Raw genomic sequence first — 72,089 nt, 5'->3', positions numbered from 1 at the left:
GAAATCAAACTTCACACTTGTAAACAATTGTATCATAAGAGTAATAAAGCATTCAACATCAGCAAGACAAGTATCATGTGCAGGTTTTCTCAAATCAGTGAACTACAATTATTACCATAATTTGCCTCAGACATGGATCATCCCATGTACTCAGTTAACATTAATGTAATCAGTGACTTCCCTTAAGCAAAGTCACTCCACTCATCAATCACTAGGAGCTCAAAAGTGGCCAGCTAATGAGCCCCATATTTAACTATTCCATAAACACTGCATCTCTTATTTGTTTTTCTCATGTCACTTGTCCGCTTCTGCTGAATTCTCTACATGTACTCTTAGAAAAACAAACATTAGCAATACACATTGACCATCCCGGTGGTCAGACGCAGGTCGACAGGTTCCAGAGGTGCTATAAAAGGACCATCAAGTTAACCATCCATAGCTGTGGAAAGAAGTGACACTAGTTTTCAACACAGGAAATTTCTCACATGTTATTCACATTGTCAAAGTAACCTTCACATTTTCCCAAAAACACAGTGTAACAGCATCACCACTCATAACCTATAAACACAGTTTTCTTCACACATAAACCCAGAAATCCTGTAGTAGGAAAAAACATCAACCAGCTGTCCTGGTATAAATCACATGATCAATTCACATGAAGAACTGTAATGCTGTAGAAAAGAAAATGCAAATGTTAGCGCTGCGCAGATGTATACACTCTTTCTCACAGTTTCCTCTGTGAGCAACACAAGGTAGTGAATAACACCCCTGGTAGATGCACAGACACAGAAAGTGGCATTTAAAAGGTTAAATTTAAAATTTAAAAGGTTAAATCGTCACGTTGATGTCATCTTTCTGCTCCTGTAAAAGGAAACACACATAGATTCATCCACCCCTTTGTCCTGTCTAGGTGGAGGTTAACTGTCATGGTCCTGGGTCGGTGACCCAGCGCTTTTAGTTTATTATCATTTTCTAGTTTATTATGATGATGATTATTATTGTTTGAGTTCTATGTGTTATATTCGGTCTGCCTTTGAGTCTGCGTCTGTGTCTCTGTCTGTCTATCGTGTCACCCTGCCTGTTTGGAAAGCTGTCTGTTTAGTTCTGTGTCTTGTTTGGTTCCTCGTGTCTGAGTTTCCTGTTTTATTGTGAAGGTCTCTGTCTGATGTGAGTATGTTCAGTTTACATTTCCCCTGTCCCGTCAGCCCTGATTCCTCCCAGCTGTGTTGCCCTCCTGTGTGCCATTTCCTGATTACCTGGTGTGTGTATTTATAGTTGGTGTCTGCCTGTGCTTCTCGTCGCGTCGTCTGTGTTCATTCCCTAGGTTTCTCTACGTCTCTCTGTTCTGCCGTCCTCATCTGCTATCTCCGAGTTTCTCCCGCTGACCTTATGTTCCAGGTTTGTTTGTTAGTTTCACCCAGTTTAGGTTTATGTTCTGTCCTGCTCTCACTTCTGTTATTTGCACTGTAAATAAAACCCACTTGCACCTCCACCATTGTCTGCCATTGGATCCTCCTTTCTCACCCTCCACACGACTGCTGCCCCAGCCGTGACAGTACGACGCGACCACAAGATGGATCCAGCAGCTTTGTCCGGGGAGAGCGACCTCACACGCGCCCTGCGCCTGGTGGACTGGGTAACCCACACCTCCAACGCACGAGCGAAGGTTGTGGGGATAAATGCCATTGAGGCTATTCTGGATGGAAATCCCTATCTCCACCAGGTCAGGGGATTTTCGGACTTAATTCACGACCTGCATAAAGCCCGGGAGGTGGTGCAAGCTCGGGAATCCACAGACTTTGTCCAGCAGCAGCGAACTACGGCCGCCCTGGAAAAGCCACGTCAGCTTCTCCCGCCGGAGGTTTTGCCCGGCCCGCCGGAGCCATCCGCAGGGAGGAGGCAACGATCGCGCCGTCGACGCGTCACCCCACAGCCTGATATTAGGACTATAGCACTGCAGGCTGTGGTGAGTGAGAAGGACACTTTTTCTGTTTTGGAATGTGGGACAGTTTATTCAGGGGCTTTGTTTTGCAGATGACAGATGACAAGAAGAACTGTTTGTTGCCTGTTCATTCTCCTGCTCAGCTGTCTTTAGCTCGTTTAGCTGCACAGCCGCAAGCTCGTCCAGCTGCACAGGACTCTGTTTCTAGTACGTACGTTTTGCAGAGAGACAAACACGTTAAGAAGGCAATCGTTCCTCAACAGCTGGCTAGTTTAGAGACTGTTACTTGCTCCAGGGCCTCCCCAGAGGCTGGGTTTCGGCCCCCAGCAGACTCTGGACCCCTGGAGGCTAAGAACCCAGCTGAGGACTGCACCCGGCTGTCGCTGCCTGAGCAGGGTCGGTGCTCCGCGCAGCTGCCGTCTGTTCTGCGCCCGCCAGAGGTCCCCACACCTGCTGGTTCTGTTCTGCGCCCGCCAGAGGTCCCCGCACCTGCTGGTTCTGTTCCGTCTCTGCCAGAGGTCCCCGCACCTGCTGGTTCTGTTCCGTCTCTGCCAGAGGTCCCCGCACCTGCTGGTTCTGTTCTGCGCCCGCCAGAGGTCCCCGCACCTGCTGGTTCTGTTCCGTCTCTGCCAGAGGTCCCCGCACCTGCTGGTTCTGTTCCGTCTCTGCCAGAGGTCCCCGCACCTGCTGGTTCTGTTCTGCGCCCGCCAGAGGTCCCCGCACCTGCTGGTTCTGTTCTGTCTCTGCCAGGGGTCCCCGCACCTGCTGGTTCTGTTCTGTCTCTGCCAGAGGCCCGTGCGCCTGCTGGTCCTGTTTTGTCCCTGCCAGAGGCCCGTGCGCCTGCTGGTCCTGTTCTGTGCCTGCCAGAGGTCCCCGCGCCTGCTGGTTCTGTCCTGTGTGTGCCAGGGGCTCCAGTGCCCACTGGTTCTGAGACTGTTTTCGCTGGGGGGCCCGAGGAGCCCGTCCAGCCCCAAGACTCGTCAGCTGGAGGGCCCGAGGAGCCCGTCCAGCCTTCTGCCTCGTCAGCTGGAGGGCCCGGGAGCCCGTCCAGCAACTGTCCTCGTCAGCTGGGGGGCCAGAGGAGCCCGTCCAGCCTTCTGACTCGTCAGCTGGAGCGCCCGGGGAGCCCGTCCAGCAACTGTCCTCGTCAGCTGGGGGGCCCGAGGAGCCCGTCCAGCCTTCTGACTCGTCAGCTGGAGGACCCGAGGAGCCCGTCCAGCAACTGTCCTCGTCAGCCGGGGGGCCCGAGGAGTCCGTCCGGCCACCAGCTGCTCCACCAGCGGCCGCATCCACAGTTTCGTCCACGCCGCCGTCGGCAGCCCCCGTGTCTCCACCCACGCCGTCGCATGGTCCAGCTTCCGTGTTTCCACCCACGGCGTCGCCTGGTCCAGCTTCCGTGTTTCCACCCACGGCGTCGCCTGGTCCAGCTTCCGTGTTTCCACCCACGCCGTCGCCTGGTCCAGCTTCCGTGTTTCCACCCACGCCGTCACCTGGTCCAGCTTCCGTGTTTCCACCCACGCCGTCGCCTGGTCCAGCTTCAGCTTCACCCACGCCGTCGCCTGGTCCAGCTTCAGCTTCACCCACGCCGTCGCCTGGTCCAGCTTCAGCTTCACCCACGCCGTCGCCTGGTCCAACTTCCGTGTTTCCACCCACTCCGTCGCCTGGTCCAGCTTCAGCTTCACCCCCGCCGTCGCCTGGTCCAGCTTCAGCTTCACCCCCGCCGTCGCCTGGTCCAGCTTCAGCTTCACCCACGCCGTCGCCTGGTCCAGCTTCAGCTTCACCCACGCCGTCGCCTGGTCCAGCTTCAGCTTCACCCACGCCGTCGCCTGGTCCAGCTTCGCCATCATCTACTTCGCCGTCGCCTGGTCCAGCCTCTGCATCAGCGTAGCCTGGTCCAGCCTCTGCATCGCCTTCGCCGTCGCCTGGTCCAGATTCAGCTCCGCCTTCGCCCTCGTCTGGTCCAGATTCAGCCTCAGCTTCCGTCTCGTCTGGTCCAGCCTCTGCCTCAGCTTCCGTCTCGTCTGGTCCAGCCTCTGCCTCAGCTTCCGTCTCGTCTGGTCCAGCCTCTGCCTCAGCTTCCGTCTCGTCTGGTCCAGCCTCAGCTTCCATCTCGTCTGGTGCTGCGAAGGCCACGCAGCCTTCAGGTCCCCAACTGCCGCCTCAACACCGTCGGTCATCTGCCAGGCCGCATGTTGGGCATCTTCGTCACCGTGGCCGGCCTCCGGACTTGCTTTCACGCCGCCGTCACCGTCCGCACGGTCGGCATCTTCGTCACCGTGGCCGGCCTCTGGACTTGCATTCCCGCCGCCGTCGCCGTCCGCACGGTCGGCATCTTCGTCACCGTGGCCGGCCTCCGGACTTGCATTCCCGCCGCCGTCGCCGTCCGCATGGTCGGCCCCCAGAACTGCTTCCTCGCCGCCGTCGCCGTCCGCACGGTCGGCCTCCAGAACTGCTTCCTCGCCGTTGCCGTTCGCACGGTTGGCCCCAGAACTGTTTCCACGCCACTGCCTACTGCGTGGCCGGCCTCCGGACCTGCCCCACTGCCACTGCCATTCGCATGGTCAGCCTCCGGAACTGAACTGTTTTGGCCTCCTGCGCTGTCGGCCCCCTGAACTTGGCCATCTGGGCCTTTTTGGTCTCTGTCCCTCCGTCCTGGACCCCCTCCGCCCGCCCTGGTCGGGTCGTTTTCTGTTTTGTTTTGGTCTGTTTTTGTGTTTCTGCTGGGCTGTCTGGAGCCAGCCCTTGAGGGGGGGGTACTGTCATGGTCCTGGGTCGGTGACCCAGCGCTTTTAGTTTATTATCATTTTCTAGTTTATTATGATGATGATTATTATTGTTTGAGTTCTATGTGTTATATTCGGTCTGCCTTTGAGTCTGCGTCTGTGTCTCTGTCTGTCTATCGTGTCACCCTGCCTGTTTGGAAAGCTGTCTGTTTAGTTCTGTGTCTTGTTTGGTTCCTCGTGTCTGAGTTTCCTGTTTTATTGTGAAGGTCTCTGTCTGATGTGAGTATGTTCAGTTTACATTTCCCCTGTCCCGTCAGCCCTGATTCCTCCCAGCTGTGTTGCCCTCCTGTGTGCCATTTCCTGATTACCTGGTGTGTGTATTTATAGTTGGTGTCTGCCTGTGCTTCTCGTCGCGTCGTCTGTGTTCATTCCCTAGGTTTCTCTATGTCTCTCTGTTCTGCCGTCCTCATCTGCTATCTCCGAGTTTCTCCCGCTGACCTTATGTTCCAGGTTTGTTTGTTAGTTTCACCCAGTTTAGGTTTATGTTCTGTCCTGCCCTCACTTCTGTTATTTGCACTGTAAATAAAACCCACTTGCACCTCCACCATTGTCTGCCATTGGATCCTCCTTTCTCACCCTCCACACGACTGCCGCCCCAGCCGTGACATTAACCTTGAGTAGTGGTCAAGTCTTGTCAGCTTTTGTCAGCTTTTACCAGTCAGTCAGGTTTTTTTTTTTTCTCATTCATTCATGCATTCATTCTTTCTTTGCTGATAGTGGAACCTATCGTCGCATTTAGTTTCCACTCTCAGCAAAATGACGTCATTTCAAAAAGAAAAAGAAGAACTTTAGATCGGATTACCTTGCTGAATCCTTTTTGGGCAGGAACTTACTCTCTAATTGTCCCAGATAAGTGACTTTCTTCTGAGCCCATTTTAATGTGGAGAAACTCACTTGTAACAATTTTCTCGACGACGTGTCGTACAGCGCTTTCTGTTCTAATCGTGCAGATCTGCTCAAACAGAGATTATCGAACAAAACTTTCAGTGCACGGTGAAAGTAACAAAATAAAAAGGCCTTGTTAAGTCATGACACAAGGTCCTCATCTCAGGAGGGTAAATCATACCATCAGCATGGTTTATCATACCATCATACTAATTGGCAGGCTCAACTTCACAACAAAAGAAAAATCATCAGCTAGATTCACTCCGAACCAACCATCAGATGCACAACACACAACATAAGCCTAACGTCGTATTAGCTATGAGTTTAATCCCCAGGTCTGTGCTCTTCACTCATTTAGGCCACACACCCATTTTATTCAGTTTTCCTTTTTCCCTTCATCATAAAACATGTGACATGTTGTCATGCACTTCACAAAAGACGTTTGTTCTGACATATTCAGAGTTGTGTATCTAGGTACAGGATTCACTCGCACATCAAAACAGGAAACTCAGTGTTTTAGAGTCTCCACTCAACACACAACAGACTCCAACACATCTCATTCACTCGTGCTAGAATTCAGTCACCTTTCCTTAATCTAAGAACGATCAACTAATTTGCATATCAGCTATTAACCCACTAAGATGACAGGACAACAGAAATGCATGTTCAAAATGTTATCACAAAAATAGAATTCCCCTCATACAGTAAATTATTTGTTCTGCACCAATCGAGCAGAAAGCATCTCCCAATTTACTATATTAACAACTAAATTTATTGTCTGATTACTGGTTGGTCAAACCAGAATCTTTTTTTCCCACAAAAGTTAAACTGTTGTCCTGCAACCTAGAGAGTCAATTTTTTTGCATTGGATAAATTCAGTATTTGATAACAAGTGTCTGTTAAATTTACACTATTTTAACACTGATGAGAGATAACAAGCTGATCTTCATTGCATGTGTGTTTGTGTTATTAGGCAGGTTTAATCAATGTCTGTGGCGCTGCATCTCCAGCAGGGCATGTTCTTAAAGCTGCCTTTCCTACACATTTCTCTGCTATAATTTGATCATTTCTTAACTAATGTGCTATGAGTCCACTGGTCTTTACATCACACTAAGTGACTTGGACAAGATGATAAACAGACTCACATGCTCAAGATGTTGTCTAATCTTCATGAGCTCTCTTGTGTTTGTGTTAGTAGGGTTAATGCATGTTCTGCTTGTGTGTGTGATTTTGTATATGTTTCTTTTTTTGCAGTGTTTCAGACTCCTTCACAATTTTCCAACTTAAGCAGTCAGTTTTCTTTCCCCCTGGTTTGCTAACCCAAATTTTGATTTCCCATATTAAACAACCACTCCTCTCACTCTGTTGTGCTCTCCCACTTCAACAGTCCAACAGCCGGCAGTTGTCCTTCAGCTTCGTCCTGTGTTCCACTGTCTCTTCTTGCCATTTTACTCCAAAGGTGGCAATTGTCAAACTCCAACAGTCTCCTCAGTTCTCCTCAAATGTTCTTGTCACATGCACAGTGAAGTTGCAGCTTGTTGGAAACACAGTGCCATTCATCCAATCAGGCAGGATGATGGGTTTGCTCTTCTTCTCTGATGCTGTTTGTCCACACTGCTGCTGCTTGCTGGGACTCTTTGCTCAGGACTTTGCTGCTGTCTCTTTATCTGCCATGTTATTGCTCTTTGGAGCTGCATTCCTTGTCTTCAGGGAGGAGTGAGAACTTGCTTGTAAGATTGAGGGACACATGGAGCTGTAAATAAGTTAGCCAAAAACTTGGCCTGAACGTTTCCAATTATGTTAAACTATAACTTTCTTCCGACCGCTGCATGTGGAAAATTGATTCAGGTCTGCTTGTCACCTGAAAGTGACAAACTAAGACATTTTCATTATTATTATCACTGCTTAATCAACACACACAACTCTCTCTCTCTCTGTTTTTGTGAACTGTCCTTTAAACAGAAAATGAGATTGTAGTTGTTCTTGGCTGATCAACACAAAACCTTTTCTCTATGATTATTTTTCATCTACAATGTAAATGTTGTCTCTTTTGTACTCTTTTTTTTCTTCTTTACAATAGCTGGTGACCTGCAGAATCACAATCAGAGGCAATTACTTTTACACAGCGCACAAAAACACTGTGACATCAGACACATTCACACTCACTTTTTTCATCTGCGTAAATAAATCATTTGGCCAATGGCATGTGCCATGGTGATCCATAAATATGATCACAAGTTTATTTAATTATTTTCAACCCAACAAAACAAATAAACAAAAACATGATGCTGATGCTATGAACTCTCTACACACATGAGTCAAGATGCAGGAAAACTGCTGCGCATCTGAAAGAAGAAACTGAACTCACGGAAACGCTGCACACTCCAGTTATCACAGTTATCATAGTTCTGCTTTCCTCTCTTTGAAGAGTTCTCAGCCAGCTCCTGATCTGATAAGGTGTAGCTTGATCATCAGCTCAGAAGAGACAGCAACGCAACCTCACGCAGTGGTTGTGTCCTTTGCCCCACAGTGGCAAAGACTTGCACTTTCATATTCAATTCAGCTTCTCCATCAAGTAGTTTTCAGCTGCTTCATACAGGGTTCAGCATATTAGTTTCACAGGCATGCTCTATATCTCAACAATGGCTCATATTAGGATGACAATTTTTCCAAACAGGTCAAGTGCCTCTATGCACATCATTAGTTTAAATATTTGCCTATATCACTTCATCTCATATGTCATTGTACTTAATTTGAACAACCCTAAGCTTAATGCAGATTATTTTAACAATTATCCACCTCAGTTAAATCTATGGTCTGGAGCACAGGCTGTTGTCGATCAGGGCAAGCTAAAGAATAAACATTTTGTGTCAGCAAGGGGTGGGGGAAAGCCATTCACCAGAGCATATCTTAAGTGCTGCTGATGTGGGCTGGCCTTCTCCACACGCTCTTCAAGGCTGGTGTGTTTTCTGAAAACTTCTAACATTTGAATCTCTTCCATTTATAAGCCTGCGATTAACCGCACGGCTCAGGTCCGCGTGAAACCCGCGCGACCGTGCTCGCGTGTACGTGCGCAGTTAAGGAGCCGTCGCTCTCTTTTAAAAAGAATGCTACTAATACTAAATACTTTGTGCTGCCAGGAGCGAAGTTCAACATAAACATCTGTCACCCTCTGACGCAATCTTGGTTGCTTAGGAACCCATGATAACAACAACAGCTGGCGTCTCAGACCACGTGTTCTACTCCACACTCACTCACACAAACACAACGAACAACAACAAAGAATAGGCCTATTGTCCAGCACAATCTGGACCCCGCGGAACTTCTCAATGCCCCACAAAGCGGCGGACCCCACAAAGCGGTCTACATTTCGCCCGACTACGACGGCGAACCAAAAAAGTTCGAACTGCGCAACTCTGCGACTTAATGCTTCTGTACAAAAAAACCCCACTGAGCGGCTTTGTACATCGCCCCACTAAGACGGCGAATTTTAGCCCCACTGAGCGGCCACGGACAACACCCCACTGAGCGGCGAAGACGTACAGTTATGCGAATTTTATCCCCACTAAGCGGCCACGGACAACGCCCCACTGAGCGGCGAAGACGTACAGTTATAGAGTTGGACTCTAAACTTACTCGGTGTTGCTTAGCATGTAATATCAGCCTCGGATCCCGCCGATCGTCATACATCGAGGAGGAAAGACAGACAGTTCATCCACAGGAACTTCCTGGCTGACGTCAGTCTTTCAGTGTGTCTCTTCTCCCCTCGGTGAATGTCGACTCCAGGGATCCGGCATCGAAGGACCAATTAATGATAGGTTTGTAGCTTGAACCTATTCGCTGGAACGTTGAAGACACTATAATTACACAGCAAAGCAAGACACGAAGTAGACAAAGTTCTTCATGTTACTCATGCATGAGGGAGACCTACCTGGAGCCAAGTGTCGTTCCACCACTTGACCCCCGTCAGACTCTCAGCCAGGTTCCCCATAGCACTCCTTTTATTGTGGTTACATGAATATGCATAGGGTCATTAACATATGACATCTTACATAGGTATGCATGTGAACAAAGGATTGTGTGTATGTGTGTGTGTGTGTGTGTGTGTGGTGTGTGTGTGTGGGGGGTCAGAGTATGACCCCATAAATGACTTCCCTAAACCTACTGGTCTGGAAAGTCCAGCAGTCTATCTAAACAAAAGGCACTTAGACTAAAACAGATATAGCTACGTTTATCCTACCATAAAACAATAAAACAAGGTACGACCTCTTCCCATGCTCCCAGGATGTAGGTGTGGATTCCAGAACACTCTGAATGCACACCAAGCCTTTGCAGCCTGCTAAAGATCACACATCCTATCACTACACAATTAATTAAATACCTCTACCAATCTAAAACTAATTATAAAACTCTAAGCATATATAAGTAGATATTTCTAAGCATAAATGACAATCAATATTACAAAACCTAACAGTGACAAACATTGCTCTAAATAGTACTCCCCTAATCCAAGTAGTCACCCAAACCTGGACGTGGATTTTGAGGCCTGAGGGCCATCTCACACATTTATTCAGAAAAAAACAAGTTTCAATTCAAATTAAACAAATCAAAATCTTGTGGACGTATGCCTTTTACATGTTGGTAAAATGTTTAGGATGAGATGGAGATATAACACTCATGCACCCTGAAAATTATGAAGGTCTAAATATGTATCAAAGGGACTCACTGAACATCAGTGGATTTCTATGGGGCAAACGTACTTAAACCAGCCACTGTGACCATTGAGGCAGAGCAGAATGAATGATACTGATGGGAACTATGAGGGTTTGTAGTTAAATTCCTGCTCTTACAGGATCAGTGAGTGTCTGTTTAAAGATTATTAACATACTTTTACATCATTATGGAACACCAGCAGAGGACAGAACCACCTGCTTTTGTGTTGTCATGGCAATATGAAGTCAAATAAATACAAATATATAAAATGCACATTTGAAGGAGGACAAGAAGACAGGCAACTGGAAGAGCTTTTGAAGCAAGAAAACTTTTCTGGATTACTCTTAATTTAACTGGAAATTTTGGGAATACAAGTCAAGGAGGAAACAAGGAGGCTGGTTGGATTATATCTGAGGACAGGACGCATGAAGGAGAAGCATGAGGAGAGAGGAAACAGCAGAGCGATGGTGCAGAGCTAATCGTGGATCAAGTCGAAGAAGCAAGCATCAAAACTGTGAGTAAACATAACACATAAAGACTTAAAAATGACTGCGCTGATTAAGGAAACATTAAATTTGGTTAGTTTGGGGTCTGCAGCTTCAGGTTTGTGGGTTCAGTTGGTCTCAAAATTGAGGAAAGACAAAAAATGTTTCTTTTGAAAGGTTGTTGGAGGATTCTTACTGTAAGAAATATCTGGGTGTACAACTGCTTTTATTTTAAAAAAAAGCTGAATTTTATTTAGTCACATTGGAAAGGGAAAATTGGAGGATCGGGACAATAATGCGGCCAGATTTACTGTTTCCTTAATCAGAACAATAATTTTGATCGGAACTAGACATTTTGAAATGGGTTATTTTCTTTCTTCTCTATTGATCACTGTGTTAAAGGTTGAGTTACTTGTCAGTCTACATTTATGTTAATGGTACTTTTAAAAAATGCAGTTTATTCGTAATTTTGTAGAAAAAGGCTCTGCACCTGTGAAAAAAAATAGGTATCCACACCCCCAAAATCACTGTAGATCAGAGTAGCTAAGCCCTGGTTAACTGCAATTATATACAGTGGGGCAAAAAAGTATTTAGTCAGCCACCGAAGTTTTAAGTTCCCCCACTTAAAATGATGACAGAGGTCAGTAATTTGCACCAGAGGTACACTTCAACTGTGAGAGACAGAATGTGAAAAAAAAAATCCATGAATTCACATGGTAGGATTTGTAAAGAATTTATTCGTAAATCAGGGTGGAAAATAAGTATTTGGTCAATAACAAAAATACAACTCAATACTTTGTAACATAACCTTTGTTGGCAATAACAGAGGTCAAACGTTTACTATAGGTCTTTACCAGGTTTGCACACACAGTAGCTGGTATTTTGGCCCATTCCTCCATGCAGATCTTCTCAAGAGCAGTGATGTTTTGGGGCTGTCGCCGAGCAACACGGACTTTCAACTCCTGCCACAGATTTTCTATGGGGTTGAGGTCTGGAGACTGGCTAGGCCACTCCAGGACTTTCAAATGCTTCTTACGGAGCCACTCCTTTGTTGCCCGGGCGGTGTGTTTTGGATCATTGTCATGTTGGAAGACCCAGCCTCGTTTCATCTTCAAAGTTCTCACTGATGGAAGGAGGTTTTGGCTCAAAATCTCACGATACTTGGCCCCATTCATTCTGTCCTTAACACGGATCAGTCGTCCTGTCCCCTTGGCAGAAAAACAGCCCCATAGCATGATGTTTCCACCCCCATGCTTCACAGCAGGTATGGTGTTCTTGGGATGCAACTCAGTATTCTTCTTCCTCCAAACACGACGAGTTGAGTTTATACCAAAAAGTTCTACTTTGGTTTCATCTGACCACATGACATTCTCCCAATCCTCTGCTGTATCATCCATGTGCTCTCTGGCAAACTTCAGACGGGCCTGGACATGCACTGGCTTCAGCAGCGGAACACGTCTGGCACTGCGGGATTTGATTCCCTGCCGTTGTAGTGTGTTACTGATGGTGACCTTTGTTACTTTGGTCCCAGCTCTCTGCAGGTCATTCACCAGGTCCCCCCGTGTGGTTCTGGGATCTTTGCTCACCGTTCTCATGATCATTTTGACCCCACGGGATGAGATCTTGCGTGGAGCCCCAGATCGAGGGAGATTATCAGTGGTCTTGTATGTCTTCCATTTTCTGATGATTGCTCCCACAGTTGATTTTTTCACACCAAGCTGCTTGCCTATTGTAGATTCACTCTTCCCAGTCTGGTGCAGGTCTACAATTCTTTTCCTGGTGTCCTTCGAAAGCTCTTTGGTCTTGGCCATGGCGGAGTTTGGAGTCTGACTGGTTGAGGCTGTGGACAGGTGTCTTTTATACAGATGATGAGGTCAAACAGGTGCCATTCATACAGGTAACGAGTGGGGGACAGAAAAGCTTCTTATAGAAGACGTTACAGGTCTGTGAGAGCCAGGGATTTTCCTTGTTTGAGGTGACCAAATACTTATTTTCCACCCTGATTTACGAATAAATTCTTTACAAATCCTACCATGTGAATTCATGGATTTTTTTTTCACATTCTGTCTCTCACAGTTGAAGTGTACCTCTGGTGCAAATTACTGACCTCTGTCATCATTTTAAGTGGGGGAACTTGCACAATCGGTGGCTGACTAAATACTTTTTTGCCCCACTGTATGTATGATCTTAACACTGCATAATGTATTGAAATGACATGCTGGCACCACAGAAGGCAACAAGTTTCTCCTCCATTGTTGTGGATATTTAGTTGCATGATGTGATGAAACCGGGGGCTTCCTAAAAGGGTGAGGTGCTGAGATTTTCAATACTTTGACAAAAGACTGAAAGGAAGGGAGGGTGAAGTGCTAAGTTATCAGGTAAAGATAACAGGCTTAGTTAGCATTCTGTTAGCATTCTGCACCTTTGCAGCTGAAACACAAATATCATCCTGTAGCTTCACATGTATTAAGTGTCTGACAACTGAAAAAAATACTAAAAATACTGAAAAAAGCAACAATATGATCATGAGAGGTCCAAATTGGCAGAGGTGAAACACACCAGGCTGGCCTAACTTTAACCCATAAAGCCAATACAGGGTGCAAGTTTAATACAGGTTATCTGGGACTGTGCTTAATGCCTGAATTATGATTCAGCTGGAAATCTACATCATGACTTACGCTACGTACATGTAAATGGATACCCCTCTTAACTCTACACCATAACTTCATATATAATCACTATATTTCTTTAGCTATAACTTAGCTTGTTAAGTGATTTGATTACTGACACAAACCAAGATGAGTAGAGATGATGATTTTCCTTTGTTATTGTATTTCATGCAGTTTGATTTCTTCGTTGGGAGCCATGATGCAGTCTGATGATTGTACTGTTAAGTACCTACCTGCAGTCTTCCAAGTGCTCCACCTTAAATGTGAGACATGCATGGTCAACTTTCTTTAATCACTCACTGAGAAAAAGAAAAGAGAAACAAAGAATCACTCAAGTAAAATAATAAATGCTTTTAAAAAGTCAAAACCAAAACCTTTACATTGCTCTGGCCTGTGGGAGGATCAGAGGCTGTGCCCTCTGTGTTTCCTTCTATCTTGAATGTTTTATTCATAGTCTTAAGTCACAGGAGATGGAATAAAAAATCACTCTAACTTGCTGGCCAATACTGTACAGTGTATGAGTGAATAACAACTGTGTCCAGGGTTGATCTGTTTCAAACAACAAATATTTAAATCATATGAACAAAGTGCACAAAATAACAATCTCATATTTCTTTAATTGCACACAGATCCATATCCATCACCAGCCTGAGTATTGTACTTAGTCTTGATTTGTATAGAACAGCAATTCTCCGGTTTGAGAAATTCTTCCTTATCAAAACAAAGGTGAGTGTTAATAATCTAAAGTCAGGAGTTAGGTGGATACCCAATATTATTCCATTTCATGGGCTGTTTCAGAGTCAGCATTTCAGAGCTGCAGTAAGGTGAGGTGTTGACTGAGTGAGCACAATAGCTCAGTCAATAGCTCGGTATCTTTTGAAGTAGATGTAATCAAAGCTTATCTCATCATGTGATTGTGTGACAGGATTTAGAGAGACATGCTCACATGAAGGGCCACGCTTGTTCTTACCACTCTGTTTATCTATCAGCCATTTTGAATAAAAACAAAAAAAGCTAATTTTACCTTCCAGGCTGGTGTGTTTATCAAAAAAGTAATTCCCATGTTAATGTCAGTCACATTATTTTTCACTGCTCAGCTTACATTTAACAGGTTTGACATCTGCATGGTAATTATTCACTACCAAGCAGAGAGAAGTTCCACACAGTCACAACCACAACTGCTTTAAAAATACATGTAGAAGTGGAAGCCACAATGACTGCTCATCACTGCTTTTGTTACATATTTAAGATTAGGTAACGACACACTCAGCTTGAATATCACTGTAACGTTGTGTTAGAATGCTGTTTTTGTGAGTGCTGTGTGTTAACAGCTGTTTGGTGCCTGGATTCCTGTTATGTTAAATTATGTTGTTTACTTTGATAACATACCTCTTCTCTTAAAAGACAACAGCTCCACAGATAATGTGCAAACAGCTCAGTTGAGATGGAATGCTAAACAGAGGATGGCTTTCACACTGAAAGTCATACTATCCTCTTACTGAGACATTAGGATAGAGGTGTCATGGCAATAGGCATGGAGGGAAAAGTCATTTTAAAGCAATTTCAATTAAATGTGAGATGTAGTACAACTCCATTAACAGATGACTGTTATATTGAGGGTAACAATACTACCTCATGGGCCATGCATCAAAGGACACATTAGGACTGTGGCTCCACATTAATTTGCCCTGCTTAGCTTCAGTAGAACTGTTGGAAGAATGGATTGGAGTGTTCTGAAGCCTTGTTAAGCTCTACGTGGTGAAGAGTAGCCAGTTTTTTGTTGTTGTTTTTTATAGACTAGATGCTGAAAGTCAAATAAAGGAACTTTTTATTAAGTTGCTTTGCCTCTCATAAAACACTAGGAAAGCAAGGATTGTCATGGCTACACATCAGTTTTGATTTAAAATTACATCAACTTCAGGTGGATGTGTTGGTTTCTAGTGACTGGTAAGAGAAAATGCTTTTTGCTTCCTTTTTGAAGGCAGGGTGAAGGCTATGTTAAACTTGAGACAGAAATAAATTGCAACAGTTTGACAACTGTGTGATATCAGGTACTTAGTTTCATGGCAGTTGAAAACTGCCTTGCAAGGTGTAATTTTTGTAAAGCCAGAAATTTCAAAGGTCATTCATAGACTTAAATAATTTGACTGCAGTGGTCATGATAAATAATACAGTTCTTATATTATTTGAAAAATCAGTGGATTTCTTTTATTCATAAATTAAAACTTAAATGTGTTTCACTGAACTTGTTAAAAGCTTTTCTTCTTTTTGTCTTTTCTCTCTGATGTACAGTTTTATAGGCCAGCTGACAGCTCCCAATACATCACTCTTCTCTTACTGTGGAAAAAGCTTGTAAACAACTGAGTCACAAAGCAGACATCATCAGTTCAGTTCCCTAAAGCCTTCACTCTTACATGGTGAGCCCTCGGTAGCAGTCTGTTGTTATTTTCCCACTAAGGAAAACAGGAAATGGTAGTCGTGAATAAGGCTAAACAGATTTTCAGTGGAAATAAAAATGTCCTTAATGTCTCAGTTCGAGTCACATAGAGTCTGAAATTTATTTGAGTGTAATTAATAATGTTATTGATCAGGTGACCTTTTCATTCTCACCATATAATATCAATCAGCATTGCTTTTTTAAGTATTGCCAACAGAATGTCCATAAAAGAAAACAAGAATGTCTATTTATGTCATCTCCCTAGCCAAAACTGGTTGCAGCATGAAGCAAAACCTGCGCAGTACTTTGTGTCCACATACCACAGTTGTCCAACCAGACAGTCTTCTTGCAGAGCATGAGACAGGGATCCTTTAGTTGCAATCAAAACAGACACACATCTATTTTTGTCATATTTTACTGCATTTGATTGACAGCTTATTTGGTTATAATATGGTTCTGAACAGCCAATCACACAACATCCACTGAATGGATGGATGCCCATGCCCCTCCAGTAAATGTAAGGGACGTATTTATGTAATGTACTGAATGTATAGATTCAGTCTTATGTCAGTATTATGAACCTGGGCTGCAGGATGGATCTACACAAGCTTTAGACTTGTGGGGATTTTTTTATTGATGAATTTCCAACTTTTCTCTTAGTCAAGTCTAATCCATCAGTTAATTAAATAAACTTTCCCCTGCTAAACAGTTTAAAACATGGATCCAAAGATTGTTCAAGGAGGATGTCCAACATGACATGACAGGCACAGGTGTCTTTTTTCTATATTAGTTTGTTCTATCTACATAGACAGAATGCTTTTATTTCTTCTCGCTTAGATTATTGTAACAGCCTTTTTCTTTGTTTGAGCAAAAGGAATCTTGACCGTCTCCAGTTAGTCCAGAATGCTGCTGCAAGGCTTTTAACTAAGACACAAAAAAGAGAGCACATTACACCAGTGTTACGTTCATTACACTGGCTTCCAGTACATTTCAGAATTCATATTAAAATCTTGGTACTGACTTTTAAAGCTTTGAATTGTGATGCCCCTGCTTACATTTCTGATCTTTTAGAACCCCACGCTCCCTCTCGCAGCCTGAGATCTTCTAATCAAAGGCTGTTGGTAGTCCCTCAAACATATTTTAAGACCAGAGGAGATAGATCTTTTAGAGCGGTGGCCCCCAGGTTGTGGAATGCTCTCCCTCCATCATTACGTGGCCTTGATTGTATTTATTCTTTTAAAAAGCAGCTTAAGACTCACTTATTTAGATTGGCTTTTAATTAGATTTGTGCTGTGTTTTATTATTAATGTATTTTATGTATTTTTGTTTTATATTACTGTGAAGAACTTTGTGGTTTTTATCCTGTGAAAAGTGCTATATAAATAAATTGGAAAAAAAAAAAGAATAGTTTTTATTTTTTCTCTCTAGCATGATTTACTTCTTAGCTAGTCTTAAAGACAGTGAGCGTATATATTTGTCTTGCTTTTCCTTGTTCCATCTTCAAAAAATATGGATTTTTTTAAAAAATGGTAAACTGCCAAGGCTTTTTTCTCAAATATTATCAAGTATGTAAGGTAGCCCCTTCGGCACCAGCTGCCGCCTCGAGGCTGGAGCTGAACAAAACACCCTGATAACGACACCCTGATAAGTGTTTAGACTGTTCCCCCCATTCCATGCAAGGCCACCTGGGTTGGCTGGAAGACTGTTTACTTAGCCTGGCGGGGCGAAGGACACTGTCTCAGCTGAACTCTGGACACACACACACATACACTGATATGCACACACTGATCCCCCCTCCCTTTCCAAACGCCTTCGATGCTTGTGCCCTACCGGGGAAGATGGCAGTCGACTGGACCAGCGCAGACATGCTGCAGGACCGGATGCGCTGTCTACACCGGCTCTTTCTTACCCTTTACCCGCCCCTGTTGCTTGTCTTGTGTTTCTATGGTGTATTGATAGTCATGTGCTTTTTGTGCTGAGGTGTTTTTTCTGTTATCAAACTGTTCTCCCACTAGGAGCTCAGTCTGAGTGGAGTTTTTTTTCTCCTCCTCTTACCTCATGTTATGTATTTTTGTTGTTTTTTTCCTATCAGCCTACCTTTCTGACATGTCTCCCCAATGTGATGTTTGTGTAAAGTTGGTCAGAAGGTTCCTTTGTAAGTGCGCATGCGCCATTAGCGTGCTGCCTGCTGTAACCCTAATTTCCTTCGGGATTAATAAAGTATTCTGATTCTGATTCTGATAAGCAGGAATTGCAGTACTAAGAAACTATAAACTATAACTATGAGCAGGAATCAATAGCAAAACTAATAGCATTCAAAATTAAGGAATAAATAACAAAGGCAATCTAAAAAAAGAGTTGAAATCTCTGCAACAATACATATTAGTTTATCCAATAGTACATAATAGTACATAATAATTCAATAATACATGTCACTGTAGAGATCTGGAGCTCTCCATCTGGAGACCTTGAATGACTAAAAACGTCCAGGTCCTGCTGATGCAATGTGCTTTCAGTTCCAACGATAGAGTGCAACGCACTGCAGCCAACATGAAGAGAGGCATCAGAGAGGCCTGGACAACTTATAAGAGAAAGACTGAGAATTGAGGTTTTATTTTCAGTGTTCAGAAATATAATAATAATATAATCGTTTTCAATCTATACTGAGGGACTATTTTTGTTTAGCTTTTTCCACGAGGGCCAGAAAACTTCATTTTCAGTGAAGGTTTTTTTTTTTTTTGCTTTTCCTTGTTCCACCCTCAAAAAATATCCATTGTTATTGAATGTATTTTTTAACGACAAACTCTCATTTTCTTAAATTGATATTATTAAGTGTGTAAGCTAGTTAGTGTGTTTTTTGCTTTGTAAGGCAGATTGGAGCCCAGCAATTAAATATAGAAATTTCTAAATTATAATTTTATTTACTTCAGAACCTTTTTTCAAACCAGGGGGAACTAAATGATAGTCAGTCTCAGTGCCATTCAGGGGTTGTACTGAGCTGGAATAATGCCATGATATTCAATATCACATGGCTTAGCATGTGAAATTGACTGTAGACCTACCAGGCTACCAACCAGTTGATCTGACACCTGTTATAATGTGTTAAACTAGTCCAATGCCGTATCATGTCCTGCCTCCCACTCATATTCAAACCATGCATACAGAGCTAACCAAGGCCATGTCTACACTAATAAGTTTTCGTTTGAAAATGCATCTTTTTCTCTCCGTTTTGGCCTTCTGTCCACACTGAGACGTTTTCAGGCAAGGAAAATGCAGCGTTTTGAAAACGCTCTCCAAAGCGAATACATTTGAAAACGCCATTTTTGCATTGCAGTGTGGACAGCGAACAAAAACAATGACACATTTTAGTCCTGTGATGCAGTCATGTGACCAATTAAACTAAGTTAGCGGAGGGCATTATATAGCAGTTGTTTTGTTTGCGCCATGAGTTTAAAACAGTATTAATCACAGTAATGATCCAAATTCCCAATCCAACCCACCTAACTCTGCTTCTCTTGAGTAACATGTCTATATAAATCATTCAAACATCAAAATGTTATGGCAGCAGTGTGTGGTTTGTTGCCTCTCTGGCTTTGTAGATTTCCTCAGTGTACTCTGGCTTCCTCCCATAGACCAGCGGTCCCCAACCTTTTTTGCGTCACGGACCGGTTATGTTCGACAATATTTGAACGGACCGGCCTTTAAGGTGTCACGGATAAATACAACAAAATAAAACCACTACCAGTACTAAAAAAAAAAGATTTATTCATAACACATGGGAAAAATCCCAGGGAAACCGAGGTAACCATAAAAACAAAAATAACACTAAAAACCGATAAAAACACTGAAAACGATAAATTTCACACCCGAGCCTCAACTCTCATGGACCAGTACTGGTATCTGTTGCCCGGGGATTGGGGAGCGCTGCCTTAGACCAAAGACATGCATATTAGGTTAACTGGTGATTCTAAACTGGCCATGGATGTGAGGTAAATAAAGTGCTTGAAGCACACAGAATGTAGTGCTGTATGAATGAATAGCAAAGACGTGACTTGTGGTCTTGGGTCAGTAGGAGTACAAAAGTGTTTTATAAATATAAGGATGTGGCGGGGCGTGGTCTGCGGTGCCACTGCAGGTGAGGTGGACGCACCTGAGCGGCATCTACAATCACGCCTCGCCAGTTTTAACATTTAAACTGGGTCCTGTCATGGCGTTGTTGTGGTCTGAGAGTGAGCTGCGAACTGGAAAGCTGCAGCTGTAGCTGTGTATTCCAGCAACTGTTAATAAAAGTGTCTTGAAAATTCTGAAAAGCATGAAACCGTCATTGGGTCTGTCGTGGTAGATTTTAGGAATGGCAAAGAGATCAGATTTGTCACTTGGGTCAGGCGGCTCTGAGACACTAGGTGTAGCAGAACGCAGATAACTCTCATGACACCAGGTACTCCATTCTGAACTGCTGCCCAATAAATCTGTGGGTTGTGCTTGCTTAACCAGGGGTAGGTGAGAACTAATGGAGTACTGGGGGATGGAAAACAAACACACTAAACTCCTCCACGTGGTCGCCAGACAGAGACAGCTGAGTGTTCCCGTGAGTTATGTCAGAGAGTAGGATCCCATTAAGAGCCAAGACTTAGCCAAGTTTTGCTCCACTCTGGAGTCAATTAATGCTTCCCATGAGTGAGTTTGCGTCTAATGAATTAGCTTAGCTAAACAGGTGAGTCGTGGTAGGGAAGAATCTTGAATTGTGCCCACCAGTATCCCCACAGATAATTATCAGAATGTTAAAATGTACGGATATTTTTATTTATTGAGATTGTGTATTGTACAATGTTTATGGAATGTTAGAATTTGGTAAATTCACATGAGAGTAAATATTGGTTTAGTCATTAACAGCTGAGAGTATTAAAGGCTGCCATTTGTCATTAGACAGAGGAGTGATTGCTGTAGAAGGCTTGACCTGCTATTGAATGTCATGGCTTTAGATATATGTAGGCAAATAAGTGCCTCTTGCTTCCACCATACTTTGTCTCAGTCTCCATCTTCACTGTAAATCAAGCCACAAAAGGCTGCCTTGTTACACCCACATAGAGGGAAGCAGGAATCCAGGAGAGAACATAACAAAACATAGCAAAAAGGGTTGGATGGTGAGGACTGACACACCATGACCCTTATGACCTTTGATCTTATTTACTAAACTGAGTTGCCATTTAAGAACTAGACTGGTTCTTCAGCCATCGGGGAATTAAAAGATTGAGGGCGAGGTAAAGAACTTTTGCAAAAAAAAGTACAAAAGAGAGAGGAAAAAAGGCCCATCTTGATTGGTTTGAATAAGCTGAAAATGTGTGCACATCCATTTAAGCCAATTTGTTTGGGAGAGGGGGGGGGGCAAGTTATGAAAACACATTTTAAACCCATAAATACAAGAGATTTACAGAGGAAAACTGAGTCCACCAGTGAGAGTCATCAGTTTCAAATGTGCCATCAGCTAAGCAGCAGTCGAAATTACTGTGGTAATGGGCATTCTGTGTGACTGGCTAAAATCAATCAAAACTGTAAATCGCATCCAGTTAGCTGTGAGTGTCCCAAGAAGTTTCTTTGCATATCTGTGAATGTTTCCTAGTTCTTAGTCTTAAAAATGTGGTCAAAAGAGTGATGGTGTGATGGCACCTGTGTTTGCGTTTGTCCTGTTTTTGCTCCGTATCAATGATGTATTGGCTGCCCTGGATAGACGCTGTTATCTATCTGATCTTCAATGATGGGTCTCATCCTCTTGTGTCGGCATTTTCCATCCTCTGCCAGTGCCTAGATCCCTGTCCGGCAACTTCAGCTGTGTCCTCAGACCATGGAGAAGGAGAAGAGCAGGTGTCCATGTGAACCTCAGGCTGTTCTACAGCAGGGTCTGTCTGGTATGCAACATCGACATCTTGTTACCTGCACTCAGAAAATTGGAATCGAGGGGAATTTGTTTTTCACGCCCCTATACACAGGGCTCAGGTCTCTGGGATCATGCTGCCTCAAGAGGGTCCATACAGGCTCTCCTCCTGGCCGGCCTTTTATCCCCTCGGTGAGTGGAATCTGCGAGCATAGTGGCCCAAACCCTGAGTATTTACACCCCCTAACTCGAGATTCTGCTAATAATGAGGCTTCTACCTCACAGACCATGGCGCTTTTTAATGCTCTATCTATAACTAATAAATCTTGCTGAATTATTTGATATTTTCCAAAAAGAATTCCTTATTTATTTCTGACCGAGCACTGGCTATTTCTTCATCAGCAAGCCTCGGGGGTCTGGTCATGGAGGAGGTCTTACTGTGTTTTTTTCACGGCCATTTCTCCTGCCGTTCAGCAAAAGTTGGACATTTTCTTTTGTTTGAAGTAGAGCTGATTAAAGTCGAGAATAAGGATCCTTTTTACTATGCTGTGGTGTATTGTCCACTCGGCCCAAATTGCTTTTTTTGGAGTTCAGTGACTTCTTATCCTCCACTATGAAGCAGTCCAGACTGCTAATAGTTGTTTATATTGATTACTTATATTTTAATCATACACGTTGATGATGACGTCAACCCCTTTGCCAGAGGTTTTATCAGCATCATGGATTCTTTTCATTTTAACCAGCATGTGTCCAGCCCCACACAAAGCAAAGGACACACACAGGACCTTGTTTTCACTTTGAGTTTAAATATTGTTTCTATTTATTTTGAGGACATTTTTATCTCTGTTCAAATCTATTCTTTTTTATTTGTCTTAGCCTCTATCTACTGTTTGCCAGATGGTCTCAACTAAAAATGATCTTTTTGGACTTGCATTTGGTTAACTTTCTTTTGTTTGCTTTATGTTTTAAATGCTCTGGTATTTTTCTGTGAAGCATTGAGATCTCTATCTCCTTGAAGAAAATATAATAAAACCATGGGACCACAAACACAATAATAAATAAATAAAACAAACAATGGAAAAAATAGGGAATAAAAATGCAATAAGAAACAGAAAAAACAGTTTTATTAGGGAAGTGATCAAATATATGCATCACATTTGTCTTAATAACCACAGGTTATAAAGAGAATATGCTAAGCTACACTGAAGTCCATTCAGGACCTAAATTCTCCATTATCACTTTTGCAAAAACACAAGTTTTTATCAGACTGGTCTCACATGTGCCAAGTTGTTCCGGCTCTTTGAAACACCACGCACAAAGTTGCAAAAGCAAGTGAGAATTAAAGAATTTGAAGAAAAGCTATCTGGAGAATGTACGAACTGATATCAATCTTTAATAGGGCTATCAATATTGAGAGCAAACAAAACAACTGTTGTATAATGCCCTCCGCTATCTTCGTTTAATTGGTCACATGACTGCATCACATAACTCAAAAAAACGTCATCGTTTTCGAAAAGGCTCCGGGTTCAACGCCGTCTCAGTGGGGACGGAATGCCTAAATGGAGAGAAAAAGATGTGTTTTCAAACGAAAATGTATTAGTGTGGACATGGCCCAAAACAAAGGAGCTGGTGGTGGACTTTGGCAGAAACATGTCCCAACCCTCCCCCGTCTGCATTGATAGGACTGAATAGGACAAAATAGTCACATGCTACAATAGACCTCAATCCAGTGCACTGACCCTTGACCACAAGCACTGTTAATATTACCAATGCTGAATAGAAAGCATGTCAAACCATGCTGCCTATTCAATACTTTATGTCGATTTGTTTGTTAAAAGACAAAATGATTATTGAAAATTATTTATTAAATTTTTTCACAACTAATTATTCAAGTAGATTTTATCTTTACATTAGTGATGGAAAAATTTAAATATTAATAAAATGTTTGATATAAGGGATGCATAAAAAATTTTATTAGTTGAAGAATAGAGGTAAATTTTTATTTTATGTAAGTGCTTTAAAGGTCATAATTTTGCACCATTTAGTGCAAAATTATTTAATTCAGACATTTTGTTTTGCCTCTGTTCATTATATTAATATAGAAAGCCAAGCAGATGTTTGCTTTATCTCAGGTAATAGCACTGATTAGAGCTATTTTCCTGTTGTAAAACTATCCCTGAAGCTATATGTCCATGACCTCAGTGCCCTGAATCTTCTGCCTGAGGGTGCAGTTTAAACATCTGGTTTCCTGGATGTGTGCATTCCCGCAAAGTCTTCTGAGACTTCCGTCAAGTAGGGAAGTGCATGGGGCAATGTTAATGACCCTTTGTAGTGCCTTCTTGTGTACTATAGTGCAACTCAATGAGAGAGATGCAATATGTAAGCACACTGTCAGTGGAACAGCAATAGAAGCTCTCTCTTCAGGTTGATATTCTTGAGAATATTCAGAAAATAGAGACACTGCTGGACCTTCTTCACAACCTCACTGGTGTTAGAGCTGGACACCCAGAAAGTTGGAGCTAGACACCCTCCCTACGCAGTCCCTGGTGATGCAGATAGGGTGCAGATTGTACTTCCTTCCCCTCCTAAAGTCATTGATATTTGGTCTTAGAGCAGTTAAGCATGAAGCTGTTTTCTGCACAGCACTTCACCAGCCTCTGTACATCATTCCTCTATAGTGTCTCATCACCACTCCAGATGAGCACCACCACAGTGATGTCATCGGCATACTTAATGACAACATTGACTGGGCAGGTCCTGACACAATTATACATGTACAGAATGTACAATAGCAGGATTAGCACAAAACCTTGTGGAGAGTCGGCATTAAGGCTAATGGGACAGATGAGGACTCTTTGCAAGCAAGCAAGAAAGTCTGATCCAGCAGTAGGTGGTAAGGAAGTCTAACATCCAGTGGTTTCACTGTTAGCCTGTCCAGGGGTAATGTGTTAAAAGCAAAGCTAAGGCTACGTCCATGCTAGTGTGGACGTGGAGCATTTTCAGAAACGTTGTTTTCAAATCTATCCGGGCAAGTGTGGATGTAGCCTAAAGAACAGCCTAGCATAACGCCCCTTTTGTTCCAGGTGTGAGATGGTAGTATGGAGCACTGTAACAATGGGGTCCTACGTCCACACTAACCTGGATAAATTTGAAAACGGAGTTTCGTCTAAAAACGCTCAGCATCCACACTATTGTTTTCAGTTGTTTTCACGGAGTTGTGCGTCCACATTGAAACGGCCGAAAATGCTTACGTTTCAGTACTGCGCATGTGTGAAACGCAAGACTATTCGACCTGCCTCATTTCTGTCTGCCATTTATTTACTTTCCAAACGGAAAAGCACAGAGTTTTTTAAATGGACTAACAATGAGGGGCAGTTGTTGCTGCGAGTAACACAGAAGTACAAAGTTGCAAAAGCGATGGAGAATTAAAGATTTGAAGAAAAGCTTTCTGGAGCATGTACAAACTGATATCAATCTTTAATAGTGCTATCAAAATTGAGCGCAAACAAAACAACTGCTATATAATGCCCTCCACTAACTTAGTTTAATTGGTCACATGACTGCATCACAGGATTAAAATGTGTCATCGTTTTTGTTCGCTGTCCACACTGCAATGCGAAAATGGCGTTTTCAAATGTATTCGCTTTGGAGAGCGTTTTCAAAACGCTGCATTTTCCTTGCCTGAAAACGTCTCAGTGTGGACAGAAGGCCAAAACGGAGAGAAAAAGATGCATTTTCAAACGAAAACGTATTAGTGTAGACATGGCCTTGGTTAGCTCTGTAAGCATGGTTTGAATATGAGTGGGAGGCAGGACGTGATACGGCATTGGACTAGTTTAACACATTATAACAGGTGTCAGATCAACTGGTTGGTAGCCTGGTAGATCTACAGTCAATTTCACATGCTAAGCCATGTGATATTGAATATCATGGCATTATTGTATGCATTATTCCAGCTCAGTACAACCCTTGAATGGCACTGAGACTGACTATCATTTAGTTTCCCCTGGTTTGAAAAAAGGTTCTGAAGTAAATAAAATTATTATTTTTAGAAATATAACATAATATAATTTAGAAATTTCTACATTTAACTGCTGGGCTCCAATCTGCCTTACAAAGCAAAAAACACACTAACTAGCTTACACACTTAATAATATCAATAGACTGAGCTCCTAGTGGGAGAACAGTTTGATAACAGAAAAAACACCTCAGCACAAAAAGCACATGACTATCAATACATCATAGAAACACACGACAAGCAACAGGGGCGGGTAAAGGGTAAGAAAGAGCTGGTGTAGACAGCGCATCCGGTCCTGCAGCAGGTCTGCGCTGGTCCAGTCGACTGCCATCTTCCCCGGTAGGGCACAAGCGTTGAAGGCGTTTGGAAAGGGAGGGGGGATCAGTGTGTGCATATCAGTGTATGTGTGTGTGTGTCCAGAGTTCAGCTGAGACAGTGTCCTTCGCCCCGCCAGGCTAAGTAAACAGTCTTCCAGCCAACCCAGGTGGCCTTGCATGGAATGGGAAGGAACAGACAGGAACACAGTCGTTATCAGGGTGTTTTGTTCAGCTCCAGCCTTAAGGTGGCAGCTGGCGCCGAAGGGGCTACCTTACATACTTGATAATATTTATTTGAGAAAAAAGCCTTGGCAGCTTACCATTTTTTAAAAAAATCCATATTTTTTTAAGATGGAACAAGGAAAAGCAAGACAAATATATACGCTCACTGTCTTTAAGACTAGCTAAGAAGTAAATCATGCTAGAGAGAAAAAAGAAAAACTATTCTGTCTATGTAGATAGAACAAACTAATATAGAAAAAAGACACCTGTGCCTGTCATGTTGGACATCCTCCTTGAACAATCTTTGGATCCATGTTTTAAACTGTTTAGTAGGGGTAAGTTTATTTAATTAACTGATGGATTAGACTTGACTAAGAAAAAAAGTTGGAAATTCATGAATAAAAAAATCCCCACAAGTCTAAAGTTTGTGTAGATCCATCCTGTAGCCCAGGTTCATAATACTGACATAAGACTGAATCTATACATTCAGTACATTACATAAATACGTCCCTTACATTTACTGGAGGGGCATGGGCAGTGATTGCATCCATTCAGTGGATGTTGTGTGATTGGCTGTTCAGAACCATATTATAACCAAATAAGCTGTCAATCAAATGCAGTAAAATATGACAAAAATAGATGTGTGTCTGTTTTGATTGCAACTAAAGGATCCCTGTCTCATGCTCTGCAAGAAGACTGTCTGGTTGGACAACTGTGGTATGTGGACACAAAGTGAACTTCTGTCTATATACTGCGCAGGTTTTGCTTCATGCTGCAACCAGTTTTGGCTAGGGAGATGACATAAATAGACATTCTTGTTTTCTTTTATGGACATTCTGTTGGCAATACTTAAAAAAGCAATGCTGATTGATATTATATGGTGAGAATGAAAAGGTCACCTGATCAATAACATTATTAATTACACTCAAATAAATTTCAGACTCTATGTGACTCGAACTGAGACATTAAGGACATTTTTATTTCTACTGAAAATCTGTTTAGCCTTATTCACGACTACCATTTCCTGTTTTCCTTAGTGGGAAAATAACAACAGACTGCTACCGAGGGCTCACCATGTAAGAGTGAAGGCTTTAGGGAACTGAACTGATGATGTCTGCTTTGTGACTCAGTTGTTTACAAGCTTTTTCCACAGTAAGAGAAGAGTGATGTATTGGGAGCTGTCAGCTGGCCTATAAAACTGTACATCAGAGAGAAAAGACAAAAAGAAGAAAAGCTTTTAACAAGTTCAGCGAAACACATTTAAGTTTTAATTTATGAATAAAAGAAATCCACTGATTTTTCAAATAATATAAGAACTGTATTATTTATCATGACCACTGCAGTCAAATTATTTAAGTCTATGAATGACCTTTGAAATTTCTGGCTTTACAAAAATTAAACCTTGCAAGGCAGTTTTCAACTGCCATGAAACTAAGTACCTGACATCACACAGTTGTCAAACTGTTGCAATTTATTTCTGTCTCAAGTTTAACATAGCCTTCACTCTGCCTTCAAAAAGGAAGCAAAAAGCATTTTCTCTTACCAGTCACTAGAAACCAACACATCCACCTGAAGTTGATGTAATTTTAAATCAAAACTGATGTGTAGCCATGACAATCCTTGCTTTCCTAGTGTTTTATGAGAGGCAAAGCAACTTAATAAAAAGTTCCTTTATTTGACCTTCAGCAGTCTAGCTTTATAAAAAACAACAACAACAGAAAACTGGCTACTCTTCACCACATAACAAGGCTTCAGAACACTCCAATCCATTCTTCCAACAGTTCTACTTAAGCTAAGCAGGGCAAATTAATGTGGAGCCACAGTCCTAATGTGTCCTTTGATGCATGGCCCATGAGGTAGTATTGTTACCCTCAATATAACAGTCATCTGTTAATGGAGTTGTAGGGGAGACCGGGGATAGTTGTAACATTTTTGACATTTCTGTCTGTAAATTAGAGCTCTTTTAAGGTAGTGGATTCAAAATGTAATGCAAAGTATTTACATGTCTCGGCTATTAAATAGCGCAGCTATTTTCTCTGCAGCACAATTACCCATTGCATGATATGGCCTCAAACACAAAGAGTGAAATGTTACAATTAACCCCATAGTCTGGGTTAGTTGTAACATATCCTGGGGTGAAATGTAACACAATGAAATAAGGGTACTAACAAAACATTAACATGTGATCTTTGTTTATTCAACACATGAATGCACTTAGAGCCATTTATGTAGCTGTGTGTGTGTGTGACAGAATGCAGAAATCTAGCTTTTGAACATATGTCAACCCCCCAAAAAAGACAAATTATGGAATTTTCTGCAACTGAATATTTCATTAATTTTGGTTGGTCTTCCTTGAGTTTGGCCTCATTGGCTCGGTGGGCATGGTAACCTACAACTCTTGCACCAATTTTGAACATAACAATGAAGCTGAAAAAATGTAGTTGTTCACCAGCATCGCAATTCCATTACTTTTTTTCATGGCTTACCTTGGTGTGGTTTGCAAAGTGCTTCAGAAAGATGAGGAAATCTGTTTCTTGCACCCATCCTGATTTATTTCCACTACCAGTACTTCCTACTGGTCCATCTCTGACACAGTGGTCTGCATAATGTATGTGTGGGAACACAAACAGTGGAGGAATTGTGTTGCCAATGGCATTAACCGCATATACAAAAGCGACCAGTGAACCTCTCTGCTGATGTCGTTGCCCCAACTTGTTTAATATAAGTTAAAGTAATAGTGTGGTAAGTTGTAACATCTGCATTATTGTTACAACTGACCCAGACTGTTGCTGTTACAACTGACCCAGACTCCTATAGCCATGAACTAGCTAACATTACAGCCAATGGCTAAAACATTAGCACTAAAGACCTACACAGAATATATCCCCATAGACATACAAATAACATAATTTAAGTTTGATGAGTTTAACTGCAAAGCAGATAATGCTATTAGAAATTGAAATAAAGTAAAAAAAAACTTACTTTTTGGCATACAAATTACTTTTTTTCGTGTTAAATTGTCTGTGTTTGACAAAATGTGCTGATTTTTCACATGTGATAGCAGTTCTGAATTGGGCATGCACAGGATGAGTCACATCATTTGAAACTTAGCCCTGATTGGAGAAATTGGAAGTGTTACAACTGACCCATGTTACAACTATCCCCGGTCTCCCCTACTACATCTCACATTTAATTGAAATTGCTTTAAAATGACTTTTCCCTCCATGCCTATTGCCATGACACCTCTATCCTAATGTCTCAGTAAGAGAGCATCCCATCTCAACTGAGCTGTTTGCACATTATCTGTGGAGCTGTTGTCTTTTAAGAGAAGAGGTGTGTTATCAAAGTAAACAACATCATTTCATGACAATAGCAAGTAATGGCTTTGTTTGTTATTGTGAAAAAGGCCTTTTTAATTCATCTCCGTCCTTGTGTATGTGGTGTGTTGCAGTGATGGATTGTAACAATATGACAACTCAATCAAAGCAGGGCTGTGATAAAACCCACACAAATGGACATAACTATCTCAAAGACCAACTCATAATCTAGAGTCACCCAGAGTTTTTTTTAAGGAAGAGATCTCTAACAGAACCAGGGATAAAGGGTTACGTCAGGTGAAAGAAACAAAAGGAAAAAGAAGAGCAAAGAGGCCACAAGGCTAAATGAATACAGGGAAGCCTAGATAATAACTGCAGTTAGCACTCTAGACAACAGCTACTGACATTGTTGAATGTAATCTGCTGTTTTCCTTGCATAAACTCAGTGATCACATTGCAATAATGTTTTTCATTACAAATCACCAAACATGCCTTTGTTTCCCTAGCAGTGTGCTACAATCACCAGATTTCAGCTCATGTAGAGGAAGAAAAAGGTGGAGCCATCTTACAACGTTGGAGGAGTGAAGATACGGGCATGTCTTTTTTTTTTTAAATTATACAAAAAGATGAAGACGACATTAAAAACAGGAATCCAGGCACCAAACAGCTGTTAACACACAGCACTCACAAAAACAGCATTCTAACACAACGTTACAGTGATATTCAAGCTGAGTGTGTCGTTACCTAATCTTAAATGTGTAACAAAAGCAGTGATGAGCAGTCATTGTAGCTTCCACTTCTACATGTATTTTTAAAGCAGTTTCGCTGTGGTTGTGACTGTGTGGAACTTCTCTCTGCTTGGTAGTGAATAATTACCATGCAGATGTCAAACCTGTTAAATGTAAGCTGAGCAGTGAAAAATAATGTGACTGGCATTAACATGGGGATTACTTTTTTGATAAACACACCAGCCTGGAAGGTAAAATTAGCTTTTTTTGTTTTTATTGAAAATGGCTGATAGATAAACAGAGTGGTAAGAACAAGCGTGGCCCTTCATGTGAGCATGTCTCTAAATCCTGTCACACAATCACATGATGAGATAAGCTTTGATTACATCTACTTCAAAAGATACCGAGCTATTGACTGAGCTATTGTGCTCACTCAGTCAACACCTTGCCTTACTGCAGCTCTGAAATGCTGACTCTGAAACAGCCCATGAAATGGAATAATATTGGGTATCCACCTAACTCCTGACTTTAGATTATTAACACTCACCTTTGTTTTGATAATGAAGAATTTCTCAAACTGGAGAATTGCTGTTCTATACAAATCAAGACTAAGTACAATACTCAGGCTGGTGATGGATATGGATCTGTGTGCAATTAAAGAAATATGAGATTGTTATTTTGTGCACTTTGTTCATATGATTTAAATATTTGTTGTTTGCAACAGATCAACCCTGGACACAGTTGTTATGCACTCATACATTGTACAGTATTGGCCAGCAAGTTAGAGTGATTTTTTATTCCATCTCCTGTGACTTAAGACTATGAATAAAACATTCAAGATAGAAGGAAACACAGAGGGCACAGCCTCTGATCCTCCCACAGGCCAGAGCAATGTAAAGGTTTTGACTTTTTAAAAGCATTTATTATTTTACTTGAGTGATTCTTTGTTTCTCTTTTCTTTTTCTCAGTGAGTGATTAAAGAAAGTTGACCATGCATGTCTCACATTTAAGGTGGAGCACTTGGAAGACTGCAGGTAGGTACTTAACAGTACTATCATCAGACTGCATCATGGCTCCCAACGAAGAAATCAAACTGCATAAAATACAATAACAAAGGAAAATCATCATCTCTACTCATCTTGGTTTGTGTCAGTAATCAAATCACTTAACAAGCTAAGTTATAGCTAAAGAAATACAGTGATTATATATGAAGTTATGGCGTAGAGTTAAGAGGGGTATCCATTTACATGTACGTAACGTAAGTCATGATGTAGATTTCCAGCTGAATCATAATTCAGGCATTAAGCACAGTCCCAGATAACCTGTATTAAACTTGCACCCTGTATTGGCTTTATGGGTTAAAGTTAGGCCAGCCTGGTGTGTTTCACCTCTGCCAATTTGGACCTCTCATGATCATATTGTTGCTTTTTTCAGTATTTTTAGTATTTTTTTCAGTTGTCAGACACTTAATACATGTGAAGATACAGGATGATATTCGTGTTTCAGCTGCAAAGGTGCAGAATGCTAACAGAATGCTAACTAAGCCTGTTATCTTTACCTGATAACTTAGCACTTCACCCTCCCTTCCTTTCAGTCTTTTGTCAAAGTATTGAAAATCTCAGCACCTCACCCTTTTAGGAAGCCCCCGGTTTCATCACATCATGCAACTAAATATCCACAACAATGGAGGAGAAACTTGTTGCCTTCTGTGGTGCCAGCATGTCATTTCAATACATTATGCAGTGTTAAGATCATACATATCTCTTTTTGATCAGACTGCTTCCTGCATCCTTTTAAAACCTTCTATTACCATGTTATTTTGGCACTCTCCACTACACCCCCACACACGGTTCAGTTTTTAATGTGCTAACTCACCCCAGGTATCATCTATTCTTCCTCTTGCCCTCAGGGAAGAGATTTAAATCAAGTCCAAAACCAACAATTAAAAAACTGCTTTTTCCTGCTTCCCCAGGAAAAGCGTAACCCCTCCACCTCTCCCTAAAAGTAGAGCTGGATGTTGGATTTAAACATGTTGCTCTCATCTATTGTTCTATATTCTTATTTAGTGCTTATCTTTAGTTCGGTTTATTTATATTTTAGTCTTTTGGTATTTTCATTTCTCGCTGTTTAACAGTTTCCATGGTTTTTCACTGTTTTGTGACCACTGACAATAAATATCTATATGTTTTCTTACCTTTATAAGTTACCGCTTTTACACAATGAAATTGTGGGCTTTGTTTGTGCTCTTGGTTAAATGCAGGCAGCTTTTGCAGAGAAATGATGGATTTTTGACTGTTATGAAAACTGCATTGGCTATAAATCGGTTTTAGTAACCCTCTGGGACTCTCAAATTTGTCCTCACAGAGAAAAACCAGTCAGCATCCATCTTCCACAATAATCTATTTGCTCTACACTTTTTGTCCCTGTAATCTATGGGATTAACAAGATAACTAGCAGCTGCTCAGCTTTTGCTGCAAACAGCTCTACAATAAAGCAGGCCATCAGTAGAGAAAGAACTTAAAATGACCCCATGGCCAAGTCTAATAATAAAAAGTATTAATTTGCTCACTGATTGTTTTGTTTTTGGTTTTTTTGAGAAAAAAAAGTAAAGCTAAGTTAGACAAAACACACAAGAAAAAAATTCACCAATCAGACATTTTGCAACTATATTGAATGCTGTTCCTGCCCTTTGTCTTTAATACCCAGAAACATTTGCACTGTATCCCTAAACCCGTCCTACATTGTCCAAAGGTCATATGTGAATTTCCACAGTTTACTCTGTGCAGAAAAGTACGAAAGCGTAGAGCTGCCACCCAGGCAAAAGAAAAATACAAGTTTATCATGTTATAACGTGAAAAGTTTATTGTTCTAACAAGATACTTTTCCTGTTTGTACAATATAATATTTATATTGTACGAACGTGATAATTATATTGTAATAACGTGATATTATGTTGTTCAAACGTGAAAAGTATATTGTACAAACAGGAAAAGTATCTTGTTAGAACAATAAACTTTTCACGTTATAACGTGATAAACTTGTATTTTTCTTTTGCCTGGGTGGCAGCTCTACGCTTCCGTAGAAAAGTAATTCATGCATGATTGAGACTTTTATTGCTTTTTAAAATTGTATTATTCTGTTTTAATTTAGAATCTCAAAAGTACTGAAGATTCATTAAAGGGTTGTGGGGAAATTATGATGTGTTTCTAGTATTTCCTACTGAAGATGTCATCTACTGACTTCTGGTTGAACTCAGTTGTGTACATCCACAAAGAGCAGCAGCTTTTGAGCAATGGCGCCTGTGTTTGGCTTTGCCGCTGCTGCTACAGCACGTTGGAGGCGACAGTGTAGTTTTTCACTGTCGTCACTTGTCGTTTGCAATATATTTTTTGCTCTTTTGTATTCTGACTTTGCTTCTGCTGCTTTAAATTATGATCGGGATACACTGTTAAACATCAAAGACTCAATGGAGATCTACTGTGACAGCTGGGACAGCTACAGAAAAACTTTTCCTCCTCCTCTGGTGTGTTCCTCACCTGAGTGCGTGCTACTATGCACAACCCGCGGCATTTCCACCCTCAAGAGACGAAAAAGGGGAACGAGGGCCGGCGTCCAGGTGAAACGGAGAAGGTACCGGAGGCTAGCTGCTTGGCTGTGGGGTGACTCTCGGTGCTTGCGACCAGTTCCTCTCCTGTCGTTTGCTGGGGATGTGACGGCGCCTGGGACCCGAGCCCCATGGCTCGAAAGCAGTTTGCTCACTCTGTGTCCGTCATCCATTTTCCGTTTTGCTGGTGACAGCTACGTCTGCTCATCGATCAAGGTTTTTCCCAACTCTGGAGTCGCCGCCCTGCCCGGCAGGTCCACAGGTGTGCACAGGTGTTTAATTCAAGTACCGCTGCAGTCAGCTGTAGATTCCGCAGATAAAGTGTCATCAATTCGGTTCGCCCTGCTAAACGTTCGCTCTATAACGAACAAATCATTTATTCTAAATGATCTTTTTATTAAAGAGTCTCTAGATTTTATGTGTCTGACTGAGACGTGGCAGCAAAATAAGGATTATGTCCACTTGAATGAAATCTGCCCATCTGGCTGTTCTGTCATTGGAACTCCGCGTCTTTTAGGACGTGGTGGAGGACTTGCTGCTGTTTACCAGGACAGACTCATATGCAAACTGATGACCTCGGACTTCTTTTCTTCATTTGAGTCACAGATGATGAAGGTCGGTTCTCTGAAAACCTTTTACTGTATTTTAATCTATCGACCTCCTGGACCTGCTGGGGTCTTTCTAACTGAATTTAACGACCTTCTGACATCGATCATTAAACTGGAGAAGGTTGTAATATTGGGAGACTTCAACCTTCATGTTGATGACGCTTCCTGTAACACTGCTGCTGAGCTCATCACTATCACTGAGTCTTTTAACTTTAAGCAGCATGTTTCTGGCCCCACACATACAAAGGGCCACACTCTTGATCTTGTTTTCTCCCTGGGTTTAAATATACATGATGTATGTGTGGAAGATGTCCATGTGAGTGACCATAGTTGTATATTCTTTAATTTGTCATTTTACGTGGATCCTTCACCTCCTAAATTGATGATCCAAAGGCGGATTATAAACCAGGATGCTGCTAGAAGGTTCTCTGCCATGTTTGTCCCTCGCATGGCTCAAAATGATATGGATTCACTTATTTTGTCTTTTAACAATCAATGTAAATCTATTTTAGATATGGTGGCACCTCTGAAACTAAATGTTGTCCATTCTTCAAATTTCTGTCCTTGGATAAATGAAAATATTCGAAATTTTAGGAGATATTGTCGCAAATTGGAACGTTTATGGAAGGCTTCCAAGCTTGAGGTCCATAGGGTCCATCTGAAGGAATCAATTTTCTCACTTAACAACATGATAAAAAATGCCAGAACTGAATATTTTGCTAATCTAGACTTTTAACTGGTACAAATAAGAGGTCACACATTACTCCAGTTTTGGCTTCTCTTCATTGGTTGCCTGTAAATTTTAGGGTTCATTTTAAAATTTTAGTTGTAACTTTTAGAGCTCTACATGGTGAAGCTCCCCAGTATATCTCTGACCTGTTGAAACCTCATGCTTCATCCCGAGCACTTAGGTCTTCAGGTCAGAGGCTACTGGTGGTCCCACGTACCAGGTTTAAAACACGTGGGGATCGGGCTTTTCAGGCACTGGCACCTAGGCTGTGGAACTCTCTGCCGTTGTCTTTACGCTGTCTAGACTCTACTGACTCCTTTAAAAAGCAGCTGAAGACATTTTTATACAAACGGGCTTTTAATTAATTTTAACTTGTATGTCTGATCTTATTGTAAAGCACTTTGTGATTTTTATCTGTGAAATGTGCTATATAAATAAATTTTACTTACTTTTTACTTACTTAAGATGCAAAAGTAGGACTAGCTGTTGTATTTTTACCTTTTAATTTCATCCCACCCATTTAATGATGACTTGGGGTTACAGCTTTCTCCCATAAAACTGGAGCTGTTAGTCAAGATGAAAATATATATAATGCTAAGTGTGTCTAATTCTCTGTTACACTGCACAAGACTTTTAGAAAGCTTTTAGAAGACATGATATGAGCACATTCTCATATCATGCCTGATCCTTCTGCCTTCACTATGGCACAAGACACTTTAACACCCCACTCACACAATGTTCATTCTCAGATTTCCAGATTGTTTTATTTTATTTTATTTTATTTATATAATGTATATAACTCCCTCACTTACTGCGCATAATGTCCTCTTTGTATATATTCACTCACTTTATACAATGTTCTTTCTCTTTTTTCACAGTCGAGTAGCGTATCAGGTCACATTTCACTACACGTTGTACTTGTATAACTATGCACATGACAAATAAAGAATCTTGAATACAGAAGAATAGACCATGTGGTTTTTATCATAGTAGCCTGTGAGAATAATTTCTGAGTTTGCACATAATATTATGCAAATAATTGTGAAGCCAAAACAACTCTGCCCCTTCTGCGCATGGACACTGGACATATGGGATGTCCTGTGGCGTCTGAAACCAGGACACTGGCAGCAGATCCTGTCAGTGCTTTGGGTTACAGAATGGAGCTACAGGGAATCAGGCTTGTTCAGGTGAATCTTGTGGATGCTTAGTTTGATTGGCATATGCGAGGGTGAGAGGTCTTGATTTTTTTCGTTGTATTCCTCAAGCCATTTCTGACCAGCTGATGGAGTGTCTGAATTGGTCTGGATGGGTGGTGCATGTCAATCTAAATCTAACCTAATTCAGAGTCAGTCATAAACCAAATTTTAAAGACCAGACAACTGACTCTACTCTATCCTTTTTAAATGTATGCACCTATTTCTAACCTTGGTTAGAAACTTTAGGTTATGTTTAACTCACAATAAAATAAAGTAATTTAGTGTTTTCCATGAAGTGATGGAAATACAATATGTGTGTAATTGTATTACTTATGCTGTGGGGATATACATTTGTAGGGGGCAGAAGACCAGAGGCACGTTACCATTACATAAATAGTTATATTTTAGTCTGAAAGCTGAAAAGGTAAAGGTGAAGATTCATTATTTTTTCTAAGAAATTAATTAACTTCTTACTGATGGACACACAGCTTTGTCTGTGTCTGTATCTTGTGATATCTCGTGATTCTAGACAGAAGTTCTTCTGTCACAGGAGCTTTTCTATCTGTAATGTTGTCTCAAGAGTCACATGCCTCTGTTGACTACATGTATTTTCAACACCTCGCTGTTATGGCCTGAGGTGAAGGAGACACAGTGAGAGAGAAAACTGAGACAATAAGGCCTATCCCCAAAACAAAGAAGCAAAAAAGAAGGGGCCATTCTACTGTTGACTCTCTTGCATCTACCTCAGTGGGGAATCTAGTCAGAGGTTGCTAATGCCGTGTTCACACATGCGCCTGCATTCTGTTGTCTCCTGCTGTTTGTGTTGCATACACAGGAAGCTGGGGACAAATCCCACAGTCAGGAAACAGTGGGACAGGGTATGAGTTGCTGAGTAACAGTGAGCGGTTTTCTGCTTAAATCTTACAATTCAATAACATGATGCACACATTACTAAAACTTCCACGAACACAGGCTACTCAACAGAGCATCCCTAGTAGGAAGAGAGAGTGTTGCCATGGTAATGCACAGGGAAGCGGTCAGCCAAAGCCCTAAAGGTGGACCTCCCTGAAAAGATGCATATATGCATTCCCACAGAGACTCAGCTTCTTGTGGCAAAAACACAGACAATAAATCTTCTCCTGTCCTTTACAGGACAACATCATGAAAACATCAATTAGTTATATTGCTGCTCTACATTGCATGTTATAACGGTGTACCACAGCATAAATCAATTCTTATCAAGAAATATAAAAGTGTAACCATTACATTAGAATACAGTAGAACAGACGCATATAAAAACATCTGAACATGGGTTAGTTGGTATCTAAATAAAAGGCTGCATAATGCAAGTTTCTCTTTGTATTATTTTCTTCAGTCAGAAAGACTTACACCAGAATTTGTTAATCCTGTGACTTAAATGTGTTTATTTATTGGGACAACCCGAGCCTGTGGGTTTTCATTTGGGATCTATTGGTCTTCAATTGTAACTTACATCTGGACTGAGTTTAGCTTTTGCTTTGCAAATCAGTGACTCTAAAATGACTCTATTATTAAGTATCTCGCCTGTAACCTCACAGTACCATGAATAGCAACTTCAAGAACGCATGCTGAAGACTTTAACAATTTCCACAGTAGCTGCAGAAACAAAAACTCATTCTCTTTTAAATTCCCATTTTGCATAACACAAGCTTTTCTTGGTGCCTCCCCATCCACTGATCTCTGGCTCACATTCATTGCCAACACCCCTCACCACTTTATGTTAAGGTGTGAATGAAACATGTCTGCCAGGGTGAAACTAACACCACTCATTTCCAAAACAAAGGAAAGTTTGCAAGTTGCATTTGTCATGTGAATCCTCATCAACGAGAGGCCGCAAAGACCCAGCACAGAGGGCCAAATGGGAAATTGCATTACATTAGATAAGCTATACAAACTTCCGTGGTGAGATTTAGTATGCAGTCGTGTTACACTGGTTTCATTTGCAGACTGACAATGCAGAGTTTAGAATTCAGCACATGGATTTCCAGCTCAGATAGGGTCATCCTATACACCTTAAAGAGAAATTCAAAGAGCAAACTATCCACAACCAAACGTGCAGTGTGTCAATGATGTTTTTGTTAATAACTAAAAAAGATTTTCTAAAAAGCTCATCACTGCAAAAGACTGAAAGTTTACACTTACACTTAAAGGTTGATGCTAAATTTAGTACTTTCTACACTGGGATGAAACACATCAGTGCTAGTGTTAATGTTGATATTTCTACCAAAATCTATCAACCTATGTCATGGAATGACCTTTTAATGAAAGACTAGCATCCCTCTAGCTGCTCTTAAACTAAAATCTACCTCAGTGTTTTAAACGAGCACAGACAGAGTCTGCCTCAGTTCCCAGATATTTACTGTTGTGAAAAGAAACTAGTTGCTGTACCTATTCTTGTCTGACACAGAGCAGTCCAGGCTCTTCTATGTTGAATTGTTGTTGTTATGTGACGTGCCAAATGTTTTGCAGCTGGCTCACTCTGGGAAAATATCTGTTATCACACAGTGTTATGTCCTGTTTTACATAATACATACAAAAATAACATCCACAGTGATTTCAATATATTTTATTGAAAACTAAAATGAGAAGAAAATTGTGAAAGTGTTAAGATTTATTATATAACCATTATTGCCAAAAAAAACTTTAAACATCAAATCTGTATCATTACAAAAATGATCATCATTACAATTTTGGCATAGCAATAATAATTCAACATTTAATCACACTTAGCTTATTGCAAACTAGACTGGGAAACTGCCCATTAACCACAGTCGCTGTAATGGCAGCTGAGGTGTCTTCAATAACCTCCTCAACCCCTCTTTTATTTTTGTGTATTTTTGGTCACTTTGGAAAAGTCACCAAATTTCAGGCTAAAAGAATGACATTTAGAGCATTTTTATTGCTCTCAAATTTCATAACTGAGAAAGTAAAACTTAACTTGAACAGCATGTAAGGGTCACCTGAATGCCAAAAGGTCAGAGACATATTTTTTTTATACTGTGGCTGATGAGATGCTCAAAGTCTTTGTGATTTTATTTCAAATTCAAATTCAAATTTTTATTTGTCACATACACAGTCATACACAGTATGATATGTAGTGAAATGCTTGGACAACTGCTCGTGACCTAAAGAAAAAAGAAAAGGCTATGAATAAGATAGGAAATAAATAAATATGAAAATAAAAAAAGGGTAAATTTAACCAGGAAGGAATAAAATAAAATATAGAAAAATTAAGTTAAAAATGAGATAACTGTACAACACAAATTAGAATGAAGGGTAAATTTAACTGGGAACGAAGGGTAAATTTAACTGGAAAGAATAAGATAAAATATATAAATTAAAGTTGAAAATAAGATAACTGTACAACAAAATACAAAGTATAGACATATATAAGAATGTAAGAGAAATATAAATATATATACACACAATAACAGTAGCTGTACAAATATTAACTGGAGATGAGGAATATAATGTCCAGTGTTGTGCAATCCACATTATATAGTGTCTTGTGCAGTGCAAATATGCTTAAAGTGATGAAGTGAAAACAATGTCCAGAGTGTCCAGTGTGTGTAAGAACTATATGTGTGGGTCAGTACTGTGTGGTGGTGTGATTGAGAGACCGTATCGCCTGCGGGAAGAAGCTCCTCCTCAGTCTCTCTGTGTTGGTCTTCAGGGAGCGGAATCGCTTTCCTGACCTCAACAGAGAGAACAGTCTGTTGTTGGGATGGCTGAGGTCCTTCACGATCTTCCTGGCCTTGGTCCAGCACCGCCTGCTGTAGATTGAGTGCAGGTCAGGGAGCTCTGAGCGGATGGTGCGCTCAGCTGAACGCACAACCCTCTGTAGAGCTCGTCTGTCCTGCATGGTGCTGTTCCCGAACCAGGTTAAGATGTTTCCCGTCAGGATGCTCTCTATGGTGCAGGAGTAAAAGTTCCTGAGCACCTTGGGGGGCAGTCGGAAGTCTCTCAAGCGTCTGAGGTGGTAGAGACGCTGACAGGCCTTTTTCACCACGGTGTTGATGTGACAGGACCATGACAGGTCCTGCGTGATGTGAACTCCGAGGTATTTGAAGCTGTCCACTCTCTCCACTGGGCACTCGTTGATTTTGAAGTTACCAAGAAGCCTTTATTTTATCTGTGGCCTAGCGTTGAATTTCTTTCTGTATTTGGTAACATGGCAGCTCCAGCTACTCAGATTTAATTCACTAAAGAGCAGGTAGCTAGTGAAAATTGTTTTCTTTACAAATTAGTATGTTGTTCTGTGTGCTGTTCTGTAATATAGCCACAATTATTTATGGGATCTATAAAAATGATGTAAACACATTTTCTTATTGTCAGAGACTCGATGACCATGATTGAAAGTAAAACGAGGAAATGACATACTCTGAGGCTACCTTCCTAGTGCTGCACAGGTTTCATACGTTTGTTGAAAGGGGCTTATGAGTGAGAGCAGAGAGGGGACAAGCACACCGGTGGCCTTTGGTTCAGATTTCAAGAAAGTTCCATCCTTGGCTTTAAACTGTCATCTAATTAAAAACATTGTGGCTAATATCACATTAAGGTAAATTTGCCAGCAGTTTGTTGTCTCCGGCCAACATTGCGCCTTGTGAAACCAGTTTTATGACCTCTGTCAGTTTTCTCTTTGAGACATTTTCATGAGAACAGTATGGAGCTTTCCACCGTTCACCATTCTTGATACTTCTTTCCTCTGTGGTCTCCATTGCTACAAAGTGGTATTGGATGTGATCTGATTTGTTAAACACCATTTCTCTCTTTCTCTCTGTCTCACACACACACACACACACACACACACACACACACACACACACACACACACACACACACGCACACACACACACACACAACAAAAGAGAGGGAGAGATTCATAACCTCTCACTTGCGTTTCATACTTTTTGTTAGGAAAAAAATCAAATTGTTACATGCGTAAATTTATACACCATGTCAGAAATCTGCACTGTCATGAACAAAAACCAGTTAAACCTAATCTTTCATGATTTGCTGAGTCAACCCTCTGAGGTCCAAAACATAACTGGCCATTTTTGATTTTACATTTGTATTTCACCTTTAAATTGTTTTATTTTATTGTTTCCCTGCCATGCTTGGTATCATTCTTTATAGCTCAACCTCATGTGTCTGAATTTAGTTGTTTTTTCATTGACATACTGTATTAATGCAACTGATCAGAAATCACACAAAAAACATAAAATCCTAGTCTTTTTTCTTTTTACTGTAAAACCCACAGATGTGTTGAGTAAATTATTTCGATAACTTGAAATGCAAATATAAATTGTACATTTTGAAAACGTGCACACATTTTGTAAACATATACAACTGAGGTCGGTGCTTTTATTTTGAAGGGCTATACCGCTGACGCGGGTATTTAGTTCCGGTTAGGGCGTACTTTTCTCATCCATACATCTTCTGGATGTGCTGGAGCCTATCACAGCTAAGAGGCTGGACCGCAGCCTGTCGCAACGTTATTTATTCGAGTCTTCATTTTTGAACTTTCACAAACAACGATTCTTTCTACCGGGCTTTTTCACGTTTCTTCACTGAGCTACGCGACATTTGATCTGTAAACATTAAACGCTCTTAAAACGGACATTGACGCTTTTATTCTTAAAGGTTTAGCGGAAGTGTTTGTGTTACCGTAACTGCGGTACCGCGAACTGGACGAGCAAGTTTTGAGGACGAGTGAAAGTCCAGCGGAAGCTCGTAGATACGGAGAGAATGGACGGCGCTTCAATTGATAGTTTAATCCTGAAGCTCCACGACGTGAACGGAGTGAAGTTCGGGGAATACAAGCTGAAGAGCGGCCTGATGACACCCATTTATATCGACCTGAGGGTGCTCGTGTCCCACCCCGCGCTCATGAACCAGGTAACACGTGCTATCTTCGTGACTGCAGAACAGAACAGCTTAAAGCGATACCGGACACATGAAACGTCTGCTGGATGCAGTATCTGTGTAGGCACTCGTCAGTTCCTGTGTAATATTCATACTCACGTGGTTTATTTCACAGTAATGTAGCAGACACAATGACTGAGTTTCAGGGATCAACTCCTTTCACGGAAAATAGCAGTTAAAACAGATAAAACTGGACCTCTCACCAGCTAATCTCTCACTCCAGCCTCAATAATCGTTACAGGAATCTGCAGCTTTCTGAAGCTCTTCAGGTCACTCAGGACAAGATAAGGATGAGCGTTTCAAACCATTCAGCTTTAAACAGCTGTATCAGCTTTTTAATGAACATTTTATTAGAAGTTCATCATCTGCAACACATCACTCTAAACTCTGATCTTTTTTTCTGACAACAGACCCAAACTACTGTTTTTTACTTCCAGGTGGCAAATCTCATCTACCAGCGAGTGCAGGAAGAGGGTCTGCAGTTCGACTCTGTGTGTGGGGTTCCTTACACAGCCTTGCCTTTGGCCACAATTATCTGCTCACAACATGAACTGCCCATGCTCATCAGGCGGAAGGAGGCCAAGGACTATGGTGAGCCGCTCTCAGCTGATCAGGTTTTCAAAAGAATAAAAAATGCTGCCACTACAGGCTCTGATTAAACTTGCTGTCCAGATGTTTGAAAAAGCTGAAGCCTCGGGCAGTACCCCCACTGAGGTGTGCATGAATACACAGGTGTCCAGTGTAGGCAGACATTAAACTGTTTGAAATCCCAGTTCAATGGTGCAGAACCTGCGTAAACCAAACCTTAAAAACAAAATGCAAAGCAGGAAAGTGCGTGCTTCATCTAGCATGCTATATTGTTGGTTAATAGTTCATAGTTTGAGAATTACTGTAAGTTTGTCCTTCAGTATTTGCCTTCTGTAACTCTGCTTCAGGAACCAAACGGCTGGTGGAGGGGTCGTTCCGTCAGGGGGACACATGCCTGATCATTGAGGACACGGTGACCAGCGGCACCAGCATCCTGGAGACTGCTGAAGTGCTCTACAAAGAGGGACTGAAGGTCCAGAGTCTAACGTTACAGTAAAGATAATAATATCATAGTTACGCTGTACTGATGTCATCAAGAGCAGCAGTACACAAGAATGACCTCTGACATGTTTTTATTCAAGGTGACGGATGCAATTGTCCTAATGGACAGAGAGCAAGGTGGCGTGGAGATGTTGGCATCAAAGGGAATCAAGCTCCATCCCGTCATCTCCATATCTCAGCTGCTCCGTGTGCTGCAGGCAGCCGAACCCATCGACGCCCAAACCGCCAGAGTGTCCTCGAGTTCATCCGGGACAACAACACTTTCAGGTACAACTCTCCAGAATTTTCCCCCAGTGTAGCTGGTGTGTTTGCTTGCATTACGCTACAATCTAGAAACAAAAAATCGGTGAAACTGTCACCTTGACTCACTCTCAGGCCCAAGAATGGCACAGACTCTCCAGCCAGCAAGAAGCTGTGTGTGGAACAGAAGCTGGAGCTGAGTTATTCAGAAAGAGCCAAGTTACCACGTATGTAGAACTTAAATTATTTAGTTATTTCATGTCAAAGCAGAGACTGGTGGTGTTTTCATTGAGCTCCACACACATGCTGTGGACTGCTCTTGCTCTTTTCTTTTCTCATTTTCTGTTCTTTCTGTTGTCTGCAGACGTTCATCCTCTAGCATCAAAGCTGCTGAAGATTATGGAGGACAAACAGTCCAATCTTTGTGTGTCTGCTGATGTAACCAGCAGCGAGGAGCTGCTCCAGCTGGCCGAGTCGCTCGGTCCAAAGATCTGCATGCTGAAGACCCATGTAGACATCCTCCAGGTACAGCAGGATCAACTAAAACCTCAAATCTGTACATGCAACAAACAAACTGATGTTTAGTTTTTTTTCCATATGTGTTAACAGGACTACACATTAGCCTTTATTCAGAAAATGCAGGCCTTGGCAGAAAAGCACAACTTTCTTATCTTTGAAGATCGCAAGTTCGCTGACATCGGGAACACAGTCAAGCATCAGTATGAGGGTGAGACGGTTTCACGTTCTTTTGGTCGCGTAAATTCAAAGTAACTTAAAAATGTCTCCAAAGTAGTCGAACGCTGTGGTCTTGTCTTTTCTCCAGGTGGTTTGTACCAGATTTCATCGTGGTCCCACATAGTGAATGCCCACGGCAGTGCCGGGGCCGGGAGTGGTGAAAGGTCTGAGCGCTGTAGGGAAGCCTCTGGCCCGAGGCTGTTGCTCATAGCTCAGATGAGCTCCCAGGGATCTCTGGCTGCTGGTGAATACACGAAGGCTGTGGTGAGCTCATTTCTGTGTGCTCTTCTTCTAAATTTGTTTCCATGTGCTTTGTGTTCTTTTCAGTTTACAGCTGTTTTGTGTTTTCATAGGTACAAATGGCAGAGGAGCACTCGGACTTTGTGATTGGGTTTATCTGTGGCACTAAGCTCACAGAGAGGCCAGAGTTCATCCACATGACCCCCGGGGTGCAGATGCAGGCTGGAGGTAAGTCTGACAGCTTTCACTGAACTTTGAGCTGACGTTTCTTTGTTTATCATCATTTTCTTCACTTATATTCATCATACTAAAAGAACTACGAAGTGAGTTGTGAATGCAGTGTCTATATGAAATCCACCCTACTGAAGATACATGGATACACTCAGTGTTACATCCCTTGTTGTTGTAACCCGAGGATCACACATGTCCCAACAGGAGATTCAGAGAGTTGTGTTAACTCGTTCGAGGTTTTTATAAAGTTCAGGCCAAACTGCACCTCATGCAGCCTTGCACTCTGCTTTATGGTGCCATGACTCATTTCTAACACAGGGTGGTGCTATAGTACATGAAACTGGTGCTGCCCCTGCTATTGCTGATCTCCCAAAGTCTGTATCGGTCTCCTCTAAACCTATTTTCCCTTCTCTCGGTCTCCCTCCCCCCTTACAGGAGATTTGCTGGGCCAGCAGTACACCACTCCAGAGGAAGTTGTCTACAGCAAAGCCTCTGATGTCATCATCGTGGGACGAGGCATTTTGGCAGCCTCTGATAGGGTGGAAGCTGCAGAGTTGTACAGGAAGTCGGGCTGGGATGCTTACAGAAAGAGAGTGGGCCAGAGCAGCATCTAAGTAACTCTCTGACTCGAGTTTCAGAGTGCACCTGTAACGAGGACCTGTGCCGTGATCAGAGTGTTTTGAAGGTAGCGTGTAATTATGCACACCGTTTACTTCAGGTATCACTGCCACATCAGTGTGCAACACTACAGTGTGCATTTTACTGTTGATCTGCTGCTTTAAATGTTTTTGATTCATTCCTTTAAATTTGTTGCACAACTTGAACTGATTTCTGATCAGGTTTCAGTAGTTGTTTTAAATAATGGATTGAGGTAATTCCTCCGGTCTGAGTACTGCAGTGACAATTTCAAAATGGAGATTCACTTAAAATAGTGCAGGATGTCTCTTACAGCACGAAAAAGACCACATCGTGTTGCTCTGTCTATGTCACAGAACCACCACCCTTGCATGCTAGTGCTAAAACACTAGATAAAAATGCTAGAATATTTTGTGGGGGTGGTGTGACTGTGAGCTCTGTCTCTTGTGTTTGAATCACCAGCCAGCAGGGGGCTCTGTTTGGGGTTTGTTCGTTCTTTCTGGGCTTCCAGGGGGTTCTCTCCGACTTCCTCCCGCACTCCACAAACTTGGGATACCCTCCAATCCCTGCGTGACCCTGGAATTGATCGGTGGAAGAAGAAGAAGGACACTGTAATATTTCAAGCATCAAGTTCAGGGCATTTTATAATTCACCAGAAATTCTTCATTAGTCTTCACGTGTTCACAAACAGCGTAAATCCCACGAAGGAGCCGTTTAACTGGTCTGCTGGGGTGGCAACATCTCTGTCGGGGACAGGAAGAGACTGAACAGGCTGATCTGCAGGGCCAGCTCTGTTCTAGGATGCCCTCTGGACCCAGTGGAGGTGGTGAGTGACAGGAGAATGGCGGCTAAGCTGTCATCCCTATTGGACAACATCTCCCACCCCATGCAGGAGACTCGGACAGCACTGAGCAGCTCCTTCAGTGGCTGCAGCACCCGCTATGTGGGACTAAGAGATTTCGCAGGTCTTTCCTCCCCACTGCTGTCAGACTCCACAACAAAGACTTTTGCAGCTGATCAAACACACACAAACCCACACATGTGCAATAAGACAAAGTGCCATACTCTTTTTCTGACAAAGTTTAACTTTCACTCAGTTGTATATAGCATTTGTATTCTATTTTTATCTGATTGTATATAGTATTTTATTTTATTCTATTGTATATAGTATTTTATTTTATTCTGTTCTATTCTGTACAGTTGTGTATCGTATCTTATTCTTATTGTATTCCAGTGTTCTCTAATTTTTGCTATATAACTTTGCACTGTCCACTTTCTGCTGTGACAAAACAAATTTCCCACGTGTGGGACTAATAAAGGTTATCTTATCTTCTTTTAAAAGGGTCCTGAAAGGCCACAACTACAACACTCTATTACTAAAGAACCTAACCAGTAGCAGTCACACTGTATGTGTGTGTGTGGCACTGGTTTTAGTGAATGTGTTTTGAACAAAATAGGAGATCCAGTCCAGCTGTGAATTACAGGTGATGTCTCCATCAATACAGCAGCCAATTTTGAAGTAAATCAGACAAACAGTAATAGCTTGCACAGGCTCCTCATTCATGGGTGTTTATGATAGTATTTTTCTAACCTTTTCTTAGCATTTTTTTTATTCTGGTGCAGTGGTTTGTCCAGTTGTAAAACCTCACATCGAATTTTTTTTTTCCTTTCGGACTTTGATAAGGTTTATGACCAAAGCCGATGATGAATTTATTTGTCACGAAGGCGTCACAGTCAGTCCTTTGCTACACTAACGTTCATTTCAGGGGAACGTGGAGGCTTTTGCAACCTTGTGTTTCTTACCTCTTAAAACCTCAAACTTGAGGGTGAGTTAAATTTTAGTTAGAAATTCAAATGCAAAATTTTAAAAAGTGTTCCGCTTAAGTTGCTCAGATGCAACTTAAAAGGTACTGCACTCACTATTTTAATTAGAATCCAACAATTATGTTACACTTTTTTGTGACATTATAAAATAAGCATTAAAAACAGCTCAACACAGCAATCAACCAATGAATCCATTGAATTCAGAGCTGCACTTGGACTACAGGAGACAAAGAGACAAAAAAGGCAGAATGTTAAGTATACCACACTAAAACTTGGAAGTGTTCACAGACGTGTCTCTGTGTAGTTATAAGATGAACTTGGTCAAGGTGAGAGGAAAACCCCAGTTTGAGGAAGAATCCTAAACATTGTAGCATCTCTACAAGACTTCTAATGAGGGGGAAACTGCTGAGTCCTCTTTCTCACACTGTCACTTTATGCTGCTCCCATCTCAATTTCCTCTCTGCAGCATTAAATGACATTACCAAAATACAGTATCTGTTCATGACTGCAAATAGCTGGGAGCAAGTTTTGTGCTTTTGGGGGGAGTATTTGACCAAAATTAGGTTTATTGATGAGTGTGTGTGTATGGGGGGGGGGGGGGGGGGGGGGGGGGGGGGGGGGGGGGTTCACATGCACCAGCAATCGCAAAGGTATCAGCTTGTCATTTTGGAATAATACGATAAAAAAGTTTTTTTACTGGAGATTGCAAATAATTTGGTTTTTCCTAAGTAAAAGTACATAAAATTGAAGCATATAAGTGAAGTATATAAAATTTACTAAAACTGAGTGAGTTACTCAGAAACCCAGTGCTATTTAATTAAATGACTTAGGCATTGGGAATCGTAAATGTAAGCTTGTCCATGAATTTGGATTGACTTGTAAGGTGATCTTAATGTTGAATTAGAACTCATGTAAAGCAGTTCTGCACACACTGATAGTTCTTCCCATGGTGCTGCTTGCATTGCCGCTGTGACTACTGGAGTATAATGCAGTACTTTACAGAAAAAACAAACAAAAGCAAATGCTAAATGAATTAAGATAATTGAACATCTTTACATCCACAACATCCCCAATGACCTGTTCATTATTAGGGCTAGGATCATGCTACAGCTTTATATGATAATTTCACCTATTTGGCAAATGAACGGTGACTTAAGAGGTTACAAGATGTGTCCTTTGTGTGCTTGTGTGTGGTCTAGGTATTAAACATGTTGTGGGGACCTAAATATCTTTATACAGTCCCATAATGGAGATAATGTAAATTAAGACATTTTAAGGGGGAAACATATTAGAATAGCTTTGATAAAGGTTTGGTTAGTACTTTCGCATTTTCGGTCTCTCTCTCTCTTTTGTGTGTGTGATTAATATTATGCATTTGACACTATGTATCTAAACTAATTCAGCACTACAGTGCTAATTAGAGAAATGTTTATCTACTTCAAATGAACTTCCTGATTGTCCCCCACTGCCCTCCATTTGGGCATCTTTGTGGGGATGTGAGTCATACTGTGTTTGCCACATACAGTGCATCTTTATCTTTATCCTAAAGCAATTATATCACAGACTGAGTGGACAAGAGGCTCTGTGTGGTGAGAAAACAATAACTATGTGGAAAGATTACGTTTTTGTTTGTTTGTTTTTAACTGTGTGTAGCTTAATGCTACTGTAAGAATGCAAAAAAAGTAACCATGTCTTCAGTTAAATGTATAACAATAAACATGATATAACCTTCTAATATAAAAAATAATAGTTATAACATGTGGATTTTATTCACTCCAAACACTTTTACTTTGTTTTTTAAAAAAGCTGTTTCTAATAGTTTTTACACACTTTTAGTGAGACAGATTTTTTTTTTTATCACAGCACTCTTACTTGCAACTGAAAAATATCCCATTGTGGATTTAGGAGTGTAGCACATGAGGAACTAAATGAATATTTTGTCATTATTTCTGGGTCAAGGTTTCCTTCTTCTCTGCAGGAGAACTGCCTGGCAATTTATAAGACCAGTGCTCAGCAGAAAATCAGCAATGGCACTAATATTTCCACTCATAGCCCATAAGGTTTTTTCCAAATAGCAACATGAATCATGAATTTGAGCGGTTTTAGTCATTATAATTTTTCAGCAAAGGACAGATGCTAAAGATACAGGCATATTTTAAAATCTCAATCATATTGATCTGAGTCATCCACATAGTATCAGACCAGATGGGTCTTTAAAAGAAGATTATTAGGGAAATAAGTCTATTCACTTTCAGCATTGTGAAGTAAATTTGCAACATGATACAGTGTCGGCAAACAGCATTGATCTATCATATTAACAAGTAAAAAACTCCCAAAATGCTTGCCTGGGGAAAGATACATTTCTAAGGAAGATTTCAACAAGAGAGCGCTTTTGCTTTTGAGTGTCTTACAAATAAATCAAACAATATGCATTAATACAATGACAATTATAGAAAAAAATACACAATGATTAGAAGAGAAAACATAGTCATTTAGACACCACTATCAGAATAGTGTGTACACACACCACAACAAATGAGCAGAGCTATAGCACCTTCCCCCTGCATATCAAATCTTAGGTCACTTCTGGAGCATTTTTAAAGAATGAACTTGAGTAGACAAAGCCCTGAGAATCCTGCCCCAACAGATGCCATGTAATTCTTCTATACCAAATAAATATGAACATCACTATTAAACAGAAATATTACCAAAGTGTGTGCAGAAGCCATGAGTTTAAAACAGTATTAATCACAGTAATGATCCAAATTCCCAATCCAACCCACCTAACTCTGCTTCTCTTGAGTAACATGTCTATATAAATCATTCAAAAATCAAAATGTTATGGCAGCAGTGTGTGGTTTGTTGCCTCTCTGGCTTTGTAGATTTCCTCAGTGTACTCTGGCTTCCTCCCATAGACCAGCGGTCCCCAACCTTTTTTGCGTCACGGACCGGTTATGTTCGACAATATTTGAACGGACCGGCCTTTAAGGTGCCGCGGATAAATACAACAAAATAAAACCACTACCAGTACCAAAAAAAAAGATTTATTCATAACACATGGGAAAAATCCCAGGGAAACCGAGGTAACCATAAAAACAAAAATAACACTAAAAACCGATAAAAACACTGAAAACGATAAATTTCACACCCGAGCCTCAACTCTCATGGACCAGTACTGGTATCTGTTGCCCGGGGATTGGGGAGCGCTGCCTTAGACCAAAGACATGCATATTAGGTTAACTGGTGATTCTAAACTGGCCATGGATGTGAGGTAAATAAAGTGCTTGAGGCACACAGAATGTAGTGCTGTATGAATGAATAGCAAAGACGTGACTTGTGGTCTTGGGTCAGTAGGAGTACAAAAGTGTTTTATAAATATAAGGATGTGGCGGGGCGTGGTCTGCGGTGCCACTGCAGGTGAGGTGGACGCACCTGAGCGGCATCTACAATCACGCCTCGCCAGTTTTAACGTTTAAACTGGGTCCTGTCATGGCGTTGTTGTTGTCTGAGAGTGAGCTGCGAACTGGAAAGCTGCAGCTGTAGCTGTGTATTCCAGCAACTGTTAATAAAAGTGTCTTGAAAATTCTGAAAAGCATGAAACCGTCATTGGGTCTGTCGTGGTAGATTTTAGGAATGGCAAAGAGATCAGATTTGTCACTTGGGTCAGGCGGCTCTGAGACACTAGGTGTAGCAGAACGCAGATAACTCTCATGACACCAGGTACTCCATTCTGAACTGCTGCCCAATAAATCTGTGGGTTGTGCTTGCTTAACCAGGGGTAGGTGAGAACTAATGGAGTACTGGGGGATGGAAAACAAACACACTAAACTCCTCCACGTGGTCGCCAGACAGAGACAGCTGAGTGTTTCCGTGAGTTATGTCAGAGAGTAGGATCCCATTAAGAGCCAAGACTTAGCCAAGTTTTGCTCCACTCTGGAGTCAATTAATGCTTCCCATGAGTGAGTTTGCGTCTAATGAATTAGCTTAGCTAAACAGGTGAGTCGTGGTAGGGAAGAATCTTGAATTGTGCCCACCAGTATCCCCACAGATAATTATCAGAATGTTAAAATGTACGGATATTTTTATTTATTGAGATTGTGTATTGTACAATGTTTATGGAATGTTAGAATTTGGTAAATTCACATGAGAGTAAATATTGGTTTAGTCATTAACAGCTGAGAGTATTAAAGGCTGCCATTTGTCATTAGACAGAGGAGTGATTGCTGTAGAAGGCTTGACCTGCTATTGAATGTCATGGCTTTAGATATATGTAGGCAAATAAGTGCCTCTTGCTTCCACCATACTTTGTCTCAGTCTCCATCTTCACTGTAAATCAAGCCACAAAAGGCTGCCTTGTTACACCCACATAGAGGGAAGCAGGAATCCAGGAGAGAACATAACAAAACATAGCAAAAAGGGTTGGATGGTGAGGACTGACACACCATGACCCTTATGACCTTTGATCTTATTTACTAAACTGAGTTGCCATTTAAGAACTAGACTGGTTCTTCAGCCATCGGGGAATTAAAAGATTGAGGGCGAGGTAAAGAACCTTTGCAAAAAAAAGTACAAAAGAGAGAGGAAAAAAGGCCCATCTTGATTGGTTTGAATAAGCTGAAAATGTGTGCACATCCATTTAAGCCAATTTGTTTGGGAGAGGGGGGGCAAGTTATGAAAACACATTTTAAACCCATAAATACAAGAGATTTACAGAGGAAAACTGAGTCCACCAGTGAGAGTCATCAGTTTCAAATGTGCCGTCAGCTAAGCAGCAGTCGAAATTACTGTGGTAATGGGCATTCTGTGTGACTGGCTAAAATCAATCAAAACTGTAAATCGCATCCAGTTAGCTGTGAGTGTCCCAAGAAGTTTCTTTGCATATCTGTGAATGTTTCCTAGTTCTTAGTCTTAAAAATGTGGTCAAAAGAGTGATGGTATGATGGCACCTGTGTTTGCGTTTGTCCTGTTTTTGCTCCGTATCAATGATGTATTGGCTGCCCTGGATAGACGCTGTTATCTATCTGATCTTCAATGATGGGTCTCATCCTCTTGTGTCAGCATTTTCCATCCTCTGCCAGTGCCTAGATCCCTGTCCGGCAACTTCAGCTGTGTCCTCAGACCATGGAGAAGGAGAAGAGCAGGTGTCCATGTGAACCTCAGGCTGTTCTACAGCAGGGTCTGTCTGGTATGCAACATCGACATCTTGTTACCTGCACTCAGAAAATTGGAATCGAGGGGAATTTGTTTTTCACGCCCCTATACACAGGGCTCAGGTCTCTGGGATCATGCTGCCTCAAGAGGGTCCATACAGGCTCTCCTCCTGGCCGGCCTTTTATCCCCTCGGTGAGTGGAATCTGCGAGCATAGTGGCCCAAACCCTGAGTATTTACACCCCCTAACTCGAGATTCTGCTAATAATGAGGCTTCTACCTCACAGACCATGGCGCTTTTTAATGCTCTATCTATAACTAATAAATCTTGCTGAATTATTTGATATTTTCCAAAAAGCATTCCTTATTTATTTCTGACTGAGCACTGGCTATTTCTTCATCAGCAAGCCTCGGGGTCTGGTCATGGAGGAGGTCTTACTGTGTTTTTTCACGGCCATTTCTCCTGCCGTTCAGCAAAAGTTGGACATTTTCTTTTGTTTGAACTAGAGCTGATTAAAGTCGAGAATAAGGATCCTTTTTACTATGCTGTGGTGTATTGTCCACTCGGCCCAAATTGCTTTTTTTGGAGTTCAGTGACTTCTTATCCTCCACTATGAAGCAGTCCAGACTGCTAATAGTTGTTTATATTGATTACTTATATTTTAATCATACACGTTGATGATGACGTCAACCCCTTTGCCAGAGGTTTTATCAGCATCATGGATTCTTTTCATTTTAACCAGCATGTGTCCAGCCCCACACAAAGCAAAGGACACACACAGGACCTTGTTTTCACTTTGAGTTTAAATATTGTTTCTATTTATTTTGAGGACATTTTTTATCTCTGTTCAAATCTATTCTTTTTTATTTGTCTTAGCCTCTATCTACTGTTTGCCAGATGGTCTCAACTAAAAATGATCTTTTTGGACTTGCATTTGGTTAACTTTCTTTTGTTTGCTTTATGTTTTAAATGCTCTGGTATTTTTCTGTGAAGCATTGAGATCTCTATCTCCTTGAAGAAAATATAATAAAACCATGGGACCACAAACACAATAATAAATAAATAAAACAAACAATGGAAAAAATAGGGAATAAAAATGCAATAAGAAACAGAAAAAACAGTTTTATTAGGGAAGTGATCAAATATATGCATCACATTTGTCTTAATAACCACAGGTTATAAAGAGAATATGCTAAGCTACACTGAAGTCCATCCAGGACCTAAATTCTCCATTATCACTTTTGCAAAAACACAAGTTTTTATCAGACTGGTCTCACATGTGCCAAGTTGTGTCCATGTACATTTTCCACAGGCAATAAAAACACACTTGTAATCATCAGTAGTGGATTATTTCATCTTGCCACTCAAACCAGAATCCCAGGTTGTGCACATCAACATTACAGATTTTTACAAATAAAGTTTATAACAAAGATATGTTAAATGTTAAGCACTGAAAACAGGTTGGTTGTTGTTTGGAACGTCATTTAATGCTTGTTGTTTTGTTGCCATGGTGACATCTCCAGGGGGAAATTGGGGAGCAGAGCAAGAATAAGGCTACGTCCACACGTACACGGGTATTTTTGAAAACGGAGATTTTCCGTTTTCGTTTTAAAAAATAATCCCGTCCACACGTAAAGGCAGAAATGAAGGAAAACGCTGCTAGGAACATGCCAAAGCAACAGGTGGCGATATATTCCTAACCGTGCAGAAATGTTGGCCAATCAGAAGTCTAGAAGCCTCGGTGGGAAAAAGTAAACAAAGATGGGGCATAGAAGCAGAACCGAGTCCTATGTGTGGAGGGACAGTAACTGTGTGTGTATATGTAAGCATTTAAACAATGCAGAGAGTACGATTAACAGTAACAGTATTGTAGAAATTCATTTCACCGAAACAATAACGTGGCACACACTGTGACGTCAAAAAATGCGCACACCTTTGATGCTGCGTTTTCTCAATTTTTCTCGTCCACACGTAAATGCAAAAACTGAGTTTTCAAAAATCGCATTTCACAATTTCAAAAAAATATCCACCCTGGCCAGAGTTTTTAAAAATCTCCGTTTTCAGTGACCAAAAACGCCGTTTACGTGTGGACGAAAGGTGCAAATGCATAGAAAAATCTGCGTTTTCAAAAATACCCGGGTACGTGTGGACATAGCCTAAGACCATATTAGTGGTTATTTGTTTTGATAACTTTGGGTTCTCTTCATTTTTGCCTAACAATCACAAGACATGTATTATATTATGTGTGTGTATTCATTTTCGAGCTTTAATCCTGCAAGAAGGAGAATCTCTTAGAGTAGAATTTTACAGTAACTATTAGAATAAATGAAAAAATTAAATAACACATTGACTGCTTTAGTTTTTTAGATTATTTCACTTCTGTCTTGAGTATTTTTTTGTCTCCATATGAAAGATATCAAAATCTGAGCATACAACTTAAAAGTAAAAAGAACCTATGTACATTCTGCAGGCTATGATGCTAAAATGACATCACAGCATTTAAACATGTTTTGAATTCAATTCAATTCAATTCAATTTTATTTATATAGCGCCAAATCACAACAAATGTCGCCTCAAGGCGCTTCATAGATACAGAGAAAAGCCCAACAATCATATGACCCCCTATGAGCAAGCACTTTGGCGACAGTGGGAAGGAAAAACTCCCTTTTAACAGGAAGAAACCTCCAGGCAGAACCAGGCTCAGGGAGGGGCGGCCATCTGCTGCGACCGGGTTGGGGTGAGAGAAGGAAGACAGGATAAAGACATGCTGTGGAAGAGAGACAGAGATTAATAACAGATACGATTCAATACAGAGAGGTCTGTTACAACATAGTGAGTGAGAAAAGGTGACTGGAAAGGAAAAACTCAATACATCATGGGAATCCCCCTGCAGCCTACATCTATTGCAGGCATAACTAAGGGAGGATTCAGGGTCACCTGGTCCAGCCCTAAACTATATGCTTTAGCAAAAAAGGAAAGTTTTAAGCCTAATCTTAAAAGTAGAGATAGTGTCTGTCTCCCGAATCCAAACTGGAAGCTGGTTCCACAGAAGAGGGCCTGAAAACTGAAGGCTCTCCCTCCCATTCTACTTTTAAATACTCTAGGAACAACAAGTAGGCCTGCAGAGCGAGAGCGAAGTGCTCTAATAGGGTGATATGGTACTACAAGGTCATTAAGATAAGGAGGGGGGCCTGATTATTTAAGACCTTGTATGTGAGGAGCAGGATTTTGAATTCAATTCTGGATTTAACAGGAAGCCAATGAAGGGAAGCCAAAACAGGAGAAATATGCTCTCTCTTTCTAGTCCCTGTCAGTACTCTTGCTGCAGCATTTTGGATTAACTGAAGGCTTTTCAGTGAGTTTTTTTTGGACATCCTGATAATAATGAATTGCAGTAGTCCAGCCTGGAAGTAATAATGCATGAACTAGTTTTTCAGCGTCACTCTGAGACAGGAGTATTTCTAATTTTAGAGATGTTGCGCAAATGGAAGAACGCAGTCTTACATATTTGTTTATATGTGCGTTGAAGGACATTCCTGGTCAAAAATGACTCCAAGGTTCCTCACAGTGTTACTGGAGGCCAAGGTAATGCCATCCAGAGTAAGAATCTGGTTAGATACCATATTTCTAAGCTTTTCAGGGCGCGAGTACAATGACCTCAGTTTTATCTGAGTTAAGAAGCAGAAAGTTAGTGGCCATCCAGTCTTTATGTCTTTAAGACATTCCTGCAGTTTAACTAATTGGTGTGTGTTGTCTGGCTTCATGGACAGATAGAGCTGGGTGTCATCTGCATAGCAGTGAAAATGTATGCTATGTCTTCTAATGATGCTGCCTAGGGGAAGCATGTATAAAGTAAAACAGGAATTGGTCCTAGCACCTGAACCCTGTGGAACTCCATAATTAACCTCAGTGTGTGAAGAGGAACTCTCATTTTACATGCACAAATTGGAGTCTATTAGATAGATATGATACAAACAACTCCAGTGCAATACCTGTAATACCCACAGCATGTTCTAATCGTTCTAATAGGATATTATGGTCAACAGTATCGAATGCTGCACTAAGGTCAAGAAGGACAAGCACAGAGATGAGTCCACTGTCAGAGGCCATAAGAAGATCATTTGTAACCTTCACTAAAGCTGTTTCTGTGCTGTGATGAACTCTGAAACCTGACTGAAACTCTTCAAATAAACCATTCCTCTGCAGATGATCTGTTAGCTGTTTGACAACTACTCTTTCAAGGATTTTTGATATGAAAGGAAGGTTGGAGATTGGCCTATAATTAGCTAAGACTGCTGGGTCTAGAGATGCTTTTTGAGTAAAGGTTTAACTGCAGCCACCTTGAAGGCCTGTGGTACATAGCCGATTATTAGAGATAGGTTGATCATATATAAGATCGAAGAATTAATCAATGGCAGGACTTCTTTGAGCAGTTTTGTAGGAATGGGGTCTAAAAGACACGTTGATGGTTTGGAGGAAGTAATTATTGAAGTTAACTCAGAAAGATCAATTGGAGAAAAAGAGTCTAACTTAACATCAATGAAACTAAGAGTAGCTGTAGATAATATTACATCTGTGGGATGATTATTGGTAATTTTTTTCTCTAATGATAAAAATTTTATTTGTGAAGAAGTTCATGAAGTCATCACTAGTTAACGTTAAAGGGATGGTTGGCTCAAAAGAGCTCTGACTTTTTGTCAGCCTGGCTACAGTGCTGAAGAGAAACCTGGGGTTGTTCTTATTTTCTTCATCAGTGATGAGTAGTAAGCTGTTCTGGCTTTGCGGAGGGCTTTCTTATAAAGCAACAAACTATTTCTCCAGGCTAAATGATGATCCTCTAAATTTGTGACACGCCATTTCCTCTCCAGATTACGAGTCATCTGCTTTAGGGTACGTGTGTTGAGAATTATACCCACGGGGTCAGGTACTTCTGATTAGAGACCTTAGTTTTCACAGGAGCTACAGTATCCAGAGTCGTACGTAGTGAGGAGGTGAAATTATTAACAAGATAATCGACCTCTGTTGGGGTAGCGTTCAGATAGCTGCTCTGCTCTATGTTGGTACAGGGCATTGACGATGATAACAGTGGCTGGATTATATTCTTAAACTTAGTTACAGCGCTTTCAGAAAGACATCTACTTTGATAAAGTCCACTCTCCACTGCTGCGTAATCAATTATTGTAAATGTAAATGTTATCAAGAAATGATCAGACAGGAGAGGGTGAAAACACCAGCATATGAACACAAAACTGAAGAGACACTGCAACTGTATGAAAGAGAACAACTATTTAGTGAAATTTCTACATTTCCCTGAGGATTAACTGCTCTGTAATTTACATTATTACCATCTAAGAACTAAAGTAAGGTCACATTTCAGTTTATAAACTTAAGATAATTTACTTAAATATAAAGCCTAATTTTCCTGCCTGCCAGAACAGTATTTATGTACTTTACATTGTGCAAGTCTAGACTATATTTTACATCAGAGAGGATGATGTGGATCTATTATTCAGGAAAACAAATGGAGACTTAACTATTTGTCAGCTGTTGTAATATTTGACAAATTATACATAGATTAGAAAATGTACTTAATCATAAATTAGAGTGACATAAGAAGCTCTTTTTAACGTGATTATTTCTGAGATGATCTTGTTAATTTAGGAAAATAGAAAACATCTAAGTTTTTTCTCAAACAGACTATTGGAGTATTTTTTTGATAAACTGAAGCTATGTCCACATGTACGGGTATTTTTGAAAATGCAGCTTTTTCTATGCGCTTGGGCTTTTCGTTCACACGTTAACGGCATTTTGGATCACTGAAAGGTGATATTTTTAATAACTCCTGCCAGAGTTTAGATTTTTGAAAACTCCGTTTTTGTGTTTAGGTGTGGACGAGCGAAACTGAGATTTACTGAGGCAACGTCAAAAGTGCGCACCATTTTTGACGTCACACCGTGGCCACGTTGTTGTTTACATGAGACAGATTTCTACAATAGCGGACACAGACAAAATACTGTTGCTGTTAATCTTAGTATCTGCAGTTTTTACATGCTTACATATACACACACAGTTACTGTTCCTCCATTTAGAAAGAGAGGCATCAGAGTGAACATCAGACGTGGCTTCTACTTTCAACACAGACGTTCTCATGACCCAAATCCTGACTGATTTAATTTTTTTTTAAAAATTACATTTATGTATGCATTTTGTCTATTCCAAAGTTGTGAGTCTATACCAGCCAAAATGCTGTCTTTAGTTATTAACATTTGAAATGATGAAGGCTTGAAAAGTAACACAAAATTAACTGCCTTTCAAACTTTTCAGAAGTACCTAAGGTTTTGTGAGAGCATAAAATCCTGTTTACTCTTTTCCTCCCAGGCTTCTAGACTTATGATTGGCCAACATTTCTACACGGTTAGGATTTGGCATGTTCTTGATAGCGTTTGACTTCATTTCTGGCGTTTACATGTGGAAGGATTTGACGGGATTTGAAAAAAAACAACAACCCCAAAACCTATAATAACCCTTACTTAAAGGTTATTAACATCTGCACAAAATTAAAATGCTCACTACTAGTGGTCAGGTTTTCAACTGCAATCCTGCTAACAAATGCTGTCTGATTACAACCAATGTTGGTCAAGTTACTTTAAAAAAATGTCATTAGTTACTAATTACTGATTACTTCTCCAAGAAAGTAATACAGTTACTGTATTTTTCGGACCATAAGGTGCACTGGATTATAAGGCGCATTAAACGAAACAAAACAGTCAGATAAGTCAAACTTTACTCAACTCATTCCTCTTGCTTCCTCCACTTCTGTACCATTGATTCATTAATGTTGAATTCTCTTGCAGCTGCTCTATTCCCATGTTGTTGCAGTATATGTTGTTCCATGTAACTTTGCACTGTCCACTTTCTGCTGTAACAAAAAAATTACCCATGTGTGGGACTAATAAAGGTTATCTTATCTTAAATTAATGACTAACCTCATATTGTGGATGGATTATCTCAGTTGTTCTCCCCTACTGAAATTTGGTCCGTTTATAGCATCTTTCCATGCGATTGCATTTGTCAAAAACCATTGGGAACTTTATCAAGTGGGAAAAAAGTTAGCTTGTTTATATTATGCTAACATGGCTGTGTCGCTAACGATCACGTAGCACAGCATTATATACCAGCTAGCCCAACTTCAGTAATGGTACAAGCGTCACTGCTGTGTAGTTTTCTGTCTTCATTTATGTTGGAAGTAATACCAGAGCTGTACGTTTTATTTTTTTTCCCAAAAATCTCTCGGTCAGAACATCGTATATTATGTTTAGGTAACTAGCGAAACTAGCAAGCTAACTTCCTGCTAACTGCTAACTCCGTTAAATTTAATAAATTGTGTTTTCATGGATGCCTGGATGTTAAACTTAATTGTTACACTGGTAAAGCAGCAACGCTGATCATTTTATTAAAGATGAAAGAATTTAGACAGTTTTTAACTCTCAGTGTTCGTTTGACTTTGGGACCTGAAGTGGATGGAGATGGTAAAACACTTCCTTGATATTTTCATTTAAATGCCTGTCATATTTAATATATAAATCACTACATGACAGTTTCTCAATAGATATAAAAGTTCTAAATTAATAACAGAATAATAAATAAATTACATAAATAACTTACAAGGGAAATGATCTCATTCTTTTAACTCATCACATTCACTGTTATGTTAGTGTCTAATTTTTAAAACATCATTTCTATTGGCTAACTTTATGTTGGTTGTGTCTCTCCTGCTTTCTTTTCCCTTTAAATACAAACATAAGCAACAAAACTGGAATCATCCATCGACCGTGCAATATGGAAATGTTGTCTCTCAATTGCATGTCATGTGCACATGAGGCATATGGTGTCACAGCTTTTGACCAAATGCTCTTGTTGCTTTGGGCCTGAATTGAGCAGCAGATCATCCATGTTGACCACCATGTGTGTACACACACACACACACACACACACACACACACACACAAAGTGTTCCAGTAAGTTGGCACTGGTGTTCATCCATATAGCAGAACAGAGACTTGGTGTGACTGGAGCAGATGGAGCAGTAAAACAAGCAGTCAGACAGAATGTTAACTTAGGTAAACCAGAATTATCAGAGGTCTTTTTAGAAAACTGATGGAGATCTGCTGGCTTTACTGCAGGCATTCTTATGGTGTAGCAGTTCTACATAATTTGGGCTTCAGCGTCAGTTTGTCCTGGTTTTTGCTGCAGTACTGATGAGATGAGAATACTTTTAGAATTGCCTTTAAACTTCTTAAAAGTTAAGAAATAACATTATGGTTTTTAGGAGAAGTTACATGCAGTAGGCAGAGTCTTTGAAGGCTATTCAACTTTAATACATACACCTCAAGAATGTTACAATGCTCAGAGAGTAAATCAGTAAAGCTTTTTTTTTAAAAATTTATGTACATAATATTTTTGTATGTTTGTGCTCACATTTAAATACTGAATACTGACATTTTCAGTTTTAAGAAGTCAAAAGCAACACAAAAACCATACAGCTATTGCTAATAAATAATTAAAGTAATAAGCATCAAATCTGTAGTCAGTAGGAGAAAAAAGGTTTAGGACACCTCAGTAAATTAGCCTAGGGACTGGATATCATTTGAACAGGAGATTTGGGGTAGCAAAATGTGAAAAGAAACTGTTCAAAAACATGCCAGAATACAATACGAAAATCCCAGCAGTGAACATCAAACCACTATCTGTGTGACAGAAACAATATGTAATGTGAGCTTTAAAATAATTGATTTGTTAGTATATAATGATGACCTCTCTCCATTGTCCCACTTTACAACTAGGCTTTAATATGTCAAGAAAAATATCTGATTCAATCTGGGTCATGACTCATTTTGAGAGAGAGATCCAAAAACTGCTTATGTTCAACCACAAGAGTGCCCTTTCACCATAGACACTTACTTGCTAGCTTAACGTTATCTGCTTGCCTGACTTTGATGGACATACAGTGGCTTGCAAAAGTATTTGGCTCCCTTGAACTTTCCCACATTTTGTCACATTACAGCCACAAACATGAATCAATTTTATTGGAATTCCACGTGAAAGACCAACACAAAGTGGTGTACACGTGAGAAGTGGAACAAAAATCATACATGATTCCAAACATTTTTTACAAATAAATAACTGAAAAGTGGGGTGTGTCCATGACCATTAATGTGAAAAAGGCCAGCAACTATTATTCATCGGTCATTGTGTGTGAGACAGTTTACTGATTTGGGGTTTACTTTATGAAAGCCATTATGAAAATAAAATAAATAAATGTCATCATCAGTCTGACCCTGTTTATAACACACTTCTTTTTTTTACCTGGCAGCGTGCTGAATAACAGCCTGTTACAGAAGCTCATGGTTTTTGCTTTTGTTTTTCACCTTCTTTCTTGAAGTGAAGGGAAGAGGTTATTTGTTTCCCAAGTCTTGCAATTCTGATTGTGGTTTCTTCTTTATAATATAGAGTCTTCGGCAGCTGACTGCACTGGCAGTTCAACTGGCTGAAAGTAATCCTGCAGTCCTGGAAAAGCTACAAAGAAGACAAATGATTTCCAGAGCTGGAGCAGTTAAAACTAAACTCACAGAGTTTCTGGTGCTCAGTCAGCTCAGACCATTTTATTGTCCATAGACATCACATTCACCATGATGATTGCTTTATGTTTCATGGAGAGATCAATTAAATCGCACTCTTCAGCCCACAGTGTGAACAAACAGCAAACAGCAGGATTAAGGCAAAGAAAAAAAAACATACACATATTTCTGCTTAGTGTTAAACACATCTGATCATCCAAACCAGAATTCCCTAGAAAGGGTAAATTTCCAGCTTTTTATTTCAGTTGTTGAATTGCATTTATGCACATCCTGCAGCTGAAAGCTTTGCAGTGCATGGTGTCTCAAAATTGTTACACACATATCTTATTGGCTTTGCAACTGATGGGACAGCTGCTGTGACGGGCCGATAGAGAGGAGCAGACACACTCCTGGGTAAAAAGATCAATTCTAACATAACCACTATTTATTGGCTTAATTGTGAGTTGGAGCCTGTGCTCCATAATTGTGTAAAACACACTGAAGAGCCTCCTCATTTTCACAAACTCACAAAGTCGGACTTTTCTTTCCTTGAAAAACTGTGGCAGAGGAGTATACTTGTAAATGTACCGTATTTCCCGGACTACAAAGCTCACCTGAATATTAGCCGCACAAGCTAAAATCAGGGGAAAATCCTGTTTTGTACATACATTAGCCGCACCTGACTAAAAGGCGCAGGTGTTTCAATGTTGACTTATCATATGTAAGAGAATATGCACAAAGGGAATTGTCAGGAAAGAGATGGCTGTTTGGAGACACACCCCTTTTATTAATATTTTGAAAAACAAGTTACGGGTACATATTTGCATAACTTTTTAGGTATATGTACAAGTACCGGTAAATACAAGTATGAAACATGTACTGTGCTTCATAAACGAGTAACAAATGTAGTACATAACAATAACCTACAGCACACCAGAAAAATAGATTCGGACTACCTTTTAGGCTCAGGTGCAGTGACACGGCTTTAACCTTCTGTAAAACTTCAAAATCCATCCTTTCGTGGTCCTCGGGACCAAAAATGGTCCCGCCCCAAAAAGTGCTCTAAAAATGTTATATATCAATATTTTTTTCCACTTTAAATTAGTCAGTCTTTTAAAACTACTTCTGCTTAAAATATCCATATCAAGTTTTAATTATATTTTCATTGTTTTAACCCTTTAAATCCCAGTTTGGGTACATGAGCGCCCCGTTTTTTAACAGAAAAAAAAAATTAATATTTTCCATAAAATACATTTGAAGTAATATTTGATTGTTATTATAATTAGGCCTTTAGATGGTCCAAACATTAGCACCAACATTCATTTTGATCCATTATTATTTTTTGTGCAGGAGCACAATTTAAAAAATCCATCCTTTCGTAGTCCTCGGGACCAAAAATGGTCCCGCCCCAAAAAGTGCTCTAAAATATTATATATCAATATTTTTTTCCACTTTAAATTAGTCAGTCTTTTAAAACTACTTCTGCTTAAAATATCCATATCAAGTTTTAATTATATTTTCATTGTTTTAACCCTTTAAATCCCAGTTTGGGTACATGAGCGCCCTGTTTTTTAACAGAAAAAAAATAAAAACTTAAATATTTTCCATAAAATACATTTGAAGTAATATTTGATTGTTATTATAATTAGGCCTTTAGATGGGTCAAATATTTGCACCAACATTTGTTTTGATCAATTACTATTTTTTGCAGGAGCACAATAAATTACTTACTTATTGCTTATTACCACCAAATGCTTATTACCTTGTTGTGTATAAAAATAAAAATACAAGTTCACTTTGAAACAGAAAAACATTTATTTTGGAACGATGAACATGAACATATATACTGCTGGGAATGGGGAAAGGTATGAGAGAAAGAGAATGAGGAAAAAAGAGTGAGAGAGGGAGCGGGGAGGCGCAGGGAAGGGGCGGGCAGGGGGCGGGGGCTTCGGGGTGTGACAGTCCTGCTCAGGTGGAGCAGATGCTGCAAATGGAAAGACTGTGGTCTCGGCATGTCACTTTTCCACATTGGCAGCAAGCGGTCACAACTCTCCTTCTCTTGTCGGAGCAAAACTGGCATTGTCTCCTGCTTTTTGTTTGAGTGCCTGTAGAGGGGCCTGCAGCAGCAGCAGCAGTCTGCACACTTCTCACTAAATCTGCTGCAAGCGATGAGGGGGGAAGGTACCCTCTCTTCGCGATCCATGGCTGGACTAACATCTAACACAACATGCGCCTCCTGCATGAGTAGGTGCCGACAGCCTAACAAAAAAAAAAGAAAAAAATTAAACCTATGTATATTTTCCACAAGAATATATGCGCAAGAGTGAATAAATGTGTGTGTAACTGATGGGTAATGACACCTACCTTATCAAGGTTGTCGACACCTCCTTTACATTTGTTGTAGTCAATTATCATTTGTGGCTTTCTCTTGTCATCGGTTATGGATGGCGACCGGTGCTTTGTGCTCAGGAGGAGGACGTTTTTTCCACGTCGGGGGACGTAAGATACCAGGGTGTGCTTCTTCTTGAAGGCGAAGATTGAGGAGTGCACCTCTCTCCCTCTTGTCTCGAGCAAAACTGGTGGAAGCTCTGGCTTATTTTTTCTGATTGTGCCAAGCAGGGCCATCTTTCTCTTTAGTAGCGCATCTGCCAGAGGAAAGGAGGTGAAGAAATTGTCGCAAGTGACTGTGTGTCCCTTGAGCCCATCTGTCATCTCCAGCACTACTCTCATTCCCTGGTTGATCTCCGCCTGTTTGCCAGCTTCTTTGCCTGTGTATACTTGCACTCTCCAGGCGTATGATGTCTTTGCGTCGCATAGTGCCCAAACTTTCAGGCCATATTTTGCAGGCTTTTTTGGCATGTACTGCCGAAACCCGCACCTGCCTTTGAATGGCACAAGTTGCTCGTCTACACACACGTCTGTATCCGGGCTGAATAGCATCTGGAGCCGGTGCACCCACATGTCCCAAACTCTGCCTATAGGAGCGAGTTTGTCCCCACGGCGTCGAGGTCGGGAAAGTTTATCGTCAAAGCGCAATGCCCTGGTGATGTGATGAAATCTCTTTACCGACATGGTGGCCCGAAAAATCCGCCGTCCGGTTTTCTCACTAAAGAGGCTGTGCGATGACTCGTTCCGTGAACGGTACACACCGGACAAAATCAGCAATCCCACATAAGCTCTTATTTCATCTGCGTCCACGTCTCTCCAACCTTCGATCCTGCGACGTCCTTGAAGATTTGTCATCGACGCTATGATCATAACCATTTCGTCTGTGAGAAACAGCGCAAAGCTGGACTTTGGGTCGCTAATTCGCGCAGTAGCGTAATGTGTGGGCCCTGGGATGAGTCCCGTGGCTACTGGGACATAACGGAACGTCTGGGCATTTGTGCGAGCCCACACAATACTTCTGTTTTTAGCCGTCCACTCAGCTGACTCTTCGTCTCTCTCTCCACTCTCATTTTCGGACGACACTCCTCCAGATGAACTGGTTTCCACCTCCGATACGTCTTCTGCTTCATCTCCAGAATCCTCCGATGAAGCCGCGGAGCCATCCTCCGATGAAGCCGCGGAGCCAACCTCCGATGAAGCCGCGGAGCCATCCTCCGATGAAGCCGCGGAGCCATCCTCCGATGAAGCCGCGGAGCCAACCTCCGATGAAGCCGCGGAGCCTTCATTGCGATCAGGGTCAAGCACCATTTCCAAAACCTCGTTAGCGGTATAGTACCGTGCCATTGTGAAAAAGAACTACTCCCGCGCTACGTCTCCTACTTATAACCACGGCTTTAGTGCAGCTGCGTAAACAACCCGAGCTTACAGACAAAACAAAGTGAAACTTGGTTTTGATCCTTGGTTTTATATTTGATTTGTTTGCATTACAGTGGAGGAAAAAATCTTTTGAAGTTAGACTCACACTCTTTTCTGAGGTTAGACACACACACCTTTATTTTTTTTAAAGAAACACATGCCTTTATCCAACAGTGCCAGTGACCCACGCTTATCATTTGAACAGGACACTGCTGTAAATGTGGGATTTTCCTGCAGGTGTTAAATGTGGGTAAATGGCGCCATCTGATGGACAAATGAAAAAATTAAAATTTTAAGGCCCGGACTCCAAATTGGCACCATAACTGAGAGAATCACATTAACCGTTGTTAAAATAATGGTGGTATGAAAAATAGCGTTTATAATGGGTTTCAATGGGGCAGAAATTGGCCACGAGGTTTGATAGTGGATGTATGCCTTTAGCTCAGCCATTTAAGCTCATTTAAGAAACTCAGACTGAAATTTTAAAATAAAATGAAAAAAACATACATGTTTGAAAATTTGGCTATATTCCATTAAGCACAGTGGAAATGGCGTGGAATTAAAAAACGCAAAGGCCACGAAATGGTCCCAGGTTCTACTAAGGACAAGAAGAAAAGTCAGTCATTCACCACCATCTTTCTCTTCTTCCTGCGCACTAAAACCACCAAAGTCCTCCTCTCCTCTTCAATTTTTTTGTGACCACAAAAATCAAACTTGACTTACATCAGAATCAGAATCGTGTTTATTGGCCAAGTATATGTGAAGACACATACAAGGAATTTGGTTCCGGTAGATGGAGGCTCTCAAGCACAGCAATGTAAATCACACACACACACACACGTGTCTATATATACACATTACACATACATACACAACGCTGTGTAAACCAACTATAAATAACTAATCTAAACTTATATACATAAAATACAGAAATGAAATGAGGTAGAATGAACACTACAGAATGTACATAAGGTGCAGTTGCAGTCTGGCAGTGGGAGCAGTGTGACAGGTCAACTGTTTAGAAGGGAGATGGCGAGGGGAAAGAAACTGTTCCTATGTCGGGTGGTCCTGGTCTGCAGGCTTCTGTACCTCTGCCAGAGGGCAGCAGATCAAAAAGTCTGTGACCAGGGTGTGAGGGGTCTGTGATGATTTTCCTTGCCCGTTTCCTGGTTCTTGAGAGGCACAGATCCTGGATGGAGGGAAGGGGGGCGCCAATGATCCTTTCTACTGCCCGTACAGTCCGCTGCATCTTGCACCTGTCCTGTTTAGTGGCTGCACCATACCAGACTGTGATGGAGGAGCACAGGACAGACTCAATGACCGGAGTGTAGAACTGGATCAGCAGCTCCTGTGGAAGACTGTACTTCCCCAGTTGTCTAAGGAAGTACATCCTCTGCTGGGTCTTTTTGAGGATGGAGTTGATGTTGGTCTCCCACTTCAGGTCCTGGGAGATGGTGGTACCAGGAACTTGAAGGTCTTCACAGTTGACACAGGGCTGTCTGATATGGTGAGGGGGAGCAGAGTTGAGGGATGTCTCCTGAAGTCCACTGTCATCTCTACAGTTTTAAGAGTGTTCAGCTCCAGATTGTGCTGACTGCACCAGAGTACCAGCCGCTCAACTTCCTGGTGGTGTCATCTGCAAACTTTAGGAGTTTAACAGCCGAGTTCTTGGAGGTGCAGTCGTTAGAGTAGTGTAGTGTAGTGGAGAACAGTAGTGGTGAGAGGACACATCCTTGAGGGGCACCAATACTAAGGGGACCGAGTTTCAGAGGTGATCTCCCCCAGCCTCACTTGTTGCTTTCTATCTGTCAGGAAGCTGGTGATCCATTGACAGGTAGCTAGTGACATGCTGAGCTGGGAGAGTTTGGAGGAGAGAAGTTCAGGCACAATGGTGGTGGTGGTCGTTGAGACTGGATTGGGGAGGGGGGGGGTGAAGGGGAGAAAGGTGGAAGGTGTGTTGGGTTTAACTCGTTGGCCAGGTCTTTGTTTGCTTCAATAGTGGGTGGGGGGCGTCTGTAGCTGGTGATTTCCTGCAGGCCCCTCCACACTGACGCTGGGTCGTTGGCTGAGAGCCGTTCTTCCAGCTTCTGGGAGTAGATCCTTTTAGCTGCTTTGATCTCCTTGGTCAGTGTGTTCCTAGCTTGCTTGTACAGAGCCCTGTCACCACTTCTGTAGGCGTCCTGCTTGGCCTTACAAAGATGTTGGAGTTTAGAATTGAACCATGGTTTATTGTTGTTGTATGTGCAAAAGGTCTTTGTTGGCACACACACGTCTTCACAAAAACTGATGTATGATGTCACAGTGTCCGTGAGCTCATCTAGGTTCTCAGATGCAGCTTCAAAAACAGTCCAATCAGTGGAGTCAAAACAGTCCCGCAGTTCCTGCTTTGCTGCGTTAGTCCACTTCTTCACAGTTTTGACTACAGGCTTCGTACGTTTGAGTTTTTGCCTATAAACTGGAATAAGATGGACCATGCAGTGATCAGAATGTCCCAAAGCTGCCCGGGGCACAGAGCAATAGGCATCTTTTAGAGTGGTGTAACAGTGATCCAGTATGATGTTGTCCCTGGTGGGGCAGACTATATGCTGTCTGTATTTAGGGAGTTCGTGGTTTAGGTTTGCTCTGTTAAAATCCCCAAGGATAATTGTAAAGGAATCCGGGAATTTCCTCTCCAGGGTAGTAATCTGGTCAGCCAGCTTGCACAGTGCGTTGTTCGCGTTGGCCTGTGGAGGGATGTAAACTCCAACCAGCATGAAGGAATAAAACTCCCGTGGTGAATAAAACGGTTTACAATTGATGAAAAAACTTTCCAAGTGTGGGCTGCAGTGTTTCTGTAACACTGTGACATCAGTACACCAACCTTCATTAATGTAGAAGCAGACTCCACCACCCTTTGTTTTCCCTGAGAAGTCTGTTTTGCGGTCCGCCCGGTGAAGTTGGAAGCCCGGCAGATTTAAGACAGCGTCTGGGACTCGCTCACTGAGCCAGGTTTCAGTGAAGCAGAGGGCAGCAGAGCGTGCAAAGTCCTTGTTAGTCCGGTTTAAGAGCAGTAATTTGTCGACTTTGTTTGGAAGAGAGTGGAGATTCGCGAGTTGAATGGAGGGGAGTGCCATGCGGAATCCTCGCCGACGTAGTTTCACCAGCACACCAGCGCGACTCCCCGTCTACGTCTCCTCCAGGAGCCACAGAGAGCTGCTGCGCCTCCAACTAAATGGATAAGAACTATAGTGAGACGACTGCCTGATGTTTAGCAGTTGATCTCTGGAGAAAGTGATGTGGTCTGAGTGACCAAAAGCGCAGAAAATAAACAGAAACAAGAAAAGTGCGAGAGAGCGCAGTATCGACATGGTTCAAACCATTTTCTCATCAGCAACCTAGGGTTGCAGGGGCATAAAAAAAGCCATCAATCAGGTGATATAACCACACACCACCAGCAGGATGTGCTAAGGCTTGCTTAGCTCATTTCCTGTTATATACAGCTGGCTAGATGCTTTTATTTTTCAATTTGTATTCATAAACCAAACTGTTTTTATGTATATTTCTTCAAATGTAAGAACGTTTATGAAGAAGATCTATCTTTTCTACTTAAACTATTTAGACCTCAAATTATTTGGACAAACTATTATAGATTTAAATATAATATTTTTTTTTAACAATAATAATTGGAGGAAAATCCTTACATTCAGTCACTATTTAAACTCACTAACTTGATGCATGATGCATTTACTCCTTTGAGATGCTATGCTAGACCTTTATGTCTGTTGCCTTCACTTGCTGCTTGTTTGTGAGTGTCTCTCTCTTCAGCTTTGTCTTCAGTAACTTAACATCATGCCCTAGTGAATAAATATCAGCTGACTGACTTTGCCGCTGAAAAATATAAATTTTCTTTGCACTGGCAGACATGCCCAAACCATAACAGTGCCCCCATCATGTTTGACAGATGTGTTTTTATTTCAAATCATATGCTGTTTTTTTCCCCTTATATCTACTTTTGTGAAATTTATTTTGTCATCTACATTTCTTTAAAGGATAATAAGATTGAAAGGATTTTACTAGAGGATTTTATTAGGATGGAGAGAGTTGACAGGAAAGCTGGAAAGAGTGGCATGCACAAAAGCGTCTGAGACTAACCTGAACACAGGTTATCTGCTCAACCAGGTGAGCTATAGCGGTGCGCATCCATACTTATACCATTCTTGTTCAAATAGATCTTGGTTTCATCTGTCCAAAAAGTTTTTTGCCAGAAGGGAAGGCTTGTTTAGGTGATTTCTTGATTCCTGTTCTTTGTTCCTCGCCATTCCTGTATTTACATCCCCATCAAAGGGCCTCCTTCATTTGCATTGACATTGCATTGAATGCTGTACTGAAATGTATGGTGAAAGCTGCAAAATGCAAGTCCAACACCTGGAATCAGATATTATTTGGGAGAATGCATGGATTGAACATCTCCAATCTAGCCATGAACCTGCTTGTCAAATTATTTTTAATCCTTTGAAAATTATGGACTATGTATAGTTTAAATGTTAATGCAATGCTTTTGTTAAACTCCTTGAAGCATAGCTGAAAGTCTACACTTCAATCAAATCTTGATTGTTAGATTTAGAATCCACTGTGATCAAGCCCATATAGAAAAGAAATAGAAAAAACTTATATAAGACTTGCATAAGATGTGGCCTACTTTATATAGTGAATCATATAAGGCTTATATAATTTAATCATGAAAGTGGCCACTTTCATATATTGTTTTAGTAAGTATCCAAAACATACAAGTTTCATTTATATAATTCTTCTAGGGATCTTATACCTGTTTTTACTCTTGTATGCTTTTCATACAAGTTTCACACAAGACAGATACAAACTTTATAAGATTTATATACATCTTTTCCATATGGGAGTACAGAAGCAAATTCCAAAAACCTGTTTTTACTGCAGTAAATGGACCACAGGTCAACTCTTTCCTAGTCTTCTTTCCCAATGTTGAGCATTTTATTGTCATTTGTGCAGATGACAGACTTAATGCTTTTTTAGTGTGACCAGTAGGAATACACTGGAGCTACTTATTTATTCATGTTTTGTACGGAAATTATGATGTACTATTACATATTCAGATTGTTCTATATTAAATATTGAAATACAGTGACATGAAAAGGGGATTTATTCTTGGTGTAGTCAATGAACATTTACCATCCTGATTGATTGCACAACAAGTGTCCATTCATTTAGTACAAATTCACAGTTGTCCTATATATGTGCCACCCATTTCCTAACAAACAAACAAAATTCTAGTCAACAGACTGTATATCATCTATTATTTTACCTACTGAATAACACTGGCTCTCCAGGCATCAGTGAGTGCCTGTTTTATGTGTATATGTATAGTCTGTATTAGCTGAATAGCGTGAGGTATACTTGATATTCTGTTGCTAAGTCAGAGATGACACTGAGTGACTTGAGAAGGAAGCGGTCAGGACAAACGGCGCTATTCAAATACTGTGGCTACTCATTGGTTAGTCATGCGGAGTGGAAAAAGTGTAATGTTAAGAAGAGAAAAGGCAAATTTTATATTCTGTAGGAGAAAATATTCTTATGCAACACACGTGTTTAATGAGATAAATGTCGTTTTTGTTATTTATTAAACCTTAAAGCCATCCACAAATCTAGGCATCTGTCCAGCTAAATGTTATTTCACATTGATCTGTGGCTAATAGCTTGTGATACATCATTCACCGTCCACTCATGAACTGAGAAGACAGCTGCAGGATGAGATGCAGCCCCTAGCATTTGTCAAGTTTCATCCTCTCGCCATATGTCCTGTCACGCCTGACGCTGTGAAGCAGAAAACACAGAAGCAATCTTTAAAATGAAAGAAATGCATCTTGAGACCTGACAAATCTCTCACCACTAACAGGGGCTCGTATTTTGTCAGCTCTGTGATCTGTTGCCTTCTGGCAATGAGCTGACTGATTAGTTCATGAGCAACCTAAATTTAATGGAGTGCCACACCTGCATGTCAAGTTCAGGGGTGGCGTAGGT

At 41.1% G+C, this 72,089-nt stretch overlaps 1 protein-coding gene, 1 long non-coding RNA gene and 1 pseudogene across 3 annotated transcripts; 2 read left to right on the top strand and 1 right to left on the bottom strand.

The window, feature by feature from the left end:
* The first annotated feature begins 39,592 nt into the window (after window positions 1-39,592).
* Window positions 39,593-40,418, top strand: LOC146513739 (uncharacterized). The gene is made up of 2 exons (XR_014875368.1): window positions 39,593-39,998; window positions 40,044-40,418. It is a non-coding gene; the product is annotated as an uncharacterized LOC146513739 (long non-coding RNA).
* A 1,501-nt stretch (window positions 40,419-41,919) lies between these two features.
* Window positions 41,920-47,002, top strand: LOC146513738 (uridine 5'-monophosphate synthase-like; annotated as a pseudogene). Its single transcript, XR_014875367.1, has 10 exons — window positions 41,920-42,463; window positions 42,928-43,081; window positions 43,426-43,550; window positions 43,660-43,846; window positions 43,955-44,046; window positions 44,184-44,344; window positions 44,429-44,546; window positions 44,643-44,818; window positions 44,908-45,022; window positions 45,461-47,002. The product of XR_014875367.1 is annotated as a uridine 5'-monophosphate synthase-like (transcript).
* Window positions 47,003-67,894: 20,892 nt separating this feature from the next.
* Window positions 67,895-69,569, bottom strand: LOC146513737 (uncharacterized). The gene has a single exon (XM_085168403.1). It carries the CDS (start codon window positions 69,167-69,169, stop codon window positions 67,895-67,897), a length of 1,275 nt encoding a protein of 424 aa, XP_085024529.1. The 5' UTR covers window positions 69,170-69,569.
* Window positions 69,570-72,089: the final 2,520 nt, after the last annotated feature.

This window comes from Neolamprologus multifasciatus, chromosome 7, assembly GCF_963576455.1.
Source record: "Neolamprologus multifasciatus chromosome 7, fNeoMul1.2, whole genome shotgun sequence".
NCBI classification, from domain to species: Eukaryota; Metazoa; Chordata; class Actinopteri; order Cichliformes; family Cichlidae; genus Neolamprologus; species Neolamprologus multifasciatus.
This window is presented reverse-complemented; position numbering and strand designations above follow the sequence as displayed.

Excerpts from the sequence above, each read along its gene's own strand:
- LOC146513737 (XM_085168403.1), bottom strand. The coding sequence starts at position 69,169 with ATGGCACTCCCCTCCATTCAACTCGCGAATCTCCACTCTCTTCCAAAC.